Genomic DNA, 60948 nt, shown 5'->3' on the forward strand with positions numbered 1-60948 from the left:
CTAGAGGAGGTCAGCTGGCTTTTTTTATGGCTTCTTTGACCTCCAACCTCTGGCTGTATCTCCCATCAGGTCTGTGGCAGTCGGTCAGATCAGAGAGCCAGTCTGGCACCACCACCTCCAGGTTGACTCCCAGCCTTTGTCCCCGAGCTTTCCCTGCCAGGGTGACAGGTTCTGGGGGACACGGCTGGAGCAGAGAGGGGGGGGGGGGGGTCTGGATGGGTCTGGTGTGTAAACACTGAGCGTCTGTGATCTGATGCCACATGAAAGGGGTCTGCCTGTGGGGTTGCCGGCCCATCGTCTATATGTCGACATCCCCCACCACACACACACTAATGCATACACTGACACCAGATTTATGTATTTATGCATTGCGGCGGCACAGCTCAAAGGGAGATGGCTGAAGGGGGTTGGGGGAGAGTAGAAGGGGAGCGAGGGGCTGTTTGGTCTGCATACAGAGACTGATGGAGTACTGGGGGGGGGGGGTTGGAGGGTGATCTATAGGTGACAGGAGAGATTGAAGGGCAGGAGGGAGAGGAGGGTAAGGGGTGGGAGACAGCTGGAGAGCGATGATGCTGATTCATAAGTTGCTGCTTCAATTCGTCCAGAAGTTCTAGTGGTGGGTTTCTTGGTGCACACACACACACACACATACTTAGCCTGAACAAGAACATCTCTTACAAAATCTAAAAGCATTAAGTCAGATTAAGTGAATTGTCCTCATCATAACTTCAAAAGTTTTTTTTCTTTTGCTCTATGATTATAATTACACTGAAGAAGCTAAAGGCTCAATATGTGGTGCAGTAGATCATGAGCAAAATCAGGGTATGAATATCATTGTGTCAGATCACCATCTAGAATGTTTTGATCTTTCAGCTTTTTGATTAGCAAACTGTAGCCTGTGGCCTTAGATTTAACCCATTATTCATTCTTTTTTCTGTACTCAATTGCACATCACATATCAAATTGTTTAAGCAAGAATAGTCATGTTTCCATCAACGTATTTTTATGCGCATTTTGAAGTAACGCATTAGAAAATGTTGATGGAAATGGCAAAATTAGCAAAAAAGTGTTTATGCTCACTTAAGATGGTTTTTGCCTTTTTTGAAAAAGAGTTAATGCACAAAATGGGAGATGGAAACAGCTTTGCCGACTAAATTGTGACGTAGCGAACATGTAACTCACATGACTATAGTCCCGGTATCCATCAGATGGGGGAAGGATCGGGATATGGGTCCCATCCAGTGCTCTGTACACTTGTGGCCCAAGGTGCGTAGTGGAGTTGCGGTGCGCTTTAGCCTGTGCCTCAGCCACGTCGGGTAAATTGACATATTGGTTCAACAGCTTGAATCATATGGCCCTGCACACCACGTATACACAGCGTTGAACGGTTGTCTAACTGACACCAAATGTCTCTGCCACAACCCTGTATTCTGCACAGGTGGCCAACTTGTACAATGCTACCTCTCTCCATTAAGCCAAAGAACTTAGCTTCTAAACTCTTTGATTTAGCAAGCCGGTTTGCAATCTACAACCGTGCGTAACGTCAATTTGTGATGAAACTACGCTTTGCGTAGTCTAGTTTATTCGCTCTAAACCAGTTGATGGAAACGCTTCTAATTCGCATTTTCTTTTTTTTTCTTTTTTGGGAACATTTTAAAAGTTCGCTTAAAATTTGCTTGACAATTAGATGGAAACATGACTAATGTGTAGTACCAAAAGCTAAACACTAGAAAACACTAGAAGGTAGAGTTATCTTTCACAGAAGACATACTATTTTTTTTCCCCTTAAGTTAAATGAGAGTGGATAAATTGAGAGAGTTCACAAAAACATGTTGATTTTTTAAATGTTGATTTTGAAGAGCTGATGTGCCAGGCATGATGGCGTTCAGTATTTTTTTAAAAAGAGCAATAACATTAGCGAGGAGAGAGTATCGAGAGTTTCCACACTGACTCAAAACACATCCTCAGACTGAATTACATATTGGTTAAATACTTCTGTTGGTGGCGATATCATGTTGACATTGACTTTGTTATATCTTGAAATATCAACACAAATAAACCACCAAATCAGAATATGGGCCCAGACATGCTTGGGCATTTTAAGTTGGATACATCCTTTAACATAGAAATGAAAAATCCAGTCTTCATTTTCTTTTTACTAAACACGGAGCTTGAGCACTCAAGCTGAGGAATCACATTTTTTTTCAAACAAAATGTATAATGTTATGACTCTCTGTTGGAGTTCTGCTATGTCCTTGACAATTTTAAATGATGCTCTCCAGCATCTGTTTACACATTAGAAAAATAACATTATGATGCAACTTGAAAGGCCTCACCAGAGTCCCTCAGGTCCTTCTCATCCTCTCTCTCTCTTCATACGATTGTCTGTTGTTCTTGTTTTCTTCTCTTATAGGGTCCTATTAGTTGATTATTTCTGCTGAGATGTTGTGATCCAAAATTGCCTTTTATAAAATATGTAATTAATAAAAAATCACAACGCTTTATTGTAAGAGAAATATGAAGATATAATATGAAAAGATGATTTCAGACAATAAATCCCATCTTAATTCAACTTCACGGTGATCTCCTTGTGTTCTAAGAGCCATGGCTTCAATGTCAGACACTGTTGTTGAAACTTAACTGAAGCATATCATATGATGTTTGCTCAAAACCACAGATGGTATTTTCATCATAAAAATCTACACAAGATTTATTTCAGCCTCCAGAACAGTCTTTTACTCTTTTCTTGACTGGCAAACAGCTAAGCCTTCAAGAGTAGAGCGAGAGGGAGAGAAAAGGAAAGAAATAAAGGGGGATGTCTGGGTAACTTCAATAGCCTCTCTGTGTCCATCTAATATGGAGGGCTAGCATGCTGGGAGTTGGCCCTTTCCATTCAGACAGACCCCAAACTCATAAAGACCTCTTCTATGGCCCCCAACCTGAAACCCACCCACCAAAGCCCTCGCTGGTATAGGCCCCTTCCATGGGAACTTGCAATCTGCAACGTAATCCCACTTTGGCCCCTGGAGAAGCCTTTCCAAACAAACCATGTGAGTCCTAATACCCAGGGCTTCACAAGTGGCTCCTAGCTAGGCCTGAGCTCCACCACCACCAACAACTTGGCCCTCCTTCTTCTTTTTTTCTCATTCTCTCTCTTTTCTTCTTTCCACGGATAGACGACAAAAGAAAGGGATCTCCTTCTAATTGCTTCGAAGATTGAAAAGCTGAGAGGGGTGGTGGGCGGCTACAGGGGGAAATGAGACGGAGGCTCCGGAGGCAGCGGGGGACTGTCAGTCTGGCTTTGCCTGCCCTGGGTGTGCGGTAGCTGGGATAAAGGAGCTGGCAGGATAGCCTCTGCTGCAGAGCTGGGCTGAGTGGATCAGAGTGGAGGCGGGCGACTCCCAGGGCCCAGCTTTACAACTCTGGCCAAACGGAGGACTATGAGAATGTGGAGGAGCTGAAGCAACTCTGCTGGAGGCCCTCTTCACTCATGGGAAAGAACGTCTGGTCTTCACAACTGGGATTCAGAAACCATAGGCTGCTGAGAACAGTGTGTTCAAGCCAAGAAGGAGTATCTGACAGAAAGAAGGCAGAAACATAGTGTATTGGTAGCCATCCAAACCCTCTGTGCCCCGATGAACAGCCCAGCCGCTATTGATCAGTGTGGTGGTAGATGATGAAGTGTGTGAACACACAGTTGGGGTGGTCTGTGACCTTTGGATCTGTTGCTATGACATGCAGAGTTGCTAATAACACACACACACACACACACACACACACACACACACACACACTCAGACACACACCTTGACCTCTGCAGCAAGCAGTTGCATTGCCACAAATCCACGCCTCTGTCTTTCACTCTGCCATCACTCAGCAGCAGCTCCTCTGAAGCTTAGCGGAGAAGTTTTGCTAAGCTGTTTGTTAGTGTGAAGCCTGAATGGGACACAAAGGATAGAAGTTGCTTTTGTGATGATGAAAATCAAGACATTTATTGCCAATTCCTTGCTGTTCAATAATAGTCATAAAAATATTTTTGATGACAACATGAAAACTAAATTTGAGGAAAGAATGATATAATTTTGTTGGGATCAGAATACTCAGCACATAATGTCTAAGTTCAAAGATTGAATACAAAAGGGCCCCACTTATCTGTATGTGTAGTGACATGATATCCAAAGGATTTTGGCCTTCCTAGCTCCAGAAACTGACCTCCTTTCATTCCTCCATCCCTCTGCCTTTCTTCTTTTTTAATACAAATCAGCCACTCAATGCCATGCACATGTTTTAGTGTTATTTGAACTCTGGCAGAGAACTTCAAACAGCTTTCAAAGTGAACTGAGTTTTTCCCTCTCTTGCGCTCTATCTGTTTCGCTTTTTGAAAGAACACAGCCATGCTTCCAAGTACACCTGATCAGAAGTTCGAGAGATGAGGATTATGATATGCAAATTAGGCTTTGTTATCAGCGTTGACATTCGTTAGAAAGCTGAACCGAGGAGAGGTAACATGAAAAGGTGGCAACTCACCCCCCTCTAACCCTTTTAGCATAACCTCCCCTCTCGAACACATTGGCCTACCTAAGCCCCCTTTTTTCATTTAGATCAAAAGGTTACACACAACAAAGAAAGGCCTGTGTGGAAAAGAAACACACACACTTCTGTGTACTTTTACACAGTAAAGACTATTGATTGTTCAACTGCCCTAAAGGTGTGTGCACATCTGTACAGTATACGTTAATGTCTGGATTTGACCGTGTCCTGATGAGGTTGTCGTCTTTTATGCTGTTTAGGCAGAACGGAGGTCTTTGCAATTACCAAACACTGTAGAAAGGCTTTCATGTATCTCCCCTGCTGTGACAGGATAAGGACGGGGACACACACATACACACATATGCACACACAAACACACACATACACGGAAAGATTGAGTCTTTTCAAATACACACAGAAGCATGCGTATGGTTGCTCCCCTGTTCAATCTGCATACCGTTCAGTTCAAAGGAGTCCAAGCGAAGTGGCGGTCTCTGCTACTTTTCCAGCTATTAGCCTGACTCACCATCTGCAGTGATCTACTGAGGAGTGGGTTTTATGAACTTCATAAAGCTTCAGAGTGGAGATGGGCTCTCTGGCCTTTGAGTTTAGCAGCAGGGGTCCTTAGTGCTTTAATGTGAATCATACTGTTAAATAACTTTTCAGAGGTACAGGGAGCTACTGAAACCTTACAAAAGGCCAATCCCCTGTTATATAAGTGATAATTGGCCTAGTTTCTTTATTTCTGTCCCTTTTTTTACACCTTGACTGCACGTCAGTGACAAAGACACTGAGACGGTTATGATATATAAAGGTGTAGACATCCTCATCATCCTCTTATCTTCATTTTAGTATGACTTGTTATATCAAAACATCCCTCTCTTATAGAAGAAAGGTATATCATTACAAAAACAAAACAACAAACAAAAGTCAGAAGGTTAATTTGTGTTCTGGGGCTTTCAACCACATACATGATCTTCAACGGGTTGGGATTTGCCCGGTTGTCATGGAATTATAAACGGTCAATTTTCATTTTTTTCTGAGCACTTCAAAGTCTTCTCATCTGTGTTGGTTTGTAAGCTGAGGACCAAGGTGCATTCTTGACCCTGGAGATAGCAGTTGCAAAAACAATCTCCTTGCAAGCTTCATGTAATAGCTGCTGTGTTTGATCATATGACATGGTCTTCATCAACAGATGGACTTTGCCCAGTTGTCATTTAATTGAAAAAAAAATAAAATCAACTGCAGTTTCCAAGGTCAGAAATTACCTTTGACATGTAATATATCTCTTCAATAATCAATAATTTCTGTAATTGTTGTAATTTCTACTAGAGAGGATTTTTGTAACAAGCTAAATTTAGATGTGATCATTGCCTTTTTACAAGGTGTAAGGAGAGGATAAAAAGTGTGCTTAGTTGAACTATGTGCTTCCTATGGCCTGAAGGTGGTGCTGCTAATCCACATCCCAGTTACCAATGCCAACCCACACTATGAGCAGGGTCCTGCAAGTATTCAGGTGCTTTACAATGCAGCAGATATGGTTTGCATGCACACTTTGCAGTCAGATAACTGCTATAAATTAGGTGAAACTGTTTTGACAAACCATAAACTCAACAGCTGGCTTTAATGTGGGACAGAACACAACGTTTATGAATGGAAATTATTTTTTATTTACATTCCTTCAAACCTTTCAAGTTATACCTGGCTTGTATTAATGTAAGCAGTTGTAATACTGCTCAAATAAAAGACTCATATGTTAACCACATTTGCTGGAACAAGAAACTGATGACGATTCAAGGAAAAATGTAAATTTTTAGTGATAGTATACATATTGTGATTGTCATACAATGTTATTTAATAATAACAGTAGAGAGTGCAAAATAAATAGTGACACAAAAGGATATATTTAAATGCCAACTCATCAAATATGACTCGCAAAGCCAACACCTCAACTGTCTGCACCACTATCACATGCTGAAAACAAATGATCAGTTAAATGTAATAAGAAAACATACTGTCTTCTATAAACATATTAATTACTACTCATCTGTATTTTCGGGTGCTGATAGGAAACCTTTTGAATTGAGGAAAGTGAGGCAAGCTTTATTTATAGCATGTTAAGGTCCACACGCAAGGTGCTTTATGTGAAGAGGGAATAAAGAGAACGAAAAAAGAAGAAAAGGGGGGACATTTTCTTGATTTATGGTCAGCAAATAAATATATCAGTTTAATGTAGGCATAGCTGGGGCTGAAGCATGCATCAGTGTCCACTAGATGGACCCCTTCACCACTCAGATGGTTCTGCTCTCATGTTGCTGCTGAGAATCTTCTCAGATGCATCGATCAACATTTGTAGATCAATCTGGATCAAATAATTTCTTACAGGTGGTGTCAGGTGGCTGTCCAGACTGACGCCTCTGCGCTCTCAGTGGGGATGCAGCACTCACGTGGACAGCTTCCCCTGACGTAATCACCTCAGCCCGGTAGGTGGCAGCCTGTTCAAGCAAATATAATCAGATGTATCTACTGGCCACCACTAATACTGTACACCTGGTGGATCTGATCCAGGGGTGTCTGCAGTCTTACTATATAGTGTTATTCATTTGTTAAAATGGCACCATCTAGCAAAGGATAAATGTATTGGTTTTGAAGTTCACTTGTCTAGTGACCTTTATTATAGGGAGACAAGGTTTTTAGTGCTGTTTGCGGAGGGGAATCCGCGTCTTATAGGCATGCTGCAACGCCATGACGCAATTCACACTCTCCTGCTGCAACACAATAAAATATGTATCACCAGAGTGCCGACGATGGGATGCTTCTTTGGGTGTAAATATCAGTTAAATGGTGAAGAGGGGAGGGGGGTGTGGCATTGACCATCACCCATTCACCAAAACGATACACGCCCAGAGCTCGTGCATTTGTGGCGTAAAAAGCCGCGCCGGGAATCAGGTTTGGTCACTGTCAGTCTGTCAGGTCTGCTCTTGGACTCTCGCTGGGTGCACAGGCCAGTCAGCCCGTCGGCAGCCCGCCGTGCTCCTTCCCTCCGCAGGCTCCGGGCTGCACGCAGGGATCCTCATCGCATTACGCAGATTCGAAGCCTGGATGCAGAGCGAACCAAAACCAATGGCCTGCACATGAAGATGCGATAACTACGATACGATTTAAGGTGCGTTTGCTTTTTTTTTTTTGTCGGTTTGATTTGTGTATCAGTTGTTAGGTCCATGGGTGTATTACAGTTCAAGACATAAATCAGCGAGCTAAAGCCAGGATGTGAAGAGGACAAAGGGGCGGATGGAGCCACAGAAGCCGTAGCTTTACATATTTATATTTTACATTAGTGTTAATAACAGAAAAGCACGAACAGCAACCACATGGAACAAAGCTGTCAGGATGCTACAGTATGACCCAGTGTACTTCCCTATTAAAGCACATTTCTGTGGATGTTTTAGATTTAAAATCTTCCCAGTGTTCGGATCATGTTGTCTGCCACAGCTGTGTGGACTCATGTAGGTCTAGGTAGGCAGCTGATGCATCTGTGGGGCAACTGTGGCTCATTATCTATATAGCCTGCTGTAAACTGTACAGAGCTACCCAATCCTCTCCTCTCTTCTTGGTCCCCTTCCAGTAGCAGGCCACAGCATCATAGCCACACAAGGCATCGATCACCTAGACTTTCATCTCTGTGTCACCTAATCACGCCAAATCCCCTCTTTATTCCAGGGATAGATCACCGAAGGCCTGTACAACATTGCTTATCAGATAATTTAAAGGAAGTTTGTGCCTCGTGAACTGTTTTCTTAAGGAGCTGTAATGTGACTTCTTATACAGGTGTGTATGGACCTGTTTTTTTCCGTTTATCATCTACCACTCGTCCACCCTTATATACCACTCAAATGTGAAGTTGTGACTGTTTTATGCAAGACACCATTCACAACATTAGAATAAGATGCTATTTATACATAACATCTTGTTAATTCACAGTGAAACAACTGAGGCTGGTCTGAAAGTAGATGGCAACAGTTGTGCGTTACCCATTAAACAAATGTATCTCTCTGTCGCTGTTTTTTTAGGCATGTTAGCGCCATGAGTGCAGGTTGTGTTGAAAGAGATTGAATGCCTTTAAAATTTCAAGGTAAGACTTCTCTTCCGCTTTGACCTTGTGTGTGTGTGTGTGTGTGTGTGTGTGTGTGTGTGTGTGTGTGTGTGTGTGGTAGTGCTGGAATTAATCCATGGCCTTGAACATCCTCTTCATCTCCGCTGAAAGCAAAGATGTATGTTTGAATACATTTTCACATGCTGCATTTATGACTTTTTTATACAAACATCTGTGTCCCACACTGAGGTGTGGTTGTAAATGAAGGGGGGTTTGTGTCAGCAAGTCTAAAGGGAATACCCTTTTAATTAGACAAATTGCTATGAGGGTAAAAGAAACACGGTGGCAGCTGAACCATCTGAATAAGCTATTGGTTGTGGCTAAAAAGGGGCTTGATGGCACACTCTCAGTCACACTATGCTGGCCGGGGCAGTGTACTTGTTTGTATGTGCATGTGTGATGTTGTGCTTATTTAATTCTAAGAACCCGTGTAAATCTTAAGCTTTTAGGTAAAACAATTGATAATTGAGGTCAGTAGTACAATAATCTCTTTGTGTAATGATGACTTAATCATATGACGTTCAAAGTTCAAACTTGAATTTATATTTAGTCTGAGTTTTCTGCATTGTAACTGCTCTTCAGAAATAAGGGACATACGTGTAGTCAGAGCCTAATAGTCATGCAAAGTGAAAAGGCACCATCAGCAGGAGATAGGGAAATAAGAAAAATTGGTGACACATCCAGTGTTTGCAGTAATATGTAGTAATATAAGAGGAAGGGGCTCGAGGTAGCCCAAGTAGCTCACTATATATTAATTCAGTTCAATTTATTGTTATTTATAGTGATGATTATCACCATGGACCGTGGTCTCAGAACACTTTAGCCCATGTAAAAGGCAAAGTTAACTATTAAATATAAAATCAACAACACAAAAAGGAATATAATTGGAACAACACAGGTTAAGATTGTTAAAACATGAAATAAAACAACAAAGGATAGTGCATAATAAAATAAACAATAAAACAAGGGTTCAGAGGTTATGGATTATAATGGTTTGGATGGTCCATAATGGTTTGAATAAAGAAATGTTTTAAGTCTGGATTTAAAAATGTCCATTGAGCCTGCCTCTCTAACGTTGGATGGAAGACCATTCCAGAGGAAGGGTGCACGAAAGGCAAAGGCCCGGTGACCAGCTGATCTTTTTTTTTTATATATATATTTGGGATGTTCAGCAGACCAGCATCCATTAGATTTCTGTAATAGTAATCAACCATAGGTATTCCTCCTACTCAGTTAGGATATTAACTAACTAACAATATATGTGTAAACTCTGAGAAAAACCCTGGAGGATAGATTTGAAGATGAATTACACTAGAGAATAGGATAGATATGTGTTGTTCCTGTTTGAGTTTTCATAAGTTGAGATAATCGTGTGTTCCAGCTAATTTTTGTTAGACTTTAACTTCTCCTCCTAAATATCAAAATGAATCTGTAAATAAATACTGTCACGCTATTGCCTTTCACTTTCATTTTCTCACTTTGTTTACCAGACAGGAGTTTTGTCCTCAAAGGTGCAATTGAATGTAGTGTTTCCCTTATTCTGAGTGTGAAAGCAGATCCTTACATGATAAGAAGGGCAGCGCCTGCCGAGCAACGTTGTTAAAAACAGTAGCATCCCACAGGCATTGGTGTGTTGTATTTTACCTGCTCTGACTGGGCTGGAGTACACTATGGCCAAAATGATGTAGACTTATATACCTTTGGTCTGGGTCTGTTTTTTATGGGTTGAGCTCCTCAGTTCCAATTCAATTCTAATGGTACAACATATTGGATGCGTGATATTTTAGACAACACTGTGCTTCCAACTTTGTGGCAACAGTTTTGGAAAGGCCCTCTCCCAATTCAACATGACAATGCCCCCATGCACAAAGCAAGATTCATAAAGAAATCCTAGTTTTGTGTGAAATAACTTGACTGACCTGCACAGAGCCATGACCTCAACCCCATCTAACACCTTTGGGTTTAGTTGGACCACCTGCAAGCCAGGCCATATTTCCCAACATTGGAGCACAACTTCATTGATGCTCTTGTGGCTGAATGGGAGTAAATTCTGCGGCCAGGATTCAAACATTTTGTGGAAAGCCTTCCCAGAAGAGTGGAGACTAAACTACAGAATAGGTTGTTTGCCAATGACTCCCAAAAATGACCGTTCTGCTACTGCAAGGCCGTTTTAAACACGTGACCATAACACGTGACTGCTGTGGCAGTTTTATTTTTTCATGTGACCGTTGTATGTACCGTAATGGTTGCAGTTTCAAACAAGTAGTTAAAGCAGCACTATGCAGTTTTGGCTTTTTTCTCGCAGGTTTCTCTATAGCGCTCCCTCTACAGCTTTGGAATAGATATTTAGCAACACTGTGTAAAAACTCGCTCGGTCAGTCTGCCGTCTCCTCTTTCTCTGTTCCTCCGACAATGCTTTCCTAGCTTTCTGCTTCTTTTTTTGCCGGTTCAGCCATGATGATAGTGTGAAAAACTCCATTGCTACCTTGTTCTTGCTAGCCGGTTCCTGGAGGGGGCGTGTATGTGTGCAGTGCATAAAGCAATTTGTTACATCGCGAGACCTGATATCACGCGATACTTCCTGACGCTGAGGCCATCGTCTCGCCGGCCAAAAGTTGCAAGGGTGGTTTTTCTGCTCACATGCGCTAGGGGGAAGTGAGACGACCACCATTCAACCCGAAAAAAGTCACATAACCATTCCAATGACTCCGAAGCTGTTCAGTGAAGGTAAATTAAGCTAAAAACAACTGCATAGTTCCCCTTTAATATTGTGAAACGGAACTAGTTAGGTTTAGGCACTAAAATACATAGTTAGGTTTAGGCAACAAAAATGATTTGTTAGGAAAGCATCCCGGATTGGCTTAAAATTTGTCACGGGGTAACTACGTTGAGTCACAAATGTAACTATGTTACAAACTTAAAGGGATACTTCACCGATTAGCATTAAGCTTTGTATCAGTAGAAACCCGGTAGTATTTTCGAATGACCATGCTTCCCTCCCTCATGTCCCCCTGAGACGAGAGATCTCTGTATTGTGTGTCTGGAAAAAAGCCTCTAATGACGCAAAAATCGTCATTTAGCGTCATCGCAGGCATTTTTGCCCAGAGTCTGTGGACTACAGCCAGCTAGTTCCGCATGTTTTCAACCCGCCCATAGGGGGTTGGACTGTCTTTACCCGAAGATATCCAAAGTAAGCCGAGTGTCATCTTGAAGCTTCGCTAAACCGGCTCTGTCTTTTCAGCAGCAAACTTTTACAACAATTATGTGCATTCAAACTACCGCACATATGTACCACAGGGATACATTGGTACAGATCGGATAATATGCAGGACACTTTATTACAGATGGAATACTCAACACACTACGCGAGCTTCGCCTGCTACGGAGACCAGCACCTCAGCCTGCGGTGTGGCTTGATGCCGCTAGCCGGTAAGGGGACATCGTCAGTGGTGAAACGCAGAACCAGGGCAGAAGTATGAGCTAGCAGGGTGGAAAGCTAACGCTAGCCGGCCACCTGTCCCATCAATCCTGCTTGCAAGTGTCCGCTCATTAGACAACACACTGGACTACATCCAACTTCAACGAAACTCCCAACGAGAGTTCAGAGACTGCTGTGTTTTTGTTGTTGTGGAAACATGGCTGAACAACAGTGTACCGGACTATCCAGCTACCAGGCCTGCTGCTCTGTCGCTGGGTAACACTAGTGGAGGTGGACTGTGTTAACACGGACTGGTGCAGAAATGGGGTGCTTGTATCCAACTAACTGCTAACTGCTGGTGGAGTTTGTGACTGTTAGAGGCCGACCATTCTACATTCCACGCAAATTTATGGCTGTGTTTATACTTGGTGTTTACAACCCACCAAGCGCTAATGCTAGTATGCGTTAGCTGAACTTTACAGAGCCTATAATGTGTGTGCACTAAGTGTAGGCTGTTTCGTATGTCGTTTTTATATAATGTCGTTTTTATATAATGTCGTTTTTATATATTTTAAATGTGTAACACCACTTAAGCCACGGTGAAACGTTTCGTGTATATGATTGAAATGACAGTAAAACACACTTGAGTTGAATGCCTCACTGTCTGTCGTCTGTAAACGGTAGGCGTGGCTTGGGAGTGGACACAGCGAAACAAGTGCATTCTGGGATTTGGTGTCTTTCATCCACATGAGCCAAAAACACATTTTCTGGCTTTTCTCGGCCTAGAAGGCACCAATTTCTAAAAGAAATTCACATTTCTACTACATAAGTGACCCAATTTAAATATATATTCATCTTTCCAACGGTGAAATATCCCTTTAATTATGTCACAGACTAAGGTCCGTGACAAAGTCCTGGGTGACAGGATCTGTGTTTGGAAAGAGATGTTCTACTATCACTAGTGGGTGTCCTCATACGTTTGGCCATGTCAAGTCTGTGGTCAGAGATCCAGTAAAATGCAAATGTGATCTGCAAAAGCCACACTGGTGAATGTGATACTGATGTTAAGTGCTGCAGGAAGCGTGACTTTGCTTATGGATTGGTTTGCAAGATAACTGACACGCAGCACTATGTTGAGGGGAAAGGACACACACACACACACACACACACACACACACACACATACACAAATGCATTCACAAATGCATTCACACCTTATCCACACACTGTGTTTAAATGAAAAAGCCAGCGGAGCAGCCATCAGTGCATGTCACTGTGACAAGCAGCCACAAGTGTCACAGCTAATGGCTTCTGATGCTGCCGTGTGTCCAGCTATTGACCGGAATATGAATTTAATAAAAGCACACTTACAAAGCACATACTCAACTCGATAGCCCAGCTATCCTATAGACAGTGATTTACTGCAGCTGGAAAAAAACAGTCATTCTGCTGAAGATACATCTGTTTGTGCTTACACTAAAGAGAGAGAGCGTAATGGGTGGTGCTTTTCTCTTATTGCGGCTATCCCGTCAAACAGGAAGTTAACGTTAGATAGAAAGGAGGAAGTATTTTTTGACAAGATCACACAAAGAGATTTGACCTACACACTGAACACACACTTGGTATGTGCACAGTAGCTTGGCGTTATGCTCTATGTATGAGGTGCACCTCACCCTTGCCGAACCAAAACAAACAATCATTTCTACTAAAAAGTGTTGTCTGTGTAGCCAAAGCCTGATATATCTTATTTCGGTATGCCGTAGAGCTCTATTGTTGTTTTAAAACACATTGAGCCATACTGAGCGACAGGTTCCTTCATTACCATGAACACACATGAACGTTTATTTTGATTTAATCACACATACACAGTCCACTGCTATAAATAATCACTAGAGCAACAAATGTTAATCCACAGTTTAAAATAGTCCCCAACAAATGCACTATTTTTCTCCTGTTTGAGTAATGTAATGCTAAAAAACCACAGTAAAGGAAAACAGGAAATTACTTTTCGTGGATTTTGTTGACATTAACAAACGAATTAACGAATAACGCCAGCCTACACAGTAGGCCTACAAAGTATATGACATTGTGAGGTATGAAAAGTGTCACAGACTCCAAGTTATATGGTTATTATTAGTGAATTGTTGCATCTATCTAAGTTTTTTAGAAATTAAGTTGGACTTTCACCTATTACAGGTGGATTTCTGTGAGATTCTGCATGTTCAGCCTTATCTTAAATCCCCTGAGATGCTACTATCTGATAACTGTTTCATGGTTGTTCCACTTGAGGGGAAGAAAAGGAGCTTTTCAGTTTGAGTTCAGAAAAATGTCAACCGGCTCTCACCTACCACCAGTACTGCTAACTTTGTGAGATCACAGACTGAAAGTTTAATACAGCAAAGAATCCAGGTCTCCCTTTTGTTATTTCATCTAACTTATATGCTAATTCTGTTCAGTGTCTGTGGTGATGCCTCGATTGTGTGGCATATCACTGTTAAAAATGGGGGAGAGGGGGAGGGTATATTTTTTAAAGATATTTTAAGCTGCTTTCAGTGGCCAATAATCTTCTAATGATGTCGGTCTGATGGCAGTGCTGCTTCTTGAAGTCTAGCAGGAAGTATTTGGGGTAAATACAGTGTGCAAACACAACTGTATATGTCATTTAAATAGTTCATTTTGTTAACACCATAAGAGCTTGCAACAATTTTACACAGTGATCCATGAATACTAATTTCAAACATTTAAGATTCTTCTACTTTCTTCCCTTATTAACTACAGGCTATTATCTCTATGTCCTCATTTTCACAGTTTGTCTTCCTTTAATGGCTTTTGAATACTAATCAGATGCACTGTATTCCCTGCATGATTCAAAACGGCACCACTAAAAGTAACATGGCCCACTTATTCTTGGTATTGATTCAGGATAAAGGCATACCATTTCTAATATTAATCTTTTGTCTGTAAATACAATCACAATTGATGTTTTTCTGTCTTACTCTGTCTCTGCCCCCCACAGCTCCCTCCCTCCATCCCTCCATTCATCATGTAATTGGTTGATGGATTATGACTGTTTGCGGGCTGTCAAGCAGCTCTTACACAGATTATATATTGCTTAATTTTTGAATGACTGGACTGCGCGTTTATCCACCTTTTGATCTCTAAACTGTCAAATCGGGTTAGGCGGCACCAGACATCGATATTTGATGCAAATCCGTTATTTATAAAAGTGAAGCATTAAACCCATATGACACTACCTAAGCAAATCTACAGCTTGTAATTATGAAAACATGCACATTTATACTTTACAGAGAAGATCGGAGTCAACAGCTAAAGTTGTCAGTAGAAAGTGTATTGATGTTGACAACCATAATTAGAGGTTATAAGTTGATCAGGCGCTCTTTCATCTTTGAGAAGGCGTTCCCCAGTACAGCTAAATGATGCATAAACACACTTTCTGACTTTCACCCATCTCAAAGAGGTAGATCAAAGCCTTTTCAATTATTTTTGGTGCTTTTGTTTAGTGCACACGCACACACACACACACACACACACACACACACACACACACACACACACACACACACACATACTGAGAACTCTTCACTGAAGATGTTAACAAACACTCCACATATTCCGAGGACACCAGGGTTATACTGTGAGGAGAAGCTGCCTTGCCAAACAAAAGGCCACGGGGATAAGTGCGGAACAAGATGAAAGCTTCACTGTTGGCATGGCAACCACCAGATGATCTGTATGGCAAAGTCTGATGTTTGACGTGTTGACGGTGGATTCTAGGTTAGAGAGAGAGCGGTGAAGAAAACTGGTTTGATCCAGCGCAGCTGCGTGAGTGCTCTTTATCTCCTTGGCTGTTGTTTTGTTGTTGTTTTGTTCTCTCTCCTCCTTTCGTTAAGAGATTCAGAGCAGCAGTGGTACTCACCATCAAACCTGTTTCCTCTGATGCTGCTGGAGCTCATAAGCCAGTCTGCCAGTCGATGCGCTCAGACCCTGGAGCAGCCCTCGTTGTGTGTTCATATGTGCTTTTGGAGGTTTGAGTGCATGTCTGTTGCTACTCTGCAAATATAATGGTCTAACAGGAATATTGACACAACGCAATTAACATAGTGTCAGTATTGTTCCCTGTCAATATGATGGAGGTCCCCACTCCCCTACTGGAGCAGCTCCATCAAAACAGTCTCTGAAGCCTGGGCAATCACATTTTCTTTGTGTGTTAATGTTTTATTTTATATTGCATTTTATATTAATAATTCTTTATCAGAGGCCAAAGACATGCAATAAGTGTTTTTTTGAGTTCTACATATCCTACATGCTGTATCACAGGAGTTTTTACAAACTCTGAAGAAAATGTTGTAGACATTTATTTTATATTAATCAATTATATTGAATAGAGCTGATACAATTAGTCAATTGGCAATCAAAAGAAAAATAATTGGCAACAATTAAAATAATTAACTATTTCAGCAAAAAATGCAACAAATTGAATGGTTCCAGTTTCTCAAATGTAAGTATTTTCAGATTGTCTTAGTCTCGTATGTTGGTAAAATTAATATTTTGGGGTTTTTTCCGACTGTTGGTCAAATAAAAAAAGCAATTTGAAAAAAAACAGCTTGGGCTGTGGGAAATTGTGATATTTATTTGTTCACCATATTCTGACATTTTATAGAATAATTGATTAATAGAAAAACAATTCTCCCTTTAACTGATAATGACAGTAGTTGCTAGTTGCAGCCCTATTGGCATAAAAAAAAGTCTTAATTTTTAGAAATGTTGGTACAGTTTTGGTCAAACTTTGACTGGCTTGTGTGCGGCAGATACTGCTGTGGAAAGAGCAGTCATGCTCAAAACTTTGTGCTTGCGCCACTTTTTCATCAGTCAGACATCTCCCTTGAGGCTCTGTCCTTTTCTTTTCTCCATGCATCTCTTTATTCCTCCATCTCTCTGTCCTTCAGCAAGAGCTTTAAGTGGCTAGCCAGGTGTTATGGGACTAACACCTCGACAGCCCCCCGGAGCTATTTTAAGAACTGCTGCTTGTGTTTGCTACCTCAGAGTCAGGTCTTTTGTAAGTCAAAGAGGGTGTAGTTCGGCCTTATACGATGTGACCCTGAGCCTGCCATCTCTTCGTCCACGTTTAGCACTCCTTCCTCAAGTGCCACTTGTCTATTTTCCTGTCTTGTCTCATTGTTTTTTTTTTTTAGAAGAAACAATGGAAACAACCAGTAAAAATAATTTCTCCCCTTATTTCCATTCAGTCTTCTCATCCCTTGCTGCATTCCTTTATGTAAGTGTACAGTGCATCTACATGTATACCATAACCAGGGGGCTAGTGATGACGGGGACCAGTGTTCCCTGGAGAGAGCAGTGGAGCATGAAAAAAGGGCTAGTGGTGTGTTAACCTGCACTCTGCTGTTATGTGACTCTGTGGCCTGTAGTATGCTGGAAAACAAAGGACCCTCCTCAGCCTTTTTTCTATTTCTTTCTTTCTCTCTCAACCTGCTTTGTGCTCTCTGCTCATTACCTGGCTCCCTCAGTTCACCCTCCCTTTGTGTTACTTTTGTTTGCAGTCATACATATCCAGGCAACTGTGTGTGTGTGTGTGTGTGTGTGTGTGTGTTAGTGAGAAAACACACAGCTTGTGTGTGTGTGTGTGTGTCTCTGGGCTGTTAGTGACAATCGACTGCTCCTTGAGTTTCTCTCGCTCTCTTTCTCTCTCCCGATCTATCTTTCGCTGTCAGCCTCCCCTTTTAATGCCTCACCGACTTCCTTCTTACTCGACTTGCTCTCCATTTTCCTCCTGCCCTATTTTTCACACAGTCATCTGCTCAGTATGCTCCTGACGCCAGCCTTCATTTCTTTTTCCTCGTTTCACTTTTCTATTTGATCTTCCTTCTGTGAAAACTTGGCATGCCAACTTTACATCCTTCAGCAGAGGTCATGTCAGTCTGTCCTTGACACCTGCTGACGCATCCAGTCACATCAGCACGCTGTCACTTAAAGAGAAGGATTCAGTAGTTTGGTTCTGGAACAGATTCATGTTGAGTGAAGTAGACAGAATGGTGAAGTTCTCAATTGAACAAATACAGCAAGCAAGAATCCAACAGAAACACCCACAAAATATATCATGATGCAAATCATTTTTGACCTGGTCTGCTCAGCCCACATGGTCCTCGTCATTGCAAAGCTGTGGATGTTGTTTCCAAATCAGAGGCTTGAAAGTGGGTTTTTAAAGTCAAAGTATCTCAGCACCTGCTGAAGTAACTGTTGAGTCATTGGTATTGATCCATGACTTAAAATAACCCCCACAATTACAGATATACCATGGCCATTTTGTGCTAAGGGACTGTAAAAAGTCTTAAAAGAGAACTACAGATTTTACACATCAATGTCTGTTTACACGTGTTGGGGAATGCGACTGCATACGTGAGGAAAGTTGTATAAAGCCTTGTTTTGTGGTGCCAGGAGCTGCGTGAAATCTGATAAATTGCCTTAAAGTGCTCATATTATGCTTTTTGGCTTTTCCCCTTTCCTTTATTGTGTTATACATCTTTTTTGTGCAGGTTATAGGTTTACAAAGTGAAAAAGACCAAAGTCCACCCCAAAGGGACTTACCATCTCCAACAGAAAACACTGTTCACAAACTGCTCCAAACAGCTCTATTGTAGTTGAAGGATTTCGATCTGAAATGTGACCAATTTGACCGGTCTGGCCCTAAAAAGGCCAGACTTGATCTGACTCCAATTCTTTGGTCACTATTTGTGTTCGTTTACTGGTAGATCAGAGAAATAAAACTCAGGAATCAAATCAAGACCAGGATTCGTCCAGTTAAAATAACAAACAAATTTAGTGAAAGATATTGCAGAATACAAGTACATGTACATGGATCTGATACACAAAGGCAGAGTCTCTATCACCTAACGAACTGACAGAGTTTCCCCTAGCATCAGGTCCTGCTAAGTTGGGATACTCTCTATTTATCCATTTCTGTCCCATCCGTGGTGGTGCCCTCATCAGTTTGGATCCGGTCCAGATCTTCTGGCTCCAGCCGGCTCCTGACTAATTTGTAACACTGTATAAAAAACATGACCTTGACTTCCAATTCTCAGCTCAGAAGAAGCAAGCCGCTATTGTTGGATTTTGAACACCTGTGTTTTAATCTCCAGCAAACTTTAAGGAGTTTTCATGAGAGCCAGGTCATTTCCATACAGTGTCACAAATCCCGCGCTTGCATAGTGCTGACCATTGTTTGCCTCGTTCCCTCCCCTGATCAGAGAGTTTCTTTCTCACCCTTCCTTTATAATATCTAATCACTGTAAAACTAGATGGCCTCTCATAACCCAGGGAAACAGAGGCATTGAGGTCAGCCCCATGAACTCTAAAACCTTTTCTTAACACTTTCACAAAATATATTCTAACATAGTCCAGCCTTTACTTCCGTGACAAATGTTCGTCACTTTGTAACACACGTTATAATGCTTGCCTAGCTGCTAGCGTGGCACGCCCTCATACTCTGCAACTGACTAGCTAGCAGTCCTTACCTAGCTACTGCGCATGTGCGACTCCCAACAAAGATGGTACAGAAGTGTGACGCCTCACTCTGTAGCTAAAACAGAGAGCTCAACACACAGGGTGAAAAGAGGAGCTGCAGCAATGTGCAGTACAACAAAAATATAGTGTTGTTTTTTTAATTAAACCATGTAAACCTATTCTGATATGACCTCTAAATACAATTATGGACCTGAAAATGAGCATAATATGAGCACTTTAGCTAGTGTCACTTTAGTCACCATTGGTTGGGGCTGAAGACAAGTTTGAAAATTAAAAAAAAAAAACAGTGTTGCACTGCATTATTGCATTGCCATCATTAATGTTATTAGTTACACCTGCTGTTTTTCCTGCTATAAGTCAAATTGTCTGCTGTAAAAAGGTCTATGAATCTAAATCATTTGGTGCTCTGAAAATTCAGGTTAGGAAGATTGTATGCTGCTAGGGAGATTTTGTAGCTGTTTCCCCTTGTTTCCAGCCTCTGTGGTAAGTAACTGGGTTCTGGCTGTAGCTCCCCCTATTTCCCTACAGTATTAAGTATCCAGCTGGTCTTCCATCTCTCCACTAGAAAGTGAAGCTTATTTTCCAAAATGTTGAATTTTGCTTTAAATTCACTACACTTGTGCAGACGTTTTTCCTGTCATTCCTAACTGAGAATTTACAAAAAACATAATCTCCAAATGTAGAAATGTACCCCAGCCCATGCTCCCTGGTGTTGTGTGACTCTTGTATAGGGACAGTGGGTCCTCACCCCTCCGACTCTACACGCCTCCTCTGGGCCTGATATTTGTCAGGGTATGTGACAGTCCAGAAGTATCTTCCCATCCATCAAATGCAGTGAGGAGAGGGAGACCATGAGTCTCTATCAAAAAAAAGAAAGAAAGAGAGACTGAAAAGTAGGAACATGGAATCTGCTGCAGCATCTGTCAGACCCAGTATATCAGCTGTGTTTAGCAGGAATGAAACAAGCAGAAAATAAAGAAAACTGTACGAACGCTGCTTTTCAAAGCACAGCTGGGGATGTTAAATCACAATAATCACTTCTTGGCTCTTCAAAAAAAATGAGTAAATTGGTGGTTTTCAGTGGTTCATTCAGCTGAAAGAAAAGAGACTCAATATGCTGAAAGCGGCACAAACTGTTGACCATAAATACATGCCCAGCTCTCTTTCAGCACCCACTCTGTACCTCCCGCCTCCTCACCACTTATTCCTATGTTCGTTTTTTCCCTTCTGTGCCAATTTCAAGCAGGATTTTGGGGTGGGACATAACATGGAAAGGGATTAGTTATTGTGGATAAGGACATCATATTCAAATATTATTTTTTTATGTAGAAGTAGTTCACTCCACAGCTTTTTATTTGCCATTTTCTGCTTTTCTCTCCAGTCTCCGGTGTTTACTTTGCATCCCCTTTCCGTTCACCCTCTTATATCATTCTCATACCCTGCTGCTTTTAACCTCTCTCCCCTCCTCTCTCGTCTCCCAGGGTGCTGGCTTTAGCTGATTAGAGTTGCCCTGCTTGCTTTGATTAATTGGATGAGTCTTGTCTCAGTGCCAGACTCCTCTCCTCACCTCATCCTCATCCAAAAGCGGCTAAAACAAACACAGGGCTTTTAATGGCAGTGGGGCATTGATGAGAGGAAATAACTAAAACTGTAGGTGTGTCGGCAAACATGAAAAATGTGCAGGTTGCACTTTATTTAACCTGAAAGGCACTATACATGTTGTGTCACCTATGGTTTAGCTTTAGCCGAGAATCTTTTGGGCGGTGCATGAGCCAAATTCATAGCAGTACATATGTTATTTTATGTATGTTAAAATTGTGAATAAAAATGGGCGTAACTGTCAAAATGCAAATATGCACCATAGGAATTGAAATGTACAAGGATTGGAAATGACATAGAATATGTACTGTAGGTACTTGTAGATTTTGGCTGTGTCCTCATAAAACCAGGAAAACTTGGAACCATCCTTGTCTGCTCACCCTGTCGACCTCCACAATCTTTTAATCTGTCCTTCAGGCTTTGATGACAAACAACAACCACTTCCATCTCCTTGGCTCTGTCTCCCGACTCATTTGTTTCCACCCTCCTCTCTCCTCTCCGTCCCTCTCTCTCGGCTGTGTCATCCTCCCCATTTTCTCTCTCCATCTCTGCCGTCTTCAAGTGAATCCCACTTCAAAAGCTTGTTTCTGGAAGGTCGTCTGCAGCCTCTACAGATCCCCCGTGGCTCTTCATTTCCTTCTTTTTGTTGCTCTTTTTTCTGCCTCTCCCTTTTCTTGTGTTTATTCGATCTGCTGTGCCCCTAGCACAACTATGGCAGAAGCAACACACACAATAAACCCATTGTAGCACAGCCAAGTGAAAGGCTGGTTGGGAAAGTCAAATGCTCTGTTATTCCATCCCAGCAAATACAATCTCTGGAGATGCAGTGCCAATTGGAGAGCCCCCAAGGGGCGTTAAGGTATTCTTAGAAATGCAGACAATCACACAAGCTAACTGCTCTGTTGTTTCCCCCTGTCCCTCCTCCTTCCATTACAGGACATTTCTATCAACCAGCCGAGTGACTGTGTGTGTGCAAACGGCATGCTTGTGTGTCTTTCTGTGTGTGTGCTTGTTTTGCCCTGCCTGTTTGATAATGCTAACCATTGATGATGGACTCTTTGTGACGTGGAAGAATAAACAGGCCCAATAACTCAATAACAACTTGAGGCCCCATTTAGTGAAATCACCGCATGATGAATGACTTTGGTTCCGCTGTGTTGAGACTGTACAATAGACGCCTTGTTCCTGTGATCACTGGAGCCTATAACAGCTGCTTTGTTGTGTGATTATGTCTTGCATGTTGTTCATGGGCGAGGGAAGGAGGGTTTGTTATATTTATGTATATGTTTATGTTTTTTTACAATCCCATAAAGCAGAAATAATGTAATACATGACAGTTATAGCCTAGTAAAAATTTCAATATAAGGACTAAATGACAGACACAACAAATGAAATGAGAAGTATCAGAACAATATCTGAGCTAAGAATTTAAATAAGTAAAAGTAAAAAGACTAAATAAGAATTTTAAATGAATGTACACACAAGGTTCCAAAGTTTAAAGCTTCACTATTTATTTGTATATGAACAATGGGTTGAACAATGGGTTAAATGATTATGCAATGATCATCCAACTCTACAGTTCCCCTCAGTTATAAAGAACATTTTAGTATCTTTCAGCTTATTGTTTTGTTTTTATGGCCCAAAACTTTGCTGTTTTGGTTCAGTCTCACCGCTCCAAAAAAAAAAGCTCAGATAAACCAACAGTGCAACAGCTACATTCACTGCACCAAAAGGCAGACAAAGTCCAAAGTCCAAATAAATGTTAATGTCGATCTGTATCTGCTGGATGTAAAAACATTTCTAATATGTTAGCCATATCAACTTTATAAGGTGACAATATGCAGTTGTCATTGTTGTTTTCAGCTTTTTGCACTGCCTCTATGTGAACAAAATGATCAACTTAATGCAGTTTTAAGTTAAAATAATCAAAATCTTTCCAAATAATAATTTCCATCTAATAATGATGATTTTCCATCCACTAGCCAGAGTAGCATCCTTCCCGTGTTTTCTCCTTCTCACAGCATTTAGTCAGCTGCAGTCTGCCTCCCATGGAGGGTGGAGTTAAATACAGCTGAAATGCTGATGGCCCCTCTCCTCAAGGCTCATGTGTTCTGAAATAACCCATTAATCATGTTGCCATAGCGGGGGCTAGTGAGTGAGTAGGATGCTGGTAAGACAGAGAAAGGCCAGGCCTGAGAGCGACTCAGTCTGTCAGCTGAAGCCCTGCATAATGAGGGCTAATGGATCGGGGAGCATGGACATACCTGTCCAGTCTACTCACATTAGGATGAATAGAGAGCTGCGGGGCTGTGCTCTTCAGTCCTTTGTACTGTGTGTGTGTCTGTATTGAAAGTGTGTAGAGCATGTGGGGATTTCTGAAATTATGTAGTCAAATTGCTGATTTGCTCTGCAATTTCTCAACCTCCTTCCATGCACCGGTGTTTCATACCAATGTTTCAGTGTTTCTGTGGTTATTTACAGTGTACTGCTTCTGTCTCTGTCTGTCTCTCCCAGGCTGTGAGCCCTGTGCAGGGTGGTGATGAGCAACCAGGGCAGCAGCAGCAGGGGAAGTGGCCAGCATGCTGACACTCCTCCCTCCCGTCACACCCCTGGACCCAAGCTGCAGGTGCAGCGTTCCCTCTCTCGTGACATCATCACCATCCACTTCTCTGCTCTGGGGAAGGAGGAAGACGAAGAGGAAGAGGAGCTCTACGGCCTACCACTTGGATCAGCTGGGGCTAAATCCGAGCTTGATGGTGCAGGGGTACTTCAAGGTCTAGAAGCTTCAGGGGCTGACAACCAGTCTGTCGCCACAGGCTTGGAGGCAAAAGAGGAGCTGTTGTTTGAATCTGCCGGTGTGGACACGTCCTCTGGAGCTGCTGTGCTCCCCGTTTCATCCACCACCCTGTATGTGCAGCCTTCAGACCTTCACCCACACACACCCTCTCAAGCCGTGACTATTATCCCCACTTCCATGCACCCCCACCTGAGCTCCACCCCTCCTGCCAGCTCCTCCTGGCCCTCTGACCGACCCTCAGCCAATCCCTCATCCACAAGCTCTAGCTCCTCCTCCCCTTGCAAGTCTGCAGCGCTGTCCTCCTCCAAGCCTTTCCTCAGCCTGGTCAGGTCCTTGTCCAATGACGTGGAGTCTCGCGAAACCACTCCTGCGTCCACCGCTGTCGCACCATCACATGCGCGGCACCGTCACTTAATGAAATCTTTTGTGAAGTCTCTCTCCACGGACACTTCGAAGGCCGAACATCAGGAAGGGCCCCTTCATTACTATCTTCACCACCAGCCTCATCAGCAACAGCAAGTGCAGACATCCCAGCGGCCTCCACCTCGCAACATGCAACTCTTCAAACAGTTCTCCCAGCCTCGATTGTGCTCCAGCCCTGTCATTGTCAAGAAAGCAGGTGGCGACTCCAAAACAGCCCCTTCTTCCCCCATCAGGTCCCCAGATGGTAGGTCTTTCTTCAAGGTCCAAGAGGTGGAGGCCAGGATAGAGGATACTAAGCGACGGCTGTCAGAGGTGATGTCAGACCCCCTGCAGCTTTTTAGTAAAATCATGGGGGATGAGTCTGGCGTGGGAGCTGTTGGGAGTGCCACTCATCGTGCCAAATCGCTGTCTTCCAGTGCGTCAGAGCTCAGCGGAGTGACAGCGGTAAACGGACACACAGAAGGTAACAACAACTATAGCATCAAGGAGGAGGAAGGGGCAGAAGAGGAAGAAACCCCCACGGGCAAGGGCCCTGACTCTGTTTTTTTCTCCTTCCCATCACTGGCACCAGCCCCAGCCCTCACCCAGGCCTCCTCGTCCACTTTTCCCAAGTCTCCTTCTCTTACTCTGGGCCGCTGCTCTATGTCGGCCCTGGTTGCTCGACAGGAAGACGAGGACTTTTGTGAACTGTACAGTGAAGACTTTGAGATATGTACCGATACAGAAACGCCAGATGGGGATCGCCCTGGGTCCCGGCAGCCCCGTACTGGTAGCATTGGGTTGGGTAGTGAACTTGACACAGAGGAGGAGGAGAAAGAGGAGGAGGAGTTGGAGACTGTGCCTGTGACTGGCCTCATCTTCTTGACACAGTTGGTTTACTGGTACATAGTCCTTCCAGTGCCACCTTATGTATGTGCGGTGGTGCATGGGATAGTAGCTGGGTTCATGTTGGCCTTGCTGGTCCTCTGGCTGTCTTCTCCTGGACGCTCCTCATCAGGGACGAGAAGAGGGAAGCGAATGATAGAACACTGGAATGTGGCCCAGCTGGATATCAAAGAACCTGGAACCTTCAAGGTGAGACAAAGCATGGCATGTATGGCCAAGTTTGGACCTTTTGCTGTAAGACTTCAAAATGTAAACTTGTTTGGATCTTCTTCTCAAATATCTTGGCTTTTGTTTAGCAGGTGTCCTTGCTTCACTGGCTCTAGGACTACCATTAAGGTCTTGCTCTGCTTCAACATTATCCTTTGCATATTTAGGCTGCATGCTTTGCACAGTAAAACACTTGCACACTCGCAAAAAACACCTTGTTCTATATAGCCAAGATAACCTATATTAGATTTAGCCTTACAGGTTTTACACATGCAGCATAGGAGCCACACAGATCACCTGCAACACTACACTTGCAAATCTGAATACAGCTTTGGAGATTCTGATTACGCATGCGCAGATTCTGAAGAGACATTTGCAGAACTCTCCACACACATTTGCAAATAGTTTTGCTACAATAATGGAATAAGAATAACAATAATTAATAAGAATTAAACTTGATCCAGCCTCATGGGGACCAGCAGCAACATATTGGGTTTTATTACACTTTTCTCCAGTGATGGCTACAGTTTTGCTTTGTACCAAACATTTGAATGAGAGCGGCCACCACAGTTGCCCCCTGTTCTCAGTTAACCCCAGTCAGTGCTGTACAAACTCTGCTAGAATTTAAATGTTTAGTAGTTTGAGGAGTTATGTAAGTGTGTGTGTGCATGCACGCGTGCGTGCGTGCGTGCGTGTGTGCCTTAGTGGATACCAAGCTGTTGCACAGGAGAGCCTTATGGCTAGAGGACACAGCTGTTCCAAAAGAGGAGCTCTGCAGTTGTGCAGTACATTATACACACATTTGAACGATAGACCCCAGAGCACACAAGTGCAGGGCAATAGCAGTGGGGGCACACTTTCTCTTCATCTTTCTCTTCCTCTGAGGATCAACAAAGAGTCAGTGTTTTAGATGCTCAACTTTATCTTTTGTTGTGTTGTATGAACTTTGTGGCACCGCACCTCCTGAGTGAGAATTTTGTTTTGAAATATACTGGTATGTGATTTGATTGTGATTCTAGAAAAATACTGCAAGGAGTGATGTTTATTGATGACAGTTGGCACACAAAATGTTTGTATACCTACACATTTTTCATTTTTTAAGAGTAGAGCCCCACAATGCAATTGTGATATTAGGTAATCACAGATATATCGGCATCTATGTTGACCGATAAGTAACTAATTGCATTACAGAGAATGCCAAAGATATGTTTGCGGTCACCGTTACATAGTTTAAAAAAAAACAACTAAATAAATGTTATTTAAATGTGTTGTTATTAATATTAATATTGGGCGATATATCATCAGACTTTTTAAAACTCTGAGGTCGTTATTGGTATCAACCACAAACATCCATTATCGTTGGCGCTCTATTCACTAGTGGGGAGATCCACATTAACAAGTGAAGTTTCTCGAATAAGGGGCAAAACTTCTATTTCGAGATATCCTTTTAACCTGAATGTAAGAATCCTCATAGACAGGTTAGATGATGCTATCTTCTGTCAATATATATGCACAATAAACGTTTGGCATATTTGTCCAGTGTGAACACCGGAACTCCAAACTCCTTGGTGTTGGTGAGAATATAATTAGAGACTGTGTCAATTAAAACTCTTCCCCTCTCCCCCACCCTCAATCTCTTAGGGCTGGATGAATGAGATCCACAGCTACGACCCGGAGACGTACCATGCCACGCTGACCCACTCTGTTTACGTCCGTCTAGAGGGCTCTGTCCTGCGTCTGTCCAAGCCTAACCGGAACATCTCCCGTCGTGCCACACACAACGAGCCTAAACCGGATGTCACCTACATCAGCCAGAAGATCTATGACCTGACGGATAGCAAGGTGTGGTGGTGGTTGTGGGTGTGTGTGGGTAATGAGAAATGCAAGAGAGATGCTGAAATTTCAGACTGTGTGCTTATGTGAGAGAAGGAAAAATATGAATGTGTTCAGTGCGTGTGTGTCTCTGCTGGCTTCTCAGTGTATTTGTGCTTTTGATGATGAGCTTTACAGATGGTGACATCAAGCACACATCCCTTCATATTTGACTCTGCCTGAGTGCATGCTTGCTAATAGGTCAAGTTCAGTGACAAGGCTACTCATTGTCAGAGTCACATACCGTGTGTAAACATGGAGTGAATATCACAGTCACTGACCCTGTACACACAACTTTGCGTCTTGTGTAGTATTGTGCTGAGTCATGTGTTTTGTATATCTAAAGCGAGGACAGCAAGAAGACATTTCTCAATTAATGAAGCAAAGGGGTCATTATGGATGTCGTCATCATGCAGCTTCTCTCTGGAACTGAAAGGCTCCCTAAAGTATAATTTCACCATCATTATTGTGGGTATTTAGTCCGTCTTGAATGTTACCTGCAACAGCAAGTCACATTCAAGACGGACTTAAACAGACATTAACAATACAAGGGATATATTCTTACATTGCTGGTCAAAGACAAATTGAGCTTTGCGTTAGATAAATGTAATTACAAACTAGATGAGTCGTTTGCACCTTTGGTTTATATTTCCAAAAACATTTCCCCAGTTGCTGCCAATTTTAGTTTTAGTTTGTCCTTATTTGTCGTCATTTCAATGTGGACAATCTACTGCCCCAAAAACAACAACAAAACAACAACAACAACAACAACAACAACACTCTCTAACATTGTCATGTTCATGCTTTGATTATATGAACTCGTCTATATGCCCCCCATAGATCTACCTGGTGCCCCAAAGCTTGGCTAGGAAGAGAGTTTGGAACAAGAAGTACCCCATTGGCATTGAGCTGGCCAAGCAGGAGAACTTCATGTCCAAGGCCCAGGTAGAGAAGCCCGAAGCTGGGGAGGAGAAACTAACAGGGCTGGGTGAGAAGCTGGAACAAACGGACAAATGCGAGAAAGTTGAGGTATCAGGGTCAGCAGAGGAACCCAAAAGACCAACCTCTGGAGGTGGGGATCTGACTATCTACCTGTTTGGGAGGACAGGGCGGGAGAAGGAAGAGTGGTTCCGGAGATTTCTGCTGGCGTCTCGAATAAAGTCAGAGGGAAGAGGTGGCAGTCTGCCTGGCATCTGCAAGAGTGGTGAGTTTAAGACTGAGCTGTGTACAGTATCACACACCAAAATGCAAACAGCCATTAATGTACAGTATATGGGTTTATCTGTCTCTCGCACCCTTTCCACACACATCCTATATTTGCACAGACACACATCACCTTCCGCAGTCAGAATAGCCATTCTCTTGAAGATGTAACTACACAGCCATCAGATCTGTGCATAAACCCCAGTTTAGGGACTGCCAATCCCCTCAATTGAGCGAACAGATGAGTGTGAATGGGTCAGCAGGATTACATGCACAGAGAAGCAGTATATTATAGCATTGGTCTCCACTGTGGGATATAAGCCTGCAAGGATAAGGCCCAATTCAAAGGAAAACATTAGCACTGTGTGGGTCTAGTGATAAAGGCAGTGCAGGGTGAACAGGATTACTGGAAAGATGATTTAAATACCAAGCCTGTTTTGTGGATATACAAAGCAGTTATGTTGAAAATGACTGTTCCAGTGCTAATATGACTCAGAGAGAGGATGCAGTGTGTCATCTGGTGTAAAGCATGCTGATTCAGATTGTTGCAGTATGTTGTGAGAAATTAATAAAATAATAGATGCTCACTATCCAAGGCCTTGAGCATGCATTATGTATGTAACATATGATGCATTGATTTGAATCGCTGGAAATGTTGTTGATGCATAATTGTATCACAAAAACCTCCCCCTCCCACCCCCCTCCACTTTAGCCTTCTTGCCCTCCCGCAGTAGCAGCACTCAATCTGGTGGAGGCCTGGAGGCTGACAGCAGGAGCAGCAGCCGAGGTAGCCTGGAGGAGCTGCCTCAGTCTCGCCACAGAGAGACCTCCTCTGCTCCCTCCTGTGGCTATACTGGAGGAATGAAGCAGAAGATGCTGTTGGACTATAATGTCTACATGGCCAAATATGTCAACCCTCAGGCCCCAGAGAAAAGTCCAACTGCCACCGACAGCCCTGGGCCCAGCCCCGAGTGCAGCCCCACAACTACCAAAAAGGTGAGAGACTGGGGGATACATGAGAGGCTGAAAAGACTAACCAGGCAAAATGGGCATCACCTGGTCATGTCACTAGGTCATAGGTAATTTGTAGTTATTACTAATTGTAGATGTGTTAGTGAAATAATATCAACTAAGTCAGCCCCTGCTTTTTTACTTAAAAGTATCCTGTGAAGTTTTTGGAGCAATCTTTTTCTAAAAATAGCCCCTGTTTTGTTTGTATTTGATGGTTGATGTTTGTAACGTGCAAAATAAACTTGGCAATGCGTCAACAAAGGGCAAGTAAGGAATATAAATTGTTTTAACACATAATCTATATCTGGATACATTATCTGGATAATGACATCCGATTTTTGTTATCTCTATTTTTTTAAGAAGAGGTTTACGCTGTAATGGATTGCATTTATACTTTGCATTAACATGCTTTTTTTTCTTATCCAGGTAAGTTATCCAGATATCTGATACGTAAACAGAACTTTTGTTTGTATGCAAGAAAACTCCACAGAGTATTTTTAATTGTGTGGCCATTTCATGTAAAGTGGCCCTTTGTCAAAATCTAGTTTACAGACCTTAAAGCAACACCAAAGCACTTTTCCTCTTCGGTCCCCCTACAGGTTGGAAGTGGAATTGTCCATTACTGTTCTCATTCGAACTACAGATCCGCTACCTGATCTGGCAAACTTGCATAGTGCGGTTTTAGCCGATAGAGGGCTGCAAAGCGAATGCAGAAGTGCCGTTCACCCTGTTACGAGTTGATGAAGCACTGAAACAATTTTGGAAACATTATTTTAAGGTACAAAAGAATCTTTGGTGTTGCTTTAATTAAATGAGTTTATATTGTGATCATGAGGCCCACCAACAGGCTAATCTGGCCATGAAAGTAGATGGAGCCTGGATCAAAGCCAGGCTTGATAAAGACTGTTATTATACTTGATCAGAACCTGTTAACTTACCTTTAATCTTCTTGAAATAAAATGATGTGTCCTTCAGATACGCAGGAGTTCAGAGGAGACGGTGGAGCCTGAGGCCTGGGTCAACGCTTTTGTGGGAAGGATGTTCTGGGATTTCCTGGGAGAGAAATACTGGGCCAATGTAGTCTCCAAAAAGATCCAGATGAAGCTCAGTAAGATCAGGGTGGGTACTGGTGCTAGCTTGTACAAACATACATCTGCAGTATAACTAACACATTAGAAAAATGTATCCACAATGTGATACGTTCAAGAGACAATTTTGTGTCTAAATGTCTTCTGTGTTTCAGCTGCCATATGTTATGAATGAGCTGACTTTGACAGAGCTAGACATGGGCTTTTCCATTCCTAAGATCCTTCATGCCTCTAAACCCTCTGTGGACCACCAAGGTAGGAAGAGAAGCTACACTAGGTATGTCATGTTTTCCACATGGTGGTGGCCTGCTACAAAACCGATTTTAGACCTGCCATCAATATTCTTCCCCTTCCTCTGCTATCCTTCATCCTTCATCATAACCCAGGCTGTTTATCAGTTCTCCCTCTTGCCTTTCTGACAGAATAGTGAGACATGCTCTCACTTTTATTTCCCCCTTAATCTGTCCATCTCCCTCTCGTCCCATTCCTCCATCTTCCCTAAGCTTTGCTCCTCTTCTTTCTGGATTAAGACATTTTCCCTTACACTCCAACCCTCTCTGCTCTGGAGTCTAGCCCCTCTGCATGCCTCGCTCTAGTAAGCCACAGTAATTAAACTTCACGTCTTGGGTCCCCCTCATCCATTACTGAGACACTGAGTCACCCTGCCCGCCGCCTGCCTTGAGCCCCAGCAAAGGGATAGGTTGGACACACAGAGACAATACAGAGATGTATGGCATATTAATTCCTACCGAGGTGGCCTGGTTTGGGGGGGGAATGAGAAATGAGAAGCTTACGAAGGGGAAGAAGATGAACATGTTGTGGGAGCAATGTTTTAATCATTAGTTGTGCTAATGTCCAACCGCGTCCACCCAGGCTGCTGTGCCACACTACACCCCGTAACGCCCTGCTGTGCCCTACTATGACATGAACTACTACGACTACCATTGTGATCACTGTTTCACTATCTTTATTATGACTATTATTGCCACCATTCACCACTCCCCCAACTGGTGCCGTCAGACACCGCCTACCAAGAGTCTGGGTCTGTCCGAGTTTTCTTCCTAACAAAAAAGGGAGTTTTTCCTTGCCACTGTCGCAATAGCTACTGCTAATGCTTGCTCTTGAGGCAACCACTGTAATAGTTGGGGCTTCGTAAACTACAGAGTTTGGTCTAGACCTACTCTATCTGTAAAGTGTCTCGAGATAACTCTTGTTATGATTTGATACTATAAATAAAATTGAAATTGAATTGAAAATTGCTTTTAAGCAAAGAGCAAAGGAGGACATTTTTTAAAATAAAGCTTGCTATTTTTCCCCTTAATTAATATAGATGTAATGTGTAGGTTGCCATATTTGTATTCTTGTCCTAATTTTTGAAATATTCAGGGTGTATTAAAAGATGGTTTAGTCTAATGTCTGAAGATACCTTTTGCTATTCAGATGAAGCAGCCAATCATGAGTCATTCTCCTGTCAGCCACATTTACACGGCTGAGTCTGCAATGCTCATTAATGTGTTCTGTCTCAACCTATACACCCACAGAAATATACTCACAAAGCATAATCCGTTGATCCCAGCACATAATTAGTCCTGGGGGACTAGTATCTCTAGAAGCACTTGTAAACCTGCATGAACAGAACAGAACAGGATGCATTTGCTTCGATAATGACATTCCTAATTTCATACTGTATTAATATTTATTTTTTCCTGTGATGATAAGAAGGAGAGTGAGTGAGTGCCTCCTGACTCCTTAATGTTGGGAGGACATGATTTTATTTACAATAGTTGTACTGTGCTCCCAAGAACTACTAAATGCACACAAGCTTGCGAAAAGCTCGGCATTACTTATATAATTAAGTAAAATGTTTTATTCAGTACCCAGACATTAATAATGTGATCATATGTTTATCAATTCTACAAGACTATCAAGGATTGGACATAAAATAGGATTGGCTGATATGGCTCTGTAAGACTGTAATGCTCATTGTTAAGAAAACCAAACCATTAAATAGCTAAAGGTTGAGGTGCAAAATGTGTTTCTGATCTGGTGGTCGTGGTGAAGTAATACATGGCCCCTGGGTGGTGTCAGAATAAAGGTATTTGGCAACATATCACAAGAGGTTATCGTGTTGTGAGCATGAACATGTTAAGAGATGTACGTGACAGTATCACATAGTTTAATTGTGTGAGGATGATTTAAGCAGAAAGATCATCATGTCCCTTTTGACATCATAAACACTCCATTTTTTGAGTGTTTAGGCATGAAGTATTTATAATATGTATAGTTATGGTTAGTCATTTCTGTAAAGTTTAACGATAATCAGTGTAAACCACTGATATGGTAACATTCCATCATTTGCTACATAGCACAAAGTATAGCTGAGGTTAATAGGAATGTCATTAGTTTGACTGATATTTGGTCATAAACCAATGCATTGAGTACAGTTGTCGAGACATTACACCAAAAAACAAAAATGTCAACTGTGGTGTCATTACCGGAAAAAAAAACGTGTTTGGTCAGTAGACTTCATCCTCTTGGGATCATGGATGTCTGTACAAACTTTCATGGCAATCCATCCAATAGTTATTAATAGTTGTTGAGATATTTCAGTCTGGTTGACCGACATATAAGCTATATACAGTATATTACAATAACTTTGATTCAAGGCAATATCTTGTCTCATATAATATTGCTGTTATAGTGATATATTTCCCAGTTCGATGTAGAAGTGGTTTAGCTACAGTATGTTGACATTTATTATGCACTCCAGACCGTCTCTCCCTCCTCTGTGTCTCGTTCTAGACAGAGACGACGAGACACTGTCCAACGTTTTCTGACTTAATGCTGTCATTTAGTTTCTCTTTGACACTGCTGCCACACACATACACATCAGTGAGCATTATGGAGACTAGAATGAAGAGTAAAAAGGAGCGAGGCAGAGGATTAATAAAGATCACTTATCAGTTATAAATGACGTTATGGTTAATTGAGCAAACAGCAGGGGGATCGTTCTCCCGTCGCCTCCTGAGAAGTGTAAACAGGAAGTAGCCTGATAAGCCAATAAGGAGGCACCTCTGCCCAAGAGCTGACCTTTTCAGTGTTTGCTAGATAGGACTTCCTCCTGGCAGCTTTGCAGGGGACCTAACAGCAATTAGACACCATGCAGGAGGTTCTTCTTTACTCATAGAAATAGCATTCTCAGTTGGTATTGTTGGGGATGAAAAGTAGCATGGTTATAATTTTGAGATGTAATATGTATGCGTGGTTTCTGTCCAGGTCTGTGGTTTGATCTGGAGGTCTCCTACACGGGCTCCTTCCTCATGACACTAGAGACCAAGATGAACCTGGCCCGTCTGGGGAAGGAGGGGGAGGGGCTCGGGGAGCACGGAAAAGAGTGGTGAGGATTTTAATCACATTTAGTAATGAAGCTTAGTCTGAGTTTATCGAGCGATTGTTTGTGTTTGTCATTCTTATAACACATTCTCAGTGACTAGGCCAAAATAGGTTGTTTGAAGGATTAGCCTTTTTTTTTTTTGCTAAACAAACAGCTCTGAGCTGAATGCTAATTGAGCAGATTTGCATTTAGAACCATTAGTTCACATCTGTTTTTTCACAATGTCCTCTTGCTCCCTTCTCTTAATATACATATCCTCTCTCTGGACGCTTACCACTGTGGATTTGTCCAATGGCTGGTGAGTTTGGGAATTGATGCCCATAGACGCTGTCACTGAAACAACACATTTTGTTCTGGTTTCTTTTCTTAAGTGAATCATTGGAGATTAATTCCCTGTGATTTCATCACTAGTGGGAATGCATTTAATGGGAATTAGCTTTAACTGTTAACCATTAAAGCATGACTTTGCAACAATGAGTGTTTATGTGTGTGTGACAGGCCCAGGCCACGGACATACTGTCTGGCAGACAGCGATGAGGAGTCGTCTAGTGCCGGCTCATCGGATGAAGAGGACCCCCCTGAACTCCTCAGTGACAAAGCCATTCTTCCTGGAGCCGAGGGGTGAGCACATGTCTCTTTACATAATCACATACTTGAATTGAAAATGAGCAGAAACAGATTCACACTGATGTGTTGAAGCAGCCTGTTCTGCCCTTTCAGTCTGCCCACCCACTCAGTCCCAAATGTTCTGAAAGTTTGTTGCTGATTTAATGTAGCACCCGGTCACTCCCCTCCATCGTGGGTGCTGAGTAGCAAGAGATGCTGTTCAGAATAAATAATGAACCTGACTCACTCCTTGCCTCCCTTCCTCCTCCGTTTCCATCCACTGCTCACGTAGCTACGTGGGAGGCCACAGGCCCAGCAAGATCATGCGCTTCGTGGACAAGATAGCTAAGTCAAAGTACTTTCAGAAAGCCACAGAGACGGAGTTTATTAAGAAGAAGATGGAGGAGGTGTCTAACACGCCCCTGCTGCTCACCGTGGAGGTGCAAGAGTTCCGTGGGACGCTGGCTGTCAACATCCCACCTCCCCCCACGGACAGAATATGGTACGTTCACTTCCAGAGAGGGGTGCATTGAACTGAGGATGTAGTCAGTGAGTGTGTGGGAATCCTGGTTTGAGAATATAACTTGGCGCCCTCTTTTGGGCAAATACAGACATACAATAAAAGAATAGAAATGTGAAAAATGAACTTAATATTCTTGATATTTAAGAAAATGAGGGCACACATGTTTGTATTTTCATTGAAGATGTGGAATGTTAAATCCTTAAGTACACACTGTGTGCTTTATAAGCTTAATTATAATGACTATCTTAGAAAAAATAATAATGATCACCTTCATTGGTTCCCAATCTGTAAGTTGAAAGGACAATCTGAGGGGTCACTGGCTGATTAAAACATATATTTCTGTTTCAAAATAATGTTTTTTTATGAATACTCAATACTTTCACCTCTTTAGGCATCTAAAAGACCTTCAAAAAACAATCCTAGATGGAAAAATCACGCTTTGGCTGAATTGCTCAAAACTCATGCACACACTGAGGCCATGATCTATGATGAGAGGTCAGAAGTAGACTGCCTCATTTAATAAGGGGTCACAAGCCAAAAATGTCGGGAACCAGTGATCTATACAGCATCATCCTGATCTTAATTTGTGTCGCACTGCCTTATGTTGTAAAATATGAAAATGTATTACATTTTGTAGAATAAACCAAAGATGCCTACTTTCATGGAGCCTATCTGAAAACTCAGACTGCAATTCAGCTTGTATAAGATTATATCATTTTTAAACATGAATGTGTCCTCTTGGTTGTCAGGTATGGTTTCCGGAGTCCGCCTCACCTGGAGCTGAAAGCACGGCCTAAACTGGGTGAGAGGGAGGTCACTTTAGTTCATGTGACAGATTGGATTGAGAAGAAACTGGACCAGGAATTCCAGGTATACACTGAGAAAAATATGCAAATGCTGAGTCATGAATACAATTAAATTACATTGTTAATATAATTAGTAGGTTATGTCATATTTTATGGTGTGTATCAACTTCTGTGCAGTTTAAAAACCTCAGTTGCCTGACTGAGAGGCTGAAACTTTACGCAAGGACAATGTCACCCCAAATATTTTAGGGTGATAATTTAGGTCATAAATAAGGACTTTGGGATTCATGTATGGCTGCCCACCTACATGCACTTCAAAGCAATGTGCCTGTGGCTTTCCCACCCCTCATATATATCCAAAGTAATGATACGCCTGCCTCTAGAGAACTGCCCTGAAGCACAGCTGCAAACTACTGTCCCTGTCAGGTCTACCACACATCTACATTTATCCCTGCCTGACTCCTCTGTGGGTTATTATTATGTACCACCCCCCTAAACCATGCCTCCAGTAAAATACAGTGCAGCAGTGCTCACTGTTGTCATTTGTGAGTGAGTGTATACATCTGGCTTTCAACAAATGCTGAACATCAACAAACTCAGGCCTCATTGGTTTCCAGACATTACTCTCTGACTGACTTTTAGCTAAACATTTCCAGGTCGGGTCGACATAGTATCGCTTTGCCAGGCCTTCCTCCACAGCGCTGCGGTGGAGGGTCTGGCTAGTCCATACAGCATATGCACAGGGGATGATGTATTTCAGGTCATTTTTTCTCCAATTTGTGTTAGCAGATATACTCTCATGCCACTGTCTTTATTTGGTGTATATTTCTTTAGTTGAAAAGTATATTAATCCGTTGTTTCTGCTTCATTCCCTTCACTAGAAAGATAGCTTTTGATTAGGTATATTTCCATTTTATTGTTGAAATTAAAAGGAATTTGCTTGTCACTGTGCTTGTCCTCCCACAGAAAATATTTGTAATGCCAAACATGGACGATGTATGGCTACCCATAATGCACTCTGCCATGGACACACGTTCCAATGCCAACTTGGTTACTATGACAAATGATGCCTTGAAGGACCCAGAACCTGAGGAGTCTGAGGTCTCTGACATGTGAAGACTGCTTTTCAAAGTGCATAATGACAGACATTTTATCAGCATGGTAATATGGCAAGTCCCCGCCCCTCTCAGAGACCCATGGCTGTCGCATGGGTCGGACCAACTCTCCAATATTTTTACCCATGTTCCAGTCCCATTGTTGCACCACCGATGAAGTGCACTCACAAAACTGGAAGTGTTGGGGTAACTAAAAGCAGGAAAACCGAGGACAATTGTGACTGATAGATTGTCATCCAATTGCACAGTTGTATTTGTGTGACATAAAATATTATGATTCATTCTCTGATGAAATACATGGGCATGTCGAGACTGCTTAACAAATGTGTGGTGATGGATCGACTAACAGCCATCAGATTCAACCAGAAGAACCATAATACCTGTGATGTACAGCTGCACCAAACATGGTAGTTGTATGGTGCACATTTTTGTGCAACCTTTCTAATCAAGTGGTTTATTGTTGCTATAACTCTACAAGAACTTTGAGGCCACTGATGAAGTGTGTATGTCTGAGTGAGCAAACGTTTGACGGATTAATCCTAAAATTTGGAGATGGTTTTGCTGAAAGCCCCTTTGTCTATTATTTGATACACATTTCACAGGGATATCAACTCATTGATTACCCATCCACACTGCTGCCTGTGCCAGTCGACCGGCACCTTTATGCAAACAGATAATGGCGCTGTGTCTATCGAAGACACAGTTCAGTTTAAATCCACAATGGACACTATCATACCATAACAGCCTGTGTGCTTAACTGTGTGGTAGGGATTAGAGCTAAAACTGACTTTAAAGGGGAGAATTAAAACATAGCTGCAAAGACAGCAGCTGAACATTGCTTAGGTCTAATGAATGTATAAATAGGAATGCAGCTCCCTAGCTGTGCTAAGTATAGCTCATTCACTGACAACGTGCTTCTACACATGCTTCAAGACTTCTTTTCATGTTATATTCAGAGTTGAGCAAAAGTAATAACTTCATTTTTATTGCCAAAGCAATCTTTCAGTCCTGCCTGAAGGCTAAGTATGAGGTAAACAGTGACAAATTAGCAATCAGTTAATTATCGTGTTCCTATTAAGGTCACTCCAGTGATGTACAGCCTAAGTTTGGGCAGACTGAAACCCTTTTATAAACTCAAAAACCTAGTTTTTTTTTTTTTTTATGTAAACAGGGGAACATACCCACTCTTCCTGTTTAATTTGAATAAATAACATACTGGATATTAGCCATATTATTTAATGTCAGCATTCAAATGAATGCTTTTTGTTGAATTATTTGATTTGCAGTTTTGTTCTGTACTGTACACATTCAAGAGGAATAACACCATATCAACTACAACAGCTATTTTGTAATCTGCCATAGACGGCCGGCTGCTTTACAGACAATTATTTTACATGTTTTATGTTTAAATGTGCTGGCGAAGTGTGTTAGGCAGAAAGTGCCTTTAAAATAAACATTCCTCCGTAGTGAGCCACCACATTTGTTGCATCAGTTGAGGATAGAAAGTGTCTTTGTGCCATTACTGTGTACGTTGTGTCATGACTTTTGTTTTCGGTGGTGTTCATTTGCACAGTGACGAAATATCAAAAATTACTGTCGTGTTCAGTGATGTCACAGAATGTTATGGTTCGATCGTTGTGGATCAATAAAACCTTTTGCTTGGAAAGAGTTTGTGCTTCATTGTGGTGTAACATAAGAAAATTAAGAGGACAATGCCAAATTCTCATCAGAAGCCATCCATCTGTGTATATCAAGATTGCTTTACATTTCTGTTAAGGGCAGCAAATATTTTCATTATCAATTAATCTGATTATTTGGGACTAATCATTTTGCCTATAAAAAGGTGAAAAAATACACAAATGTACACCCACAAGCAGATTTATAATATGATGCAAGTCAACAAGGACTGCATACTTATTCAAAATGCCAACTCTTAGATATTAGACTTAAATCTTAGTTACTGCATTTAGATTGTGTCTTGCTTTTAAAAGAGAGACTTGGTAAAATTGCCAAGAAACCCCAGTTATAACAAGACGTATGATCTTGCACTAGTCTTGACCTGTGTGAATAGCCAAGGAAAAAGGCAATTCAGGTTTCAACTATAGTGCCTAAAAATCAATTTACCAAAACGTGTAAGTGGAATGAAATGAACGACAATACTGTGCTGTTAAGAAATGCTTTATTCATACATGGCATTATACTCCTACAGTTCCAATATATTTCAGACTTCTGGTTCTAAAATGCATGTTAATTTGAGTCCTGGTGTCAGCTTTGTCCATTTCCAGAGCACCGTCTGATTGCTGCAGAACAAAAACAGTTATTGAAAACATCATGCATTAAAAGACATTGAGAGTCATGTCAGACTTGTGTTATCTTCACAAAATCAGAAGTCTAACCATGAGCATTGTTCATAACTTCCTGCTCACCCAAAAGATACTTACCATGTTGCTATTGCTGGGCTCAGTCCACACCGAAACCTATTTCCTGTAAATATAAAATGTCTGAATGAACACGATTATTGAAACACGCACACCAGACTGGTGTTTGTGGGTCAAGTCAGATTAAATGTTGACTTCATTTGTTTACATCAGAAGTCTAACGCACGTTAATCATCATTCATGAACTTAAAAAAAAAAGATTTTAAACTTTTCTTTGATAAATACTCACTCGTCAAAGTCATGGAGGGCCATCATCCTTCAAGCCTCGTGTAGCTCAAAACCACCGCATGGATCCGAGTTTATTACCGGCCCTGTTGATCGCACAACATATTGTAGATTTTGTAAAATTTGTATTGTAAAAAGAAAATAATTTATAGTAAATTTGCCAGACTGTCGGAAAAAAAACCCACAAACTTACCTCCGCATTTCCACCTTCATGCGGCCCAGTCACATTGCTCCAACATGCACTATAATGCTTTATAATATAAAGTACATTTTCTGCATACTTAAGTCACGTATTATAATACTGACTTAAAAATATGCACACAAACAATCTTTTCCTAGCCATGTTAAATGCAAATATTTCGAGTCGGAATAGACACAGCATGGTCTCAGAAATGGACGTCTTCTGCAATCTGCGGAGAAAATGTCCCCCGGAACTATTTTATAGCACATCCGGTGTCTGTGGGTCTTTTCTCATTGGCTCATACGGACTGTACGTTTCCCCTCCTCCACTTGTGTGGATATCAATCCCAAAGTTCAACCCCCACGCTTTTAATTCCAGGAAGAAGCTGATTCAACGTTGTATCCACCGCTGCTGGCTGGCTCAGTTCCTTCAACGTCACAGCGTTGATTTAAAATAATTTCATAATCTCTGGTTGGGAGCCCAAACACGTTTTCTATGTAGTCAACGGCCGTCAGGACCAGCTGTCTATCCCGGTTTGAGACCAGAAAATATGGACTGGACAGTGAGCAGTCGGGCCCTGTTGTGGTGCTTTTTGGCGTTGCTTTGCTGCGCTGGTCTCCCACAAAAGGTAAGAGGGGCTAACTGGATAACTAGCTTAAGTTAGATGACATTAGCTAGGAGTTACCCGCTAAACTACACTTCCCGTTAGGTTGGTTTTTCTGCCTTTAGTGCCACAAATATTAAAGTCCAAAGTTAAATGTTATTCAGTGAACCTTTTAATTGCGTCTGTGTGCTGCGTATTGTCTTGACTTGATACAAGCTAACATAAACGTTAGCTTGCTGGCTCAAAGCAGTAGTATTTATGTATAGCTATTCTTTAGAAAGCCTGTAGTTAACTTTGCCAACATTGTATTATCATCGTAAAACATTTCCAATTCATTAGTCCAGTGTCATAAATCAAGGAAACCTTCAAAGCACGAAAATTGGATCTCCATCTTCCTTCTGGAAACTAGTAGGTGAATTTAAAAAAAGATATCTTTCTGTTAGGGAACTATATGGGGATTTGTTGTGCGTGTTTATCATTTTTTTTTAAAGCTAGGCTTTCCCAACCTTTTTTAATATTTTAATATCATCACCTCCACCCAAGTGAAGTATCAGTGAATTAAAAAAAAGGCATTTTAGTATTATTACTGTTGAAACATAGGCCTTATCAAGGCTTGGTGAAATGCTAATATTTCTACTACTTGCATGTTAACTTAACACCACCTTATCTTTTTACAAGACTGAACACAAGTCTCTTGTTTGCACATAAGCAGCAACCTTAAAACTTAGCTGTCAGTATTTTAGGGTATTGCTCCTGCACAGTTAATGATGCAAGTGTAGCAAACCAGGCAGTGCAAGGTTGATGTCTTGGTGAAAGTTTAGTCTTTGACATTTGGCTTGCCAATAGATGTCTGTAGACATAACTACTTATCATAGACACTCAAAACAGAAGACATGATTATATTAAACCGTAAAAATAGAAGCGTAATACAAGTTTAAAGGATGCTTTATGACTTAATCAAAGCCTTCCCTTTGAGTTGATTAGATCTCTACTGTCATTTGAAGTTAGCAGGACAAATGCAGTATGTGTGCATTATCTGTAGTCCCTAAAAAGGTTCCTCCCCAAAGACATTGTTGTGCATGATGATTCTTTGTGGTTGGGCTGATTAAATTATGCACAACCTGCACCAGGTCAGTGAAAAATTGCATAGATACAAAAAGAATATCTATGCATCTGTGCACATCAAAATGCAATATGATTGGGTACACAAACAATATGTTTGTAAAGTAGCAACATCTTTACAAGAAAATGCTGGAATATAAATCTGGTACTGTTAACCGATTTTTTTAATTTTTACCAAAGGAATTTGTTTAACAGAGAATGGGTTCCATAGTATTAGTGTGGCTGGCACACGTGGGAGCTAGCTAACTTGCTGAAACTGAGCCAGATCCTAGAAAGTCTCCAGGCGGAGACATTAGCCTCAAAGCTAGTAACCCACTTTAGCTAAGAAGCAGATTAAAGTAGCTTTATAATCCACTATCATGTCTCAGGTTCATTATAGCATGGTAGACAGTCTGCTTGTGTAGTAGGGGTGACAAATGATGAAGGCTATCTATAGATAGTGACATTCGTATGTGTAAGGAGCTACAGAGGAAAATGCATATCTTCCTCCTATCTCTCCTTCACAATTTAGCTATTTTAAGGTCAGCTGGAACTGTTTGTTTCAACAAATATTACTGTTTGTAAATGTAAATGCTTCTTCTCACATTATGCTAATACCTCACTTCACACATCTGCCAGCCCTTTACGACAACACTAATATTTCTTGTAAACTTGTAACTGTGTTTAGAGCACAATGTGTCCCTCAGCTGCAGTTTACCAATTGCTCTGTTACTATGCCCTATATTTTATTTCTTACATTTTTTTTGTAGACAGGATTCAGAATGAACTAAGACAGGCTAATTTATTTTGAAAACGTTGTGATCTTCCTACACTATCTTATCACAACAGTACCGTGCTTTGACGCAGTGTCACTGAGCGAGGGCCAACATGTGACATCCTCCCCACTGAAGAAACACCACGCAGAGAGCAGACTGTGTTGACAAGGAAGGTTACTAAAAAGTACTCTACACTAAATTTTAAAAGTTTGAAACATCGACTTTTGAACAGTCCCCTCCCAATGGCATCCTCACCTGTGCTACTGTCATAAAATTCAACTCTCCCATTGGTGTCTGAGACTGAAGGAAATCTAACAGTCCCAAGCCTGTGTCATCTTTATACAGCCCTGAAGCGAAACCTCTTATTGACTATTGTCACGTTGGACTGAAAGATTGTTCTTAATGCTGCCTTTCTCACATCCCCCCCATGTACACAAAGGGATTTCTTATTTGACTTTTAACAACTACTTTTTTTGGTGACTTGAAGGCATTGCTGCACTAGACCTCATTACAAGTTACTAGGTGTGAGATAAGTATTTCTTGGTTCCTGTGTTGGTTTTTTTTCACCGACACAAGCTGCAAACCGACTGCTAATTGCTGCAGACACGTTGGTGGTGGTATGAGGTTGTTCCACTTTTTAACAGAAAATTTGTGACATTTAGTTTAGGCCCAATTAATACATTGGATACCTTAGACTAGAAGATATCTTTAAGTAATAGTCTCCATGAGTTTTTTGTATTTTAAAGACACGTTGTAGTGGAGCCTTTTAGTGCCAATATAATGAATCTACTGTCATTAAAATGACCGATACCAATTACCAATTGAGTGTTTCCTTTTTAAAAACATTTTCACAGAAACCTCCTACATAAGTGATCCGGCAGAAGTCACCGCTTTACAGCATTTTATTTTAAGTCAGACTTCCCATACATTTTTCTTGCTCCTATAACACTACTACACATATCAAACATGATTAATTACGTTTGGCAACCATGTTCTTATCTTAAATATTCTGTATTGGCCTCCCTTCCCCACATGCATCTCTAAATGATCACATAACAGCCTGAAAGGTCAGACGGTAAATGAAAATCTGTGTGTCTGCTTTGAACACCCAGTAAGACAACTAAACAGTGCATCAGCTTTTCAGATGACACTACCAATTTATCTGGCTGTATGTAATTCAGCCACACACTTGTTTCTTATGGAGCCCCACCATTATTGTTATCTGTCTGTCTGTGGCTTCTTGTTTTCTGATCAGTTTTTCAGAAGACATTTACTGCCACTAATCAACTCATTTGTAACGAAAAATGATTAGTCTCTACATATTTACCTTTCTCTGCCCCATGAGTCAGTGACCCTCCCTCAGTGTCTCCTACATTTGTCGTGTCTTTCTCCTATTAAGAGGCCCTCGTCTGTCTGGCTCTTTACTTTAATACCTGAGCAGTTTTCTTTCTTCTAAGGCGAGTGATTGCATTTTTAAAGCTTTTGTCCAGGTTTCTCCAGCTATTGGTTGGTGGTGATGTAATAGTCACCATTTTGAAGAGATGAGAGCATCTGACTAATGACGTTTTTCCATTACACGGTACCTGCTCGACTCGCCTTTTTTGGTTTTCCATTACGAAAAAAAGACCCTGGAACCTGCTAACAGGTACTTTTTTTTAGTACCACCTCCGTCCAGGTTCCAAGCGAGCTGAGTCGATACCAAAAAGTGACTTGAAAACCTGCAGACTACTGATTGGTCGGAGAGAATCGTCACTAATCACTGCGTCATCATTGCTAGCGACAGACGGGGATGTCCTGCCGCCATTTTTAAATAGTTTAGCCAGCGGTGTTTTTTTTGCTGCCTCCGTCTTCTTTTGAAACAAAATTTGTCTTCTGGCTGTGGCAACAGCTACATGCCGAGAATCAAAAACAACACACATTCGACGTTCTGTGTGTGTGTCGCGTTAGGTCACGGCAGTTTCCTGCGGTGTCGCTATGATGACCAGCCAGGCTCGCCTCAGGCATGAGGCGGTACTAAATCTGCAATGGAAAATGGAGGACGGGGCACCGCGCTCGAGCCAAGTAGAGTAGAGTCGAGCCGCTACCATGTAATGGAAAAATGCCATAAGTGGTTATAATGCAGGTGTACTACTAGTACTACTAGTGCATGTGTACACTCAGTGGGAAAGCTATCCTGTGTTCAGGTTGGTCTGCCATGCAAGAGGCTGTGAAGCACAGTGACATGCCGGCCGGCTACCAGTGATATCATGAGCATTGTAGTCGGTGTTCTTTTTTTAAGCTGTGTCTGGCCTCATTGTAGAGGAGAAAGTGAAGACCTCAGAACCTCCCCCAGTTCTGTAGTATTATGTAACTCACTTGCGCAACAACTAAACATTTCTGTGAAATAGAATGAGGAAATGAGAGGAAATGCCCTAATGTTTAATTCTTCTGAAAAAAGCTTTATAACTCATCTCTTCCGTCACTCTGAGCAGCTAAACATGCTTGACCAGATGTTCCCAAAGCTAAACACTGTAGAATATTCAGTGTCCGTCCAAAACTAGGAGGCTAACAGATGTTAAGAGAGTTATTTGCTTGCGAAACCAAGAACGCTGATCGAGGTTATGCGGGGGCCCAAAAACAAGTTGGTTATGATTCTCCCAGTACAGTTAATGCTGGTGAGTTTGCAGCCCAGTGGGAACAGTCACAGGTGCACAATATTGACACAAATGCTTGTACAGGATGTGAGACTACAGCAGGGGATCAGTAGGCAAATGTGGAAGGACCCACTTTCCTTCTGTAGAGAGGGTGAAACTTTCAGTTCATCGGGTTGTTTTGGCCTTAGTTTCTCTTTGGAAAGTTAGAACAGTCTAGTATTTTCCTTAATCAGAAAAGCTGAAGAACACACAGGGAGAAAGTGATTGTCATGCACTGGACATCTTTTCATGACATTGGTTTTGTGAGGAAATGCCAGCTGTGTGACCAAGGGAAACACCCTGACTGAGTGACTGTGTGGTTGCTCTCCATACCACATGCTCAGGCCTGACTTTGGCTCTGGTGGTTTGTTTGTGTCTGCCCTAGGAGCACTTCAAACCCCACCTTCTTTATCTTCTTTAAAAGTGGCTAAATGCTCAGAAGAGTGTGTTAGTAATTATAGGTTGATTATCTGTATTACAGCTGCTTCATGTAGGGGCTATTTGCACCGCCCCAGGGGAATTGTTCAAGGGGCTTAGTCAGGGATGTTGATCAATGGTTCTATGGTTCAGCAGGAGAATGAGGTCTGTCTGCTCAGCTTTTTCGACTCCTGTGGTTAAGACAGCGGGTTAAGTGACATTCCCAGATTTTTCATTCCCAGTCTGACCCTTAAGGCAAGTACTGAAAAGTCAGTCGAAGCTCTCAAACACCCCCACTGTCCAAAAAGGATAAGATTCCCTTGGCTTGGTTATCAAAAGCGGCGTTTTTAGAATTCCATAGTGGGTAAGTGGAGCGCGCATCACCCACAATGCTGTTAATTCTGGCATAAGCCAAGTCATGAGGCTGGGTCGTTTAGCTGCTGTTCTGTTTTTTTTCTTCTTTTTCTTTTGTATATCTCTGACTGTCATTGTGTGTTTGTCCCCTGCACTGTCATTTAATGAACCAATCCAAGTGTTCCCATGTCTGTTTATGTGGGAGTAGAAGGTTCTGGAAAGAAGGCTGTCTATACGGCCTGCCAGCCCACTATTCATCTGTTCAGAGAGAAGTTGAAGCACTCTTGTTAAAAAAAAAAGCCAAACCAACCTTTTTGAAGTATGCTGTGTGGTAGCATGGGTCTAATGCTGAAGTTTAGAACATGCACACATGCTCATGCCCAGTTTGTTTACCATCCTCCACGTTGCAATCCTCGGCTCTGGCTGTTACTTTGAACCCTCCGAGAGTTCGTTCAGCAACATGCCCTTCGTTACCTAGCTAGTCATCGCTCACCTAGTTTGCTCTGCAGCTGTCATGTAAGGTATTGATTTGAAGTTCATTGATTTGTAAAGCAGACCAAGGTGGCACACTCCCTGGGGCAGCACACCACCCCACCCCCTTCCAGCAAAATGCTAACTATACCGGGGGGGATGATGAAAACAGGCAGCATGCAGTAACATTTGTCAGACAATGGACCATCTTCTGCCACTTTGCTTCATATCGGTGTGTGAATAATTTCATTAGCATGCTGTAAGTTTAACATAGCAGCGCTAATGTTTGGTCCAGGTGTGTGTGAGGATAAGTAATGTCTGAGTGATTAGTGGCTGAAGTCATTATTCACAACCACAATGCAGGATCACACCTTTTTGACCTAAGCTGTGGACTTAAGTGGGAACATGCATGCTCACACAAGCTTGCTTGCTAATGTTGAGTTTATTGTGTTATCATGATGATAAAAGTGCATTATAATTAGTAGAGAGTATAGATGGGTTTGTTTATAGTACATCACCTTGAGTTGTGCGTTGTGTTTCTGTAGGGGGTTTGCAGCGCCAGCACAGTTTCCCTTCCTGAAAGCCTGCTCTTTGTGTCCACCCTGGATGGAAACCTGCATGCTGTTAGCAAGAAATCCGGCTCTATCAAATGGACTTTGAAAGAAGGTAAGAGGAGAGGACAAGAGTCAAGTAACTTTTTCTTTGTATGAGTTTTTTTTTTTTTTTTTTTTTTTTTTTCCCCCCCAAGGCACAGTTTCTTATTCAGGTTACATTTGCAAAAACAAAGTGCTTTTGTTGCGTTGCCACAGGGAAAACAATGAGATGAGCTCCCATTGCTGTTTTTTAACCACAATGAAGTGATTGTGGCTTTAGTCATTTTCAGTGTCAGGGTATGGTACAACAAAACAATAATACTTTAATTAACTAAAGAATTAAACTAAGTGGGGGTCACATGTGAGACTTTGATTCCAAATCAAGGCTGTCTTACTTGCTTTTGTTGTCTGAATTGCTCTATTGGTTTTTTTTTTTGGTTTTTTTTGCACCAGCAGAATTTAAGCCAAAAGATTTAAATGCATTAGGCAAGGCAGCTTTATTTGTATAGCACATTTCAGCAACAGGGCAATTCAAAGTGCTTTACATGAACATAACAGATTAAAAAATTTAAAAACAGATAAAATACGAGAATAAAAGTTACAGTGCAGTATAAGAAATGAAACATTGAATAGCAATTAAAACAGTTAAATATATAAAAGCAGATAAAATAGGAACAGTTATTTAAGGAGCATTACCACTCCTAATAGAAAAGTATTAAACTTCAGTCATTAATACCTTCTATTGCTGTTTAAGGTTTGTTTACCCCAGTAATGCTTGTAAACATGGGAGTAAACAGGCATATATTTTCAATTATGACCAGTTGAGAAACAAAACAAATCTGTAACTTAAAACTCTGATTATTTTTTATTTTATTTTTTGGGGCTTTTCCGCCTTTAATGGACAGGACAGGTGAGAAAGGGGAGAGAGAGAGGGGGGGAAGACAGGAAAATGCAGGAAATCATCACAGGTCGGACCCTGGACCTCTGCGTCGAGGCATAAACCTCTAAATATATGTGCGCCTGCGTCTACCCACTGATCCAACCCGGCCACAAACTCTGATTATTTAAAAGCAAAAAAAGGTACCTGTAATTAAATTTGGTCAAAAATTACCGATAGGGCTTTTTGGTAATATTGACTTATAGGAAATGTTTTCAGGGATTAAGCCAAGGCAATGCTGTGGGATGTTCTGTTAGGCATGGAAACTGGGTAATTATTAACTAAGAGAGGGGAAAACATAGCATGTAATCAAGGTCAGAGTGGGCAAGGGTAAGCAACTTTGCTGTAGTGTCACCTGCACACACAGCGTGTACTATGATGGTAATGTAGACACTATATGACTGGGAACTTCATTAGATAAGATACACTGGAGATTTATTGAAAAGCTTTTGCTGAAAAAGTCCATCTAAGACGTACTGTTGTTTCGGGTAGTTTATCTTTCATAGAATAAGAGACATAATAAGACAATTTAAAGACGGTTCTGACTTTCCTGTTCTAAGCGTACAGTTTCTCACATTTTTTAAGGATCACAATATTTCATGAGATATCTAAACTACTGTGGTTTGAAGTTTGAACCCACCAGTCCTGGTTAGGTCCACCTAATACCCAAGTCATTAATAATCAGAGACAGAGACTGCTTCCTCCGCGTCATCTGTTTTTCTGGAAGAGCTATTGAATATAAATTTGACCAGTTCTGTACCAGGCCTCACACACACCTGTTATTGTGCTCCAGTCAGGCAACCATACACCCACATAATGAGGGGGAATCGGAAATCTTTTCCCTGGACCAAGACAGTACAACTCAGCCCACATGCATGTCCTCTCCCTGTTTGCTTGTCACTCCCTCTCGACTTTGCAAACATGTATTTATGTATGCGCTTACCGTGGTTAGCGTATTTTCATGAAACCATTGTTTTCTCACCACCTTCTGCAATTACACATAACGAATGCTGATGCTTCTTGAGCACAAGAGTCAATGACCACCTTCAGGTAATCCTATGCCTCCCCTTGCTATTGTTGACCCTTTCAGGCACCTCCACAGAGATCAGCACCATCTGGTCCACGCCCTGTATGTTCACACTGTAGGGAGGGGTGTGTTTGTCTAGTAGCATTAGAGGTTGGGGCCTTGCTTTGTCTCTTGGCTTAAAGAGCTATTGTAGTATTTTAACCTTCTCACTATAGCTGAACTTAGTTTCAAGTAGATGTATATTATAACAATCTATAATATAATATTTTGAATGTATTTTCCCCTCCTTCCAGGTAGCTTTTGGTTGCTACTTTCTAGCCATGCCACATGGTGTGGAAATCAACTTGCAGTTATTTAAACATGCACTTCCTTAGCCTACACCACAGCATGAATGGAAACTAATAGCTGCCTGGAAGGAAGGACACATTGGATAATGGAAAATTGTAGGCATTAATGTAAAATGTATAAAACTTGTAGTAAATGGACTTGAAACATGCAAAAACATGATATGGTCCTTATAAGCACGTGTCTCTGGGAGGCATTTCAGGAATAAAATTCACAACATGGCTAGATACATTTTGCCATGCCATTTCTACACATTTATTTACAATATTTTAGAGTGAAACATTATACATTACATTAACTATATCAGGATAAGAGGACTAACTCCCTGCTTTTATCTGTTTTGTCTGTTAGATGGATTTTTGATATCATAGATGCTCAACAGGTTAATATGTTCCAGTACTTTTTAGATGATATGACCTCATTAAAGCTCATTAAATAATCAATTTTCTGGTGTTGACTTCCTCACGGACTGTTTGCCCTTCATATTTTCTCCAGAGAAATTAGTTTTTATTTGGACTTTATTCTGTGCAGTTGAATGTCAACGGTGTTCATGTTATTCTCTTACTCTTAACAGTTTCTGGCCACGGTTCACATTGTTGGTTGATATTCTTGTCAGTCCTGACTTGCGTCTTGTCTTCTTTTCTCCTCACAGATCCAGTTCTTCAGGTCCCCACACATGTGGCAGAGTACGTATCTTTGGAGTTATTTTTGCGCATGGGTGTATGTGTAAATATCCTTGTGTACTGCACACAAGATGGTGAATGCAAATTGTAATAGTAACCTGTTGAGCTTGTCCTAATCTGTCACTCCCTTTTACTGGTCTCAAGATGTCATGCATCTTCTTAAATCTTTACTCTAGGCCAGCCTTTCTGCCTGACCCCAACGATGGCAGTCTGTACTCTCTGGGAGGAAAAAACAATGAAGGCCTCACAGTAAGAGGAAATATTTTTTTATCACAAACTATAATCCCCCATCGTTTGAGAGAAACGCACGGTTTAGTTCCCTATTCTAGATTAAAATGTATCCTCTCACCACATGTGTCATTTAGTCATTCTAAAAGTAATGCACCCTCATCCTGAAGTTACAAATGTGGTGGGGCATGCATGATGTTCCACATGTATCATAGGACATACAGCATGTTATGGTTATGTAATGCTCATTCATTCATTTTTCTCAAACAGAAATTACCGTTCACTATCCCTGAGTTGGTCCAAGCTTCTCCCTGTCGCAGCTCTGATGGCGTCCTTTACATGGGTAAGGCTAATTCTCAGATAGAAATTATTATATTCTGCCTTTTGATTCAACACATTCATAAACACACATTCAACACATACTCTGTAGTTTCCTTATCCATGACCTCGTGCAGTCCATGTCCTAGTGTGTCTTCTCACCTAAATGAGCTGGTGTTATCTGGATATCTTCCAACCTGCGGTCGTAGCCTGTGCTCTTTTTGAATTTGAAACCGTTTACAGAGGAAAGGTAATCTACCATAGTGACTGTGTCATTGTTTAAAGGGAAGCGGGTGACATTTGCTTCCCCGGAGACATTATCAGTGAAGCTTTTGTTTTCATTCAACTGAAGCTGCTGCTGGAACAGAGCATATTGGAGTTGCAAAGGTCTGAATGTGCTACAGCCTAAATGCTCACCCTTTAAATCTGTTTACTGTATGTATAAAATGTTTGCTAAATAGAGTTTGTAGGAATTATCAGGACAAACCATCCTCCTTCATCATCTGGACTCTCTAAAGCAGCCGTTTCCTGATTTATGTTTTTTTGCATTCATCTTTAATAATCTTATGATTAGGGCATTACTGCTACTCCCTGCATTGACAAAGAAAGTGAGATGCCGGTACTTAGAGGCCATGATGGGTTGGTCATTTAATGATAGAATGGTAACACCCATCACTGTGATAGATGGCTGCATGTTATTTTGCTTGACTGCCACTTGTGCAGCTTTTACAACCTCGATTTGGAGAAGGAGAAACGCCACAAACCTTTTTTAACAGAAAAATAGGGAGAAACCTCAGGAAGTGCAGCCCTCTTCCAAGTTGGACAGACATGCAATAGGTGTGACATTTACAGAGTAGACAAAGGTACAGAACATGCTATTAAGTAAATATAAAATGTTATAAGTAGTTTTATTATTAGATAAGGTTATGAAACTAAAATATATGTTGTGCTTTTGCCAAGAGCAATATAAATGCTGTAATCATGGCAGAGGTATTGATTTTGTCTGTGTACAGGTAAGAAGCAGGACTTGTGGTATGTGGTGGACCTGTTGACAGGTGAGAAGCAGCAGACCCTGACTTCCTCCTTTGCTGAGATGCTGTGTCCATCTTCATCTCTTCTCTATCTGGGACGCACAGGTAATAACAAAACCCATCCAGCAACACAAGTTCAGCTATTTCTTTTCCCCTAACCTTGCCATCCTCATTTTAGTCACATTATCATTGCAGACCACCCCATTCAATCGTTGATTTGATTTAATCTGGCTAATTAACAGGCCCCAAACTGTTGGCAAACCCTTATTTACCTCCTGCTCATCTCTGCTGCTATCTCTGCCCTCGCCTTATCTAGCCCCCAATCTACCCCTGGGATGGTAATTGTAGATAAGACCTATAGCATGAGAAGCCTGCAAATTGAATACCTACTAAAAACCCACTCTTAACATGGTGTCAAGTCAAAGCTCACCTTTTCACTCAATGGTATATATGCTGGACTTTGTTTCACTGTGTCTCTCCACGCCCTTGTTCATCTCTCTTTTAGAGTACACCATCACTATGTATGACACCAAGAGCAGAGAGTTGCGCTGGAATGCCACCTATTCTGATTATGCCTCCACCCTTCCTGACGATGACACCAAATACAGTAAGGCTCTTGGACACATTCGCTCTTTTGTTTAGTTTAGTTTCTGACAGACCGTGCTAATCACTTGTCTGCTCTTTGGTTCCCCACAGAGATGGCTCATTTTGTGTCTAATGGTGACGGCCTCGTGGTGACGGTGGACAGCGAATCAGGAGACGTTCAGTGGGTGCAGAACTATAACTCTCCGGTGGTGGCCATGTATATCTGGCAGCGTGAGGGCCTCCGCAAAGTTCCCCACACTAATGTGGCCGTGGAAACCCTGCGATACCTCACTTTCATGTCTGGAGAAGTCGGCCGCATCACACAGTGGAAATACCCATTTCCCAAAGAGAATAAGCCCAAGAACAAATTCCTGTAAGCAGACGTAGTGTAACGATCCCTACTTTTTTGTCAGCTTTTGTTTTTATGATTGTAACTACTTTGACATTTCTCTTTTTTTTTAAGGACGTCTTACTCTAAAATACCAATTAGGTAAAGAAATATTGGCCAAACACTGTTGAAACCTTCAGTGTCTATGTATGTATTAGTCATAGGGGCATAACTTACTGAACGGGTGAAATCAAGATTACTTTTTTAAAATGTGAGATTGCGTAATGTTGGGATGGAGTCGATACATGTCATATCTAACAAATGGGTGCTGCTGGGTCTGGTTTCAGCTCTGGTTTCACACTTAAGTACTGCTTTTATTTTAAAATCATTGTGTTCACTCTTTACACCTGCCTTGCTGAAAAGGACAAACGGGACTTTCAGTGGTTGAACCACTGTGAAAGTATCGCCTGTTAAGGGTGATGATGGAGAACTGTAAAAGTTTCTCTCCATTTCTAATCCTTCATACACTCCAGATGTGTTCACCCAGATCGTATTGTCACACCTCTATTTAGCATGAAATATGTACTGTATTTTCAAAAGTAAGCAGGCATTTGTTTGACTGCTTTTTTTCCTTTTTCAGGGCCACATTGTATGTGGGCAAATACTCCACCAGTCTATATGCCTCTCCCTCCCTGGTGCACGATGGAGTAACTGTGGTGGTGAGTGACAGTTGCATGTATATCTTCATTTAGGCAAAACACAATTCCTTATCAGTAAGACATGAACATAAGATATGTGCAAGTTTTGTATTGAGTCAAAGTTTATCTACTCGTTTTGTTTTCATAATCAGTCTTCATTTTTGGTTAGTGGTTTCCAGGTATGCCAGTGAGTTTGTGTGAATACATCCTGTTCTAGTTGTGTCTTAGCTTGCGCTACTTACTTCTGTCACCTTGCCTCACTGGCCTGGCTCAGATGAATAGTAGTTTCCTGTCACAAGAAATGCTATTGTGTTTTTTCTGATGTAATCCTGTGGGGCATCTGATAGTAAATTAATCTAAATGTTTGTTTGTGTGTATACACAGCCTCGTGGCAGCACATTCCCCATGCTGGAGGGTCCGCAAAGCCAGGAGACTGAAGAGGACAAGGAGTGCGTCATCACACCCAGCACCAGTGTCAAGTTCAACGCTGCGCTACGGGAGCGAAACCGTATCAACTTTATGAGGAACTACCTGCTCCTTATAGGTACTACATTAGTACATAAATCTCAAAGTAATATCTAAACTACCTACTCTGGATAATGTATCCTTTCCTGGCACAGTGAGGGAGAGGCAGGGCCACCTCCTTAAAAAATAAATAAATAACTAAATAAAAATTTTAAAAAAAGTGAGTTTTACTAGCAATTCATGTGCTAGAGTTTGTGCTGTTCACCACATTTTGAAGTCCAGGGCCTTTAACAGTTCACTGCACGTTGAGTGACTGTGTTGCACTGAGACTGCCCTCTGCTGGATGATAAAATGAACCATGTGAACATAACTTTTAACAACAGTTATAAAGCATTTAATTCAGAAAACTATAACTACATTTAAGTATCATTACGAAAATCAGTGTTTGGTGATGATTCATGATTCTGCTGCTCCAAATTATGATTATGATGATGATTAAAAAGTTCACTCCTGCATTTCAGGTCATCATGAGACGCCCCTTGAAGCGCACACCAAGATCCTGGAGAAGTTCCCTGACAGCTTTCCTCGCAATCAAGGCAATGTCATTCCACCTACTACTGACAAGAAAGTTGAGGAGGTATGTGTGTGTGTCTGTCAGTGTCTGTATTTTGTTCAGAAGATTTTTTTAGATCTCAAAACATCTGTGCAGATTTTCTCACGGTCTTCCTACCTGTCCTCGCCTCCCACCATGTTGTAGAAGGTGAATGATAGTGGTATGGATGATGGCCCCCCTTCTCCGCTGCCTGAAACATCTATCCAAGAACCTGGGACCAGCAGTCGCACTGTGCGTCCAGAGGCACCTGTGGACTCTATGCTCAAAGACATGGCCACCATCATCTTCTCCACTTTCCTCCTGGCTGGCTGGGTGGCCTTCGTGATTACCTACCCCAAAGTAAGTCAGACATCACCACCTAGTGGACTGCTGGGTGCCTGCAACTACCTAGTTATATATTTAATTTGTAGAAACGAGGCTATGAGTCTCAAATCCGCAAGTGGAATTAAGTGCTGAATACACTTTTTAGTTTTTCTTAGTGCCTCATACATAGTCTCGTCTTTCACCACAGAGTGTTCACAAGCAGCAGCAGCTACAGCACCAGGAGTTCCAGAGACAGATGGAGGAGAAGTTGGAGCTGCTTCAGAGACAGCAGCCGTTCCCCCCTGCAGACGTGGGCTTGGGGTTGGCCCCAGACAGCGACTATCTGGAGGTGGCCCGCACTCGCTCCGAATGCTCAGACCACAGCAGCCCAAATGTCACCCCCCGCGCCTCCAACCACTCCAACCTGTCTGTGTCTGAGCTGGGAAGCTCTGCCAATGAGCACGAAGATGCAGGTAAAGATTGAGAAATTAAAATTACATGCACACTCTTTGTTTGTTTGTGCTTGTTCAACAATTGAGTAAGAATTTAAACCCAGTGTTCACTGTCCGAATTTATGTATTTGTCTTATCAGAAGAGGACTCCAATATTGTCAGAGTGGGCAACATAACTTTCCGTCCCAAAGAGGTCTTGGGTCATGGTGCTGAGGGCACCATTGTGTACAAGTAAGTCTGAACAATTATTTATGATAACCTTTGTTCAATTTAGAAAAATATTGAATATTGCAACATTGTATTTCCATTGTTTCTCCACAAGGGGGCAGTTTGACAACCGTGCAGTGGCAGTGAAGAGAATTCTCCCAGAGTGCTTCAGCTTTGCAGACCGGGAAGTCCAGCTGCTGAGGGAGTCAGACGAGCACCCAAATGTCATCCGCTACTTCTGCACTGAAAGAGACCGTCAGTTCCAGTACATTGCCATTGAGCTGTGTGCTGCCTCACTTCAGGAGGTAATAAATTCCTCAATAGATCACGTAAGCACCTTTTGGAGTCTGGGAGAAGTTCAGTTAATTGTGTGTTGTTCTTAAGCAAAACGCAAGTGTTTTGCTAATAGCAGTCATGTTTTAACTGATGGTTACTTAATGATGCATTACCTTTTTGTGCCATTAGCATGTAGTTGTACTGCGAGTGTAAGTGTATGATTTCGACTAAATGAAGTTCAGCAATAAGTGAAGGAAATTGCCAGGATTCTTAGTCTTTTTGTCATTATTCATAGAGCACTAAAACTACAAGACCTCCCATGCTAAAATGTATTTGGTGCTTTACACATCTTTAAACTAGACTACTACAGTATGTAAATGAGACACCGTGTTATCATTATTGGACTACACTGACTGCGGTCTTTCATCTCTCTAGTATGTTGAGAGTAAGGATTTCGACCGTCATGGACTCGAGCCAGTTATGCTTCTTCAGCAGACCATGTCAGGACTGGCCCATCTGCACTCTCTCAACATAGGTATCCATCACTGAATACAAAATCACTTTCTCATTCTCATTATTATTGGCTGTTTTACAAAACAACATCAACACCACGTATGTAACTGACATCTTGTTTATCTCCTCTAACCTTTTTTATACTTTTCTTACAGTGCACAGAGACCTGAAACCTCACAACATCCTAGTGTCCATGCCCAATGCCCACGGTCGGGTCCGGGCCATGATTTCGGACTTTGGCTTGTGTAAGAAGCTGGCAGTGGGCCGCCACAGTTTCAGTAGAAGGTCTGGTGTGCCTGGCACCGAGGGCTGGATCGCCCCTGAGGTTCTCAGCGAGGACTGCAAAGACAACCCGGTGAGTTGGTGGTAGAGTAACTGCTCTCTCATGGTGGGTAGAAGTATTGTTGGTTGTCAGAATTCACAAAAGAAACACAAAATGATACACTTGTTTGAAAAGGTGTGCAATCACCTCATGACAAAACAATAGGAACATTCAAGAAACATCACCCAAATGTTCTCCACTTTTGACAGAACCAAACACTGAAAACTGCCCAAAAGGGTGAATGTGGGATCCAAAGGACCATTAGTTGACCTAATTAACTGAATACACCAACACTAGTATACATAACTTGATACTGTGTAGAAGTAGTTTTGGTGGGAAATGTGTTTCCTTACATGCCACACTGTGACCTCCTCCATTCTTTCCTTGTCTTGTCCCTTGTAGACCTGCGCTGTAGATATCTTCTCTGCTGGTTGTGTGTTCTACTACGTGGTGTCTCGGGGAAGCCACCCCTATGGCAAGTCTCTGCAGAGGCAAGCAAACATCCTACTGGGCACATACAGCCTTGACTATCTGCAAACTGACAAACATGGTGAGGACTAAAAGCTTTGCTTTTGTTTTCTCTAGAGATGCCATAATCCCGTTTTTTTTGCTACCGATAGCCGAACATTGATGAGCCATTTCGGCCGATTAACAGCTCATACCGCTCTTTTTACTTTTCTTTTTATAGCAGCGGCTATAGCTGTATTACAGTATAGGTCAGTTTGACTGCTTTGTAGTGTATTGATCTCCACCAGTTGGCAGTGTAATCTAGGCTATAAAGAATATAAAGTTGACGTCAGGCTGTATTGAATTTTGGTACGCGGGCTCAGTCTTGTGAGGACGTGCTCTGTTGAACTGTGCCTGCTACGGTAGTTACCTTGATGCAGTTGCACATCTGGGTAATGCAGTAGAAGGAGCGTTAACATGTTGGCTGTTTTTCCATTCTTTACAACGGTGAAGCAACACGGACACACCATCCTTGTTTAATGCACAACTCTGTCTCCGTTTCTGTAATCTGACCTGCAACCCGCAGGCAGGTCTTTCATCTCGTTTCATTTTCACTCGCCATAGTGTGACTGACTCGCATGGCAATCCGCTTGTTGCACGTGCATCAATCTACATACGAAAAGGCTAAACTGGCAACTAGAGGCATATTTGCTGCTCTCTTGATCATGTATTTTTAGTGAATATCGGCTGATAACGATTGGTGGCCGATCAATAGGGGCATTCTTAGTTTTCTCAGATCTCTTCAGGTGAGGTGAGAGGTGTACAATAATAGTAATGTAGTTGGGGGTTAATGTAGATTACTAAGGACAGGTAGGGTTGTGTGCCTGATTGGTTGTTTTTGGTACAGCTGTGGAGATTATTTGATGGCAAACATGATTTCTAAAAAAGATTAATTACAAATTATTTTTAAAGTAATGTATGCCATGTGACCATACCTTTTTGAGCACATTGTCAAAACCAGCATGTTTGTGTCATTTATCAGAGGCCATTGTAGCCAGAGCTCTAATAGAGCAGATGTTGAGCATGGAACCCCATAAGAGGCCTTCAGCTGAGAGCATTCTCAAACACCCTTTCTTCTGGAGTCTGGAGAAGGAGCTGCAGTTCTTTCAGGTCAGCTTTTTACTTACCTATTTCTCTGCTTATTTGTATAGCTCACATATATTCGGCTGTGTACTGTGCTATTACCGACTAGTCTGTGCACACACACTCAGGCATCTTTGAAATGGTATAAATCTTCATGTACAGTATGTTGTGCTTGGATTTATCAGTAATAAACTTTGTCATAAATGCAGGCTATTTTAATGTGATTTGGGCAGTAATGGCAGGTTGTCTGTATTGGACTGTATAAGAAAGGATTCATCATGTCTACTCTGCATTCTTGTAGGATGTATTAAACAATCCTCTTCAGTTTACTAAATCCTTAGGGCCACATATGAATCTGCAAAAATGTATTCATGTGCTATATAATAGCTTTGTTGCTCTTTTTTTTTTTTTTTGCATGTATAAATGTTCTGAATGAGAATAAGACTACCTGGCATATTAGTTAAAATCCACTACTTTTGTGGTTGCTTGCAGGATGTGAGCGACAGAATAGAAAAGGAACCGCTGGACGGACCAATCGTGAGACAGCTAGAGAGAGGCGGGAGGGCTGTTGTCAAGGGGGACTGGAGAGAGCATATCACAGTGCCACTGCAGACGGGTACGAGACTGGCTACGTTTATACAACATGTCAAATACAAACTTCTGGCACCCCCTGTTGTAAAGTAGTTTTCTTGTTTCTTGTGTTGCTTCAAACTTAGTGTTATAGAACTTAGTGTTATAGTATACAGTAGCACTTCACAGTTGAACTGAATGCTGTATCCTGTCACTACAAAATATTACTGTGGGTGGTGAAGTACGCCTGCTGCTTCCTGTCAGCATTGCCACCTTTGCAATTTTTTTTTTGGCCAGTAAAGCAAATGGTGCTGATGTACTAATGAACTGACAAAGCGAGATTATGTAGGTATACTACATTTTACTACATATTATAACAGCATAGTGTAAAAGTATGTTTTTTGTGTGTTTTTTTTTTTTTTTACATTTACAAAACTTCTACCTTTTATAAACACTAACTAGCTAATTGTTTTATACTTGAAGTAAGTCAAACACCGGGGGCTAGGTGATTTAAACTCTGTGTGTGTCATTCTCTCTTTATTTGGCAGATCTCAGAAAATTTCGCTCCTATAAGGGTGGGTCAGCCAGAGACCTGCTGCGTGCAATGAGAAATAAGGTAGGAATGTATTTACATGTTTTTTGTATTTATAAGAAACCCATCTCTACTGTTGAAGGCTTAACGCTTAACCTTCCTTCAACAGAAACATCATTACCGAGAGTTGCCTGCTGAGGTTCAGGAGACTCTGGGCTCCATCCCTGATGACTTTGTGTCCTACTTTACCTCCCGCTTTCCCCACCTGCTAATGCACACATACCTGGCCATGCGGACCTGTGCATCTGAGAGACTATTCCTGCCTTACTACTCTACTGCAGAGCAGCTTGCAAAAACACAGGCCCAGTACACAGTACACCTCGGGCCACAAAGACAAAATGAGCCATGCGCTCAAAACCTGCCAACACACACATCATCATCTGAGGAACCTACACACTCACAGCCGGTGCAGGTCTCTCACATAACACCTGTTGAATCAGTGCCCTCTACATCACCAGATGAGCCTGTATCTCCACATTTGCCAGTTCAGACAGTGCCGCCAACAGCGCCAGCACTGTCCACACAGACTGACTTGCACAGTCAAACAGTGAACCCCACATTTGCTTCCGAATCACCTACAGATCCTCTCAGGAAAAAAGAATCCAGTCAGTGTGGGAAGCACACACCGCCAGGTCCTTCTACACTGGATAGTGAACCAGTGTGAACTGAACCAGAGTCAGGTGGACCCAGCACAAACGGGAGCATTGCCTTAAAGAGTGGCACCAAGTGGGACTCCGTTGCTGCACCGTGAGCTGGTGAGGACCAGGCCTGCAGTGCCTGGGATCCACTGCTCGCTGCAGCTGCACCCTAAACTAAGTGCCTTCTGCTCACCTGGGTTCAAATGTTCCCCAACAGAGCCGTCCACAAGTCTGTCTCTGCCTTGAGGAAGTCAGATAACCAACATGGTGTTGTTGGACATTATCTTGTAGCTGGACTGAGCAAAGAGAATTTTTTTTTTTATTATTTTATAATGGCATGTCCAAAAAAAGTGTTTGTCCCAAAAATATCTGGCCTCTATTGTGGGGGGAAACGTGTCTGGATGTTGTTGTTGGGTAGTTTTATAGTGCAATGTTGTATTTCTGAGTGAGCCTGTTCACTGCACAAATACTGTATGTATACTTTTTTTGTATAGACCGATTCAGAATTTGGATCATTGATGATGAATCATTTAATGTGGCCCATGTGCCTTTTTTTAACTATCACTGTGCTGTATGGGTACAAATCTTTCAAATTGACTATGCTAAATGTGCTTGATTCCCGTTAATGCTGCTAGACTGCTTCTCTTGTCAATCAAGTTTTGCTGACTCTGTAAGAGTGGACTGTTCCAAAGGGTGTTCAGGGTGGCATCTGAATACAGTCGGTAATTTTATTCTCAAGTGATTATGTAGTCAAATATGAATTTAGAGGTCAGACTGCAGAACTTGCGTATCATAACTTTTCAAGGGTGTCAAAGTGAAATTAATGACTTGCACATTAAATTCTATTTTTTTTTATCCTAAGATTTTGCTTGTTGATCTTGCTGCCAACTACAGTTGGTGCCTAACAGAAGCTACTTATATTTAACACATTTTTATTCACAGGTGCACCAAGCAGCTGGTATGCATTGAATCGTTTGGATTAGCTATTTCTACGGTTGACGTTGGTTAGAGTATCTGATGTTGAAAGCAAAAGAAGGAATTTTACTTCAAGCAAATGAGAAGGTCTCTGCCAAAAAGGACCAGCACAGTAACACAAAGCTGTACAGAGCCAGTGTGTGAGTCACTGCATTCTCTTCAAGTCACTGATGTACATGTATATACATGTTAATATATCAGACTTGCATATCAGGGGCCTGTTTCACAAA

At 41.8% G+C, this 60948-nt stretch overlaps 2 protein-coding genes and 1 long non-coding RNA gene across 7 annotated transcripts; 2 read left to right on the plus strand and 1 right to left on the minus strand.

Moving 5' to 3' along the window:
* The first annotated feature begins 7153 nt into the window (after nt 1–7153).
* tex2 (testis expressed 2) lies at nt 7154–38856 on the plus strand. 3 transcript variants are annotated; one of them, XM_031312282.2, is made up of 13 exons: nt 7155–7696; nt 8601–8662; nt 23775–25554; nt 27214–27414; nt 28285–28648; nt 29360–29643; nt 30634–30777; nt 30902–31001; nt 34023–34143; nt 34639–34761; nt 35039–35248; nt 36019–36139; nt 37042–38856. In XM_031312282.2, the coding sequence occupies exons 3-13, from the start codon at nt 23800–23802 to the stop codon at nt 37189–37191; spliced, it is 3573 nt and encodes a 1190-aa protein (XP_031168142.1). In that variant the 5' UTR covers nt 7155–7696; nt 8601–8662; nt 23775–23799; the 3' UTR covers nt 37192–38856. The 3 variants fall into 3 exon arrangements, with proteins under 3 accessions (XP_031168143.1, XP_031168142.1, XP_031168145.1); XM_031312285.2 differs by having other exon boundaries at nt 7156–7696; nt 34645–34761; XM_031312283.2 differs by lacking the exon at nt 8601–8662 and having other exon boundaries at nt 7154–7696.
* Nucleotides 38857–39352: 496 nt separating this feature from the next.
* Nucleotides 39353–40298, minus strand: LOC116059301. 2 transcript variants are annotated; one of them, XR_004107282.2, is made up of 4 exons: nt 40047–40298; nt 39858–39939; nt 39632–39674; nt 39353–39490 (listed from the first exon to the last, which is right to left on the minus strand). It is a non-coding gene; the product is annotated as an uncharacterized LOC116059301 (long non-coding RNA). The 2 variants fall into 2 exon arrangements; XR_004896253.1 differs by having other exon boundaries at nt 39617–39674.
* Nucleotides 40299–40387: 89 nt separating this feature from the next.
* ern1 (endoplasmic reticulum to nucleus signaling 1) lies at nt 40388–60606 on the plus strand. Of its 2 annotated transcripts, none has more exons than XM_031312287.2 (22): nt 40388–40662; nt 46975–47095; nt 49984–50017; nt 50191–50263; nt 50513–50585; nt 51574–51696; nt 52097–52198; nt 52288–52549; nt 53145–53223; nt 53587–53746; nt 54189–54304; nt 54425–54619; nt 54792–55056; nt 55176–55266; nt 55358–55547; nt 55954–56053; nt 56187–56386; nt 56756–56903; nt 57843–57970; nt 58436–58559; nt 59062–59129; nt 59215–60606. In XM_031312287.2, exons 1-22 carry the CDS (start codon nt 40585–40587, stop codon nt 59767–59769), a joined length of 3285 nt encoding a protein of 1094 aa, XP_031168147.1. In that variant the 5' UTR covers nt 40388–40584; the 3' UTR covers nt 59770–60606. The 2 variants fall into 2 exon arrangements, with proteins under 2 accessions (XP_031168147.1, XP_031168146.1); XM_031312286.2 differs by having other exon boundaries at nt 40585–40662; nt 55358–55571.
* Nucleotides 60607–60948: the final 342 nt, after the last annotated feature.

The sequence above is a fragment of the Sander lucioperca genome, chromosome 21, assembly GCF_008315115.2.
Source record: "Sander lucioperca isolate FBNREF2018 chromosome 21, SLUC_FBN_1.2, whole genome shotgun sequence".
NCBI classification, from domain to species: domain Eukaryota; kingdom Metazoa; phylum Chordata; class Actinopteri; order Perciformes; family Percidae; genus Sander; species Sander lucioperca.

Bases quoted from the DNA above. Each gene is read 5' to 3' on its own strand.
- ern1 (XM_031312286.2), top strand. From the start codon at position 40,585: ATGGACTGGACAGTGAGCAGTCGGGCCCTGTTGTGGTGCTTTTTGGCG. The intron at 47,096-49,983 runs GTAAGAGGAGAG...TTCTCCTCACAG, and splicing joins CAAATGGACTTTGAAAGAAG to ATCCAGTTCTTCAGGTCCCC. The intron at 50,264-50,512 runs GTAAGAGGAAAT...TTTCTCAAACAG, and splicing joins AAAACAATGAAGGCCTCACA to AAATTACCGTTCACTATCCC.
- tex2 (XM_031312283.2), top strand. From the start codon at position 23,800: ATGAGCAACCAGGGCAGCAGCAGCAGGGGAAGTGGCCAGCATGCTGAC. The intron at 25,555-27,213 runs GTGAGACAAAGC...TCAATCTCTTAG, and splicing joins AAGAACCTGGAACCTTCAAG to GGCTGGATGAATGAGATCCA. The intron at 27,415-28,284 runs GTGTGGTGGTGG...TGCCCCCCATAG, and splicing joins ATGACCTGACGGATAGCAAG to ATCTACCTGGTGCCCCAAAG.